This window comes from Carcharodon carcharias, chromosome 10 (assembly GCF_017639515.1).
Source record: "Carcharodon carcharias isolate sCarCar2 chromosome 10, sCarCar2.pri, whole genome shotgun sequence".
Classification (NCBI taxonomy): Eukaryota; Metazoa; Chordata; class Chondrichthyes; order Lamniformes; family Lamnidae; genus Carcharodon; species Carcharodon carcharias.
The window spans coordinates 168,170,309-168,242,397 of record NC_054476.1 but is presented as its reverse complement, the minus strand read 5'-3'; the positions used below and the strand labels follow the sequence as shown (position 1 = coordinate 168,242,397).

The following is a 72,089-nucleotide window of genomic DNA, read 5'->3' as shown; positions in this document are numbered from 1 at the left end:
TTGAGGGCAGCTTGTAATTCCAGAAGTGGCCATCACTCCCAATGGCGCTGTTGAGACTACAGAGCGGCCATTCAATCTGATTGTCCGACAGTTCTCTGAGGAGGGACTTCCTCCTGAGTGAGAGGTGAAAGTCCCACCTCTAGCCAATTAATGCTCCTTGACTCACCTCGCAGGCATTTAACAGCCGTTGAGGACTGCTGGGATTGTAGCCAGTCCCAAGAAGGTGTGCTTTAAGGTAAGTCCAGGCATTACTGGGGCATGGCTGGCAGACCTCAGTGAGAGAGATAAGGGGGTGGGGAGGGCCAGGGTGGACATGGTTGGGGGGTAGGGGAAACATGGGAGGGTAGAATGACGTTGGGGTGCCTCCACTGGACACACAGGGGTTGTAAGCAAGGCACTCCCCACCCCTTTACTGGCTACCACTCTGATCAGTGAAGCCTGCCAGACTAGACACTTGGTGCTCGCCTCCTGATGCCCTGGGTAGAATCCCAATGATGGTAGAAGGAGGTCCTTAAGTAGCCAGTAATTGGCCTCTTAAGGACCTCCATTGGCCCACAGGTGGACAGGCCGCATCTCAATGCCTCCCCCACCCCAGGTAAAATTGCGTTGGGGCGGGGCAACAGCGTGGTAAATGGATAGGCAACAGGAATGACCTCCATGGCTTGGTACCTAATTTTATGGCCCCCTCTACCTTCCAATCCCACCACCAAAGGGGCTGTGAAATCCAGCATCACATTTCAAAAGGGGAAGAAAATCTTGTGTTGCTTAAATATTTGGATGATCCACTTGAACCAATCAAAAACTAAGTTCATATGCTGGGCAGGTAGCGATAGCTACCAATCAGCAAGCAGCTTTCACCACAAAACAAAATTATTCAATGTTATTTTCAAAGGTTACATCAATAAACCAACAAGTACCTGAAAACTAAACAGCCAAAATGCTTAAAATACAGCTTTAGAGCCACTGTCTATATAAATCTAAATATTAAAGTTCTAACTTATAACATAAATAATTCTTAAACAAAATACTGAATTTAGGTGCAGATCTACTCCTATTATTTTGGGAATCTGTGTATCAATTCACCTCTGCCCAGATCTGGCCATTTTTTCTAAGGCCTGGGTCAGGAATGTCTTTGGGTTGATTGCTTCAATGTTTGCTTGAGTTTCTCTGCCGGGGTATTTCACAAGTTCTGAGCAATGAAGAGGCTTTTCTTTTTATTCTAAGCAAAACTTTGCTCCTGTCAAATGGTCATTTTTACTTTTACGGTACACAGATAAATACATCAGTCATGAATTTGTCCAAATTGTCTTCTGGCTACCACTAACCATCTGTCTGCTTGACTGATATCAAGTCATGTTTGAGTGAGAAATTTCTCTAATTTAGTGATAGACAGTTTCAGGATAAATGAGACACAGATTCCTCTCTAACTTGCTAAAAACCACCATAGCAGGTGAGCTATATTTTTTGCTATATTGTCTATCACATGGTATTAAACTCCTGTAGTTATTAAACAGCCTATCCTTCAGCCTACTGTGAGCAATACCATGGGGTTTACAATATGATACTGAATATAAAGATACGGAGAGCAGAGGCTGAGTACAAGGCTGTATTTTAATATCAGAGTCAATGGCATTTATAAGCTAGTGAAATTTATAGTGGGATAGAAAGGTTGTACAATGTCTTTCAGACTGACATAATTACACATAATTTGACATAATTAAATAAAACAGTATTTCCATCAAAAGTGCAAAATTCGTTTCAAACATTCATGAAAATTCTAGCCATCACCCAATCGTAGAATAGAAAAGATAATAGTGTATTCATAACTGTTGAATAGCCATAAGAGGGCACCATTACTGCTGGTTGGAATGGCCACAGTAATGGACCTTAAACATTTCTGCCCTATTTTAAGGTTTCTTATACTGTCAGAAATTGACTGATTTGATTCGCTCTCAATGATTTATTACCCTTTTTAAAGGATGTCACAGGATAGTAATGAAATGTGACTGCAACTGGAAAGAAGGTCATGCTCCTTTTTTGTGGTTCAGGATGTCTATAACTGGCTGTTCCAAGAAATCTGTGAACACGGACACTTGCCTAGTAACTTATTGCTGAAACATGGCTCAAAAGAGTTCCCTCTTAAAGGTAATATGATTTGGTTAAAAAGGTTAGAACTGAGCTCCTATTAAAACTAGATCTGTGCAGTACATTAGAAATTGTATCACAATTCAGTCTTAAGTTAAGAAAGGATTCCTATTATGACTCTTCCCAAGGGAAAATCATACTTAACAAGGTGGTAAGCATTTACTTTTTTACAGTGAGGTTATATTGACCTGGTTAGTCCAGGTGTTCAATTCAGATTTCACGTCTCTCAAAACACATCCTTTAAAATTGGACTTTTATCTCCTGTGGGCACCCATAGCATTTTAATTCATTCAGTTTGATTCAGATTCAGATTCTAGTCCCTGAACTTTATGAAGTAGCTTAGTTTCAGGACAAAATTAATCTGGGAAGAGGAAGCAGAGGCAGATTTCTCAAAGTGGCCTAATACCTTAGAACTCATTTGTAATACAACATCCCCTCAAGCTCCTGGATGTTTAATTAGACTTATCCATTAATTAATTAATGTCTTTGACATTGAAACAGGTCTGGAGATGCTGAAAAATTACCTGTGGAATGGGTTGAACATCATCATAATGAATGACTGGCAGGTGGTTGACACTGAGGATTTTCATCTTTCATTGTCCAATTTTCCAAGTGGATAACATTCATCTGAGGGGAAAGTGTGGGTAAATTTTAATTAAGATGGATGCATCATAAGGACAGCTAAAATAATAAAAAAAAATCATAAATAAGATTAAATGTCAATCTTTTCTAAGTTGTCAGTGCAGTGGTTAATAAAACATGTCATCCAAGTTACTTTTTTTCCTTTGTTGTGAATCAAGAAAACAGGAATTTTAGCCTTGCTTTATTTAGCATGCAGTTTATTTAAAGATAATATATAGTAAGAACAGATTGAACACGCAATACATGGGTTTTATGTAGCTTCCTCTTTACTATTGCAGCTGTACGTTTGCTGAATTCATGCTCCTTTTGATGCAGTACCATATGGAATTGAATAGCCAAGAGCAAAATCTCTTAACATATAAATGGAAAATTGTAAAACATATTCCATAATTTTTTTCTTTGTTTGGCTCATTGATAAAAGAAAATTTGAAGCCGGGAAGGTCTTCAGTTTTAATATTCCAGAGATGGCCAGATGCAGTGTTGATGAGGAGCTACATACTTCGGTGAAGTGCTGTCTAAGCGGCAATTATTTGCATTAACATGAAATAATAAATATATATTGTTTTTTTAAACTCAGTTTCCCTATTGCCGTTATCAGATTGCACAGTGGAAGATAGTAAAATTAGCAGTTTATTCTTCATATCAGGCATACTTTGTGTTTAACACATGACTTTGTTACCCGTTAGCTTTATATTTTCTGCAGGAATGAAATAACTCAGTTCCCTCTGCTCCCACTGTGCTTCACCAATGAATCTGCATAATGTGCCTTTCTGTGTGACTTCTTTAGCAAACACCAAGGACATCCCAGTAACACACATCACCAGTCCATTAGAAGTGGAAGAAATAAAAAGGGTACAATCATTTTCTCCTTTAAAAAAAAAACCGGCATGCCGCTAACCTTATAAACTTACAAGTCATGCATATTGAGAATGAAGAACCAATGTGTGGGAAGGGATGGTAATTCCAGACTAAAATAATCTAAGCAACACTTAGTTCAATCAAAAACATACTTGGTAACTTCCATGATGAAGGGACCAAATGTATGGTAGCTAAATTTGCCAATGACACCAAGATAGTAGGAAAGTAAGTAGTCACGAGGAGGTAGGGAGTTTGCAAAGGGATATAGGCAAGATTAAGTGAATGGGCAAAACATTTGGCAGAAGGAGTATAATGTGGGAAAATGTGAACCTGTCCACTTTGGCAGGAAGAATAGAAAAGCAGCAAACTATTTAAATGGAGAGAAATTACAGAACTCAGTGGTACAGAGGGATCTGGGTGTCCCTGGTACATGAATCACAAAATGTGAGTATGCAGGTACAGCAAGTGATTAGGAAGGCAGATGGAATGTTGGTGTTTATTACAAGGAGAGTGGAACATAAAAGTAGGAAAGTTTTACTGCAGCTGTACAGGATCCTGGTGAGACCACATCTAGCGTACAGTATACAGTTTTGGTATCCTTATTTGAAAAATGATGCAATTGTGTTTGAAGCAGTTCAGAGAAGATTCACTCAACTCATTCCTGGGATGAAGGACTTACCTTATGAAGAAAGGCTGAACAGGTTGGCCCAATACACATTGGAGTTTCGAAGAATGAGAAGTGGTCTTATTGAAATATATAAGATCTAGATGTTAGATCCCTGATAGGGTGGGTATCGGGAGGATGTTTCTTCGAGTGGGGGAGACTAGAACTAGGGGACATAGTTTAAGATTGAGAGGCCTCCCTTTTAAGCCGGAGATGAGGAGAATTTTTTTTCTCTTAGAGAGTCATTAGTATGGAATTCTCTTTCCCAGGAAGCACTGGAGGCTGGGTCATCGAATTTATTCATGGCAAAGTTAGATAGATTTTTGATAGACAAGGGAGTGAAGAGTTATGGGGGGCAGACAGGAAAATAGAGTCGAAACAACAACCAGATCAGCCATGATCTTATTGAATGGCAGAGCAGGCTCGAAGGGCTGAATGGCCTACTCCTGCTCCTAAGTTCTTTGTTCTTATGGATTTCTGTCTTGTAGAAGAGCACATGCGTTAATAAAATGAGTCTTTTGAAGGTATAACATGCCTTTAATTTTGTCTGTGAAGTGTTACTAATATAACTCATTCAGGCACTGTTAAAAAAGAAAGTTATCAAGCGTTAATTGAGCTGCGTTGAAGATGATCAGAGAAAATATTATTAATGCTGTGATGCTGCAGAAATACTTCTACAGCCATTTGAAAACAAATTATACAGCAGGCTTAGTCAAAAATAAACACAAAGAATTAAAATTCCAAAACCTTTAGCGTTTTAACATTGCTCTGTAGCAGCATTTTGGCAGTGAATCACACTTATGATAACAACTTTAGAATGGACTAGCCTCTTCTGTATTGATGGCATCCACTAAAGATGTTGATGGAATGCAAGTCTTTGAAGGGTTTTAGAAATTCCATCTTCAGAAAGCTGCCTTTGGACTCCAAAATCTGTGATGAAAAGGATTGTTAGGCTCTTTGGCTGATAGCAGTAATTGCTATTATGATCGCTTTTCGTCAAACTGAGGGCAGACTGACAAACCTGGCCTCTGCTCCCAAAACTTCAACTGTCCTCCAGGCTATCCTTGTTGGCTAGACATTAATACGTGCTCAGCTTGTATTCACCGCACTTGTAAGTTATGCTTCCTCACTAGCTTATGAAGTCTAAATCACTGTCACATCACTAATCACTGCTCATTTGTTTTATGGAGATGCATTATCAACTGATTCAGTAATTAGAGTTTCATAATTGAGCAAATCATCTGTTTTATTAATATGATGCTTCATTGAAAGGAGTAAGATTCAGGAGCAGAACACGCAGCTAATAACATTAGCACATCTGGGTCTGAATATTCCACTGGGGTGTGTGTTATTGCTTTGAGAGGTGAAACAGAGTGTTTTTACTGCTGACTTCCTCAGCCCCCTGTAACCTTGATCCATTTTCCTGGTCGGTCTGCGTTGGGTATACTGGGTGAGTTTCTGACAATATTTCCAATCTACTGAGGGAGCCTGCTACTACAAAGCCAGAAAGTCCTCCGAAAAGGGAGGAACAACAGTTAAAATGGATAGTAGCCCACTGATGATTTATGAACAATTTCACGAATATGGCTGAGAAGGAGTTCCAACCAGCAAACAGGAGGGTAAAGGAGACAGGGAGCTTGCCAGAGCTGATCTCTATCTCTCTCATTCCTTCACTGGCTTTGCTGCTCATCTTGCCACTGCAGACTGAGTACCACCCTCCTGTTCGAATCTTCATGTGAGTTAGCTTCCCAGCGATGGGAACCATTGGGTATCTGGCTGCTTTCCTTAGCCATAGCTCCAAGCCATAGTTTATATTTTCGGGGAAGGTCCCATTAGATTGGAAGATAGTAAATGTAACTCCATTATTCAAAAAGGGAGGGAGACAGAAAATGGGAAACTACAGGCCAGTTAGCTTAATATCTGCCATAGGGAAAATATTAGAAGCTATTATTAAAGAAGCTATAGCAGGGCATTTCAATAAGTTCAAGGTAATCAGGCAAGGTCAACATGGTTTTGCGAAAGGGAAATCATATTTAACCATGGAGTTCTTTGAGGAAGTAATGTGAGCTGTGGATAAAGGGGAACAGTTGGATGTACTATACTTAGATTTCTAGAAGGCATGTTCCACATCAAAGATTATTATAGAAAATAAAAGCTCATGGTATAGGGGGTAACATATTGGCATGGCTAGAAGATTGACTGGCTAACAGGAAGCAGAGAGTAAGCATAAATGGGTCTTTTTCAGGTTGGCAAGATGTAACGAGTGGTGTGCCACGGGGGTCAGATCTCAACTGTTTAAAATTTATACAAATGACTTGGATGAAGGGATTGAAGGGATGGTTGCTAAATTTGCTGATGACACAAAGATAGGTAGGAAAGTAAATTGTGAAGAGGATATAAGGAGGCCACAAAAAGATATAGATAGCTTAAGGCCTGACAAATGGAGTATAGTGTGGGAAAATGTGAAATTATCCATTTTGGCAGGAAGAATTAACGAGAAGCATTTTATTCAAATGGTGAGAGATTGCAGAGCTCTGAGGTGCAGAAGGATCTGGGTGTCTTAGTGCATGAATCGCAAAAGGCTAGAATGCAAGTATAGCAAGTAATTAGGAAAGCTAATAGAATATTATTGATTATTGTGAGGGGAATGGAATACAAGAGTAAGGAGGTTATGCTTCAGTTATACAGAGCATTCATGAAACTACATCTAGAGTACTGTATACAGTATTTATCACCTTATTTAAGAAAGGACATATATGCGTAGGAAGCAGTTCAGAAAAGGTTAACCAGACTAATACCTGGAATGGGCAGGTTGTCTTAAAAGGAAAGGTCAGACAGACTAGGCTTGTATCTGCTGGAGTTTAGAAGAGTAAGAGGTGATCTGATTGTAACATAAAAGACTCTGAGGTGTCCTGACAGGGTGGATGTGGAGAGGATGTTTCCTCTTGTGGGAGAATCTGGAACCGGGGTCAGTGCTTAAAAATAAGGGGTTGCTCATTTAAAATGGTGATGAGGTGAAAATTGTTTTCTCAGAAGGTTGTGAATCTTTGAAACTCTCTAACAAAAACAGAATTACCTGGAAAAACTCAGCAGGTCTGGCAGCATCGGTGGAGAAGAAAAGAGTTGACGTTTCGAGTCCTCATGACCCTTCGACAGAACTTGAAACTCTCTTCCTGAAAAGGTGGTGGAAGCAGAGTCTTTGAATATTTTTAAGGCAGAGGTAGATAGATCCTTGGTAAGCAAGGGGGTGATAGGTTATCAGCAGTAGGTGGGATGCAGATTTGAGATTACTATCAGATCAGCCATGATCTTATTAAATGGTGGAGCAGGTTCGAGGGGCTGAATGGCCTACTCCTGCTCCTTGTTCATATGCTCGCATGTTTGTATATTTAGAGGGGATGGTCAAGAGAAAGACACCTGAAAATGGTAGTGCAGCGGAAATATTTAAGGCTCAATTTAGAGACAGGGATTCACAGAGAAATACAGCACAGAAGGAAGCCATTCAGTCCATCATACCCGTTCTGGCTCTTTGTAAGAGTTATCCAACTAGTTCCACTCCCCTGCTCTTTTCTCTTAGCCCTGAAAAGGTTTGCTTTTCAAAGAAAGCAAGGAAGCTGCATTAATTCTTGACCACTGGATGCCTTAAAGCGCTTTGCAACCAATGAAGTACTTTTGAAGTATCGTCACTTGTAATTTAGGAACTGTGGCAGCCAATTTATGCACAAACAGAAATGTGATAATAAGCAGATAATCTATTTTTGTGACGCTAATTGAGGGATATTGTCCAGGATAAATCCCCCGCTCTTCTTTAAAATAGTGCCATGGGATCTTTTATGTCCACTTGAGAAAACAGATTGGCCCCGGTTTAACATCTCATCTGAAGGACAGCACCTCCCTTAGCGCTGCACTTGAAGTGTGAGCCTAGACTTTTGTGCTCAAGCCCCAGGGCGGAATGTTCCATGCCTGCCAGCGTCAGGTGCGTTCGGTGGCAGGAAAGGACAACATGGCACGATCGGTTTTACAAAAGCGCGATACCAGTTTGCGATCGTCCGCTCATCCCGTCAATGGTGGGCCATGTTACCCGAGATCGGACATCGGGAACCTCATTGTAATACTTCAGCGTATCATTACTAGGCCAGCCCACTGGAATGGTCCCCATCCGCCAGATTGTCCATCCCCCCTCAGCGGGAAAACAAGCCAATGTGCTTCACAACACCACATAAGTGAGGTGCTGTTGGCAGGCTGCACTTTGAGGGGAACTCGGATGTGAGTACACAGTAACGCTGAGCGTTGCTCACAGGGTTGCCTGTTGGACTTCAAGCTTGAGGAGTGTTGGGGGGTTGGGGTTAAGGGCAACACTGTCGTTGAGGCGACTTGTGGGGATGGGGGCAGGGCAAGCACAGCACTGCTGTTGAGGCAACTTGTTTTGGGGGGATAAGGGCCTGTTGTTGAATGTAGCGCACAAGCATTCGAGGTGGGGGTTGGGTGGGCGAGAGAAGTGGCTACACATTAGGGAAACTTGTATGAATTGATCATTCCTCTGCAGCTGAGACAGTTCAGACGCAGCCAAATTGATGGTTGGAGTCGGGCCTCTAGCTTCTCTGCCCACTCAAGCAACGCAGAGGCACCAAAGTGCCAACAAGTACTTTAAAGCTTTTCATCCCCCCCCACCATCCACCTTCCCCCCTCCATACCGGCACAGACTATGGGATCTCACAGGCCTCCGCCCACAAATGCATCCATGAGTATTTTATTGGAATGGAGGACAGTTGGACGACTGCACATGTTATACAATCTCCTCGCTATATCTGGCCATGGAGCAGTCACTGCTGGAGGCGCTCATAGCCCCTTGCAGTGTCAGCATCCTGGGTGGGACCAGTCTGCCCCATGGTTGAAGCTAACAGAGCAGCCTTGCAGTGTGGGTTAGGAGAATGTCTGTGCCTGAGCTGAGAGCACAGCCTGTAGTCCAGTGGGCAAAGCTGCCACCAATCGGTCAGGTGGAGAGGGGGCGGAGGTGGATGGGGTTTCGGGCAGCCTTGCAGCGCACTAATCTCTGGCTATCCAAATGATGGCCAGCACTCTCTGGGAAGCATTAAGGAGCCTTCACACTTAACCAGGACAGGTTCTTAGTACACCCATGCTAACCAGGTGTATTTTTCTTCCATCCTGCAGGAGGAGTACATCAGGATCATGGAGGTTGGCGAACTAGCTGCATGCTTGATGGCCTACAGAGAGCGATGACAATGGAAGAGAGAGCAACTGAGGCTCCTGGCTGTGCAGAGGCAGGAACAGCAACCTCAGGAAGAAGTGGCGGCTGAGGCTCCCACACACACAGCTCAAGTGTCACAGCGAGTCATCGCTGTTTGGCACCCAGGGCCTATAGACGCCACCTGTCATTCCTGTAGGTGACCGAGAACCAGTGTTACTGCGCATGTCTAGGGAACTGATCGGGGGTCGTATCTGCCAGCTGCTGAAGGATTTAGTGCCAATTGGACATGGAGGGCATCCACTGCCAGTGGCCAGGAAAGTGACAGTGGTGCTCAATTTCTATGCCAGTGGTTCCTTTCAGGGCTCCACTGGCGACCTTTGTGGGATATTACAAGCCTCCAGCCACAAATGCAACCATGAGGTCATGGATGCCATCTTTGCGAGGGCACACAACTTTGTACATTTCGCCTGGGACCAGGACAGCCAGGATGCAAGAGCAATTGGATTCACTCAGATTTCAGGTTTCCCACAGCTCAGGGTGTGATCGACAGCACTTATGTGGCACTTAGATCTTCGTCCTAACACATGGTGAACTCTATGAACTTCAAGGGACTCTGTTTGCGACTCTGTTTGCGGTGGTCGGGTGTGCGACCACCCGAAATGCATCCTGCAGGTGTGCACACGGTTTCCAGGGAGTGTGCATGGTGCCTACATCCTCAGTCGGTCACAGATCCGTGGAGTCTTCCAGAGTCCACAGAGACCGCAGGGCTGGCTCCTCAGGGACAAGGGCTACACGCAGGGACCGTGGCTGATGCCACCCATGGGGCGGCCTCAGACTGCAGCAGAGTGACGCTGTAATGAGGCTCATGCAGCAAATCACAACTTGGTGGAGCAGATAATTGGGATGCTGAAGATGAGGTTCCGGTGCCTGGACCAGTCTAGTGGAGCCCTGCAATACAGTCCACAGAGGGTGTCACATATCGCCGTTGTCCGCTGCGCCTTTTGCAACCTGGCGCTGCAATGGGGACAGGAGCTGGCTGAGGAGGAGATAGAGCTGGACGTCTCCTCTGATGAGGAGGACACCAACTGGGATGAGGGTGAGGAGGCCCTCGGAAGCAACGATGAGGCTCTCACTCTGGTCAGTCAAGGCAGGCACGCTCTGGAGGCCCTCATAGCTGCTAGATTTGTGGAGGATGATGACAACATGCAGTGAGGTGACCCAATAGATCCTCACAGCATATTTGTGAACGTTTGACTTCAGTCTGGCTTATGGCAGCACAAATACCCTCTGTGATAACGCCCCTGTCATGGAGATGTAGTGGAGGTCCTAATAGTTACTCCATTGCAGGAGGATGATGATAACATGTAGTGAGGACAACCCACAGATCTTCACATAGCCTCTGAGAATGTCTGACACCTGTCTGGCTGAGGGCAGCTCATTTCTGCTCTGTGATCAGGGTCATATCATAGAGATGCAGCTGTGAAACTTTAGAAGCATCTGATCCTTTGTCTGCCTTCAGCACCTGAACTTTTCAGGAGCTGGAACACAGCCTCACTGGTCACAGATGCTGAAGAGATGGGGGCCAGCCCCACCTTAAAGGTGCTGAGAGCACACAGAGAGAATGAGGGAACTCTGTGACACTGCCCACTACATTCTGGCAGCAATGATCAGCACCACCGAGGTGCAGGCATCAGTAATGTTTCCAGGGATTGGGAGGCTGTACTTTGGTCTGAAAACCGCACAGAGCACAGGGAAGAATCACAGAATCACAATGCAGAAGAGGCCCCTCGGCCCATCGAGTCTGCACCGACTTGTGAGAAACACATGACCTACCTATCTAATCCAATTTACCAGCACTTGGCCCATAGTCTTGAATGTTATGACGTGCCAAGTGCTCATCCAGGTACTTTTTAAAGGATGTGAGGCAACCCGCCTCCACCACCCTCCCAGGCAGCGCATTCCAGACCCTCACCACCCTCTGGGTAAAAAAGTTTTTCCTCACAACTCCCCTAAACCTCCTGCCCCTCACCTTGAACTTACGTCCCCTCGTGACTGACCCTTCAACTAAGGGGAACAGCTGCTCCGTACCTACCCTGCCCATGCCCCTCATAATATTGTACACCTCAATCAGGTCGCCCCTCAGTCTTCTCTGCTCCAACAAAAACAACCCAAGTCTATCCAACCTCTCTTCATAACTTAAATGTTTCATCCCAGGCAAAATCCTGGTGAATCTCCTCTGCAACCCCTCCAGTGCAATCACATTCTTTCTATAATGTAGTGACCAGAACTGCACACACTACTCCAGCTGTGGCCTCACCAAGGTTCTATACAACTTCAACATGACCTCCCTACTTTTGTAATCTATGCCTCAATTGATAAAGGCAAGTGTCCCGTATGTCTTTTTCACCACCCCACTAACATGCCCCTCCGTCTTCAGAGATCTATGGACACACACGCCAAGGTCTCCTTGTTCCTCAGAACTTCCTAGTGCCATGCTGTTCATTGAATACTTTCTTGTCAAGTTACTCCTTCCAAAATGTATCACCTCACACTTTTCAGGGTTAAATTCCATCTGCCACTTATCTGCCCATTTGACCATCCCGTCTATATCTTCCTGTAGCCCAAGACACTCAACCTCACTGTTAACCACCTGGCCAATCTTTGTGTCATTCGCAAACTTACTAATCCTACCCTCCACTATGTCGTTTATATAAATGTCAAATAATAGGGGACCGAGCACAGATCCCTGTGGTACGCCTCTGGACACTGACTTCCAGTCACTAAAGCATCCTTCTGTCATCACCCTCTGTCTCCTACAAGTAAGCCAATTTTGAATCCACCTTATCAAATTACCCTGTATCCCATGTGCATTTGCCTTCTTTATAAGTCTCCCATGTGGGGCCTTGTCAAAGACTTTGCTGAAATCCATATAAACTACATCAACTGCACTACCCTCATCTACACACCTTGTCACCACCTCAAAAAACTCAATCACATTTGTTAGGCATAATCTCCCTCTGACAAAGCCATGCTGACTATCCCTGATCAAACCTTGCCTCTCCAAGTGGAGATAGATTCTCTCCTTCAGAAATTTCTCCAATAGTTTCCCTACCACTGACGTGAAACTCAATGGGCTGTAGTTCCCTGGCTTAGGCCCTGGACTGAGACACCTGCCTCTACCTTGTTCAGAAAGGTTTCACATCTGAGTGACATGAACACTGCTCATCCGAACAAGGAGCCACAGGCAGAGACATTCTTGGGAGTTTATTGACAATAGTAAACAGTGTGTACAAGTGATTAACACCACGCCCAGGCTGTGCAACTACACTTTCTTAATTTCCTAACCCTTATCCTACGTCTTGGTGCTCCCCAGACATCCACAGCGGAGGTGGGGGCAGCTGCTGACTGCTACATCATGCCTGTGATGACCTTGGTGGGAGTCCACTGGAGTGCCGAGACCTGGAGGACCCCGGCCTGCTTTCTGGGTCCTGCTGTGTGCACCCTCCTCGCCCTGTGAAGCTGGAACTGCTGAGGTTACAGGAAGAGAGGATTCGGATGGACCAGGCACTCCTGGAGTCACCTGTATGGATGGTCCCAGAGTGTGCACCTGCTGATCCTCTTCCCTATGGGTGCCTGTGGGTCCCTGGCTGATTCTTTGAGGAGAAGGGGTAGCAGGAGTGAGATCAGGCTGCCTTGCACCCCTCTCCCATACACACTGTTGGAGGCCAACTATGGCATCAACAATGGAGTTGAGCCACGTGGCAGTGCAGAAGTGATGCCCTGGACTGAGATCTCCATGGCAGCTGACATCCTGCCAGTGTTGACCTCAGTGCATTGGCATTCCGGCGCCATCACCTCAGCCTGAAGGTGGACGAGCTCTTCCATCGTGCCTTGCAATCTGAGGAGTGCAGTGGACATCCCTTTCTGATGTTCTTGAGCTTGTCTTTGCAGCTCCAGCAACTGTGACATGACCGAGTCCAGAGGCTCGTCATCTGACTCGGAATCAGCAACATTCTGGCCTCCAGCAGTCCTCTGGGTGCCAGGGACCTGGGAAGTCCCAGCCTCCACCTGCTGTGGATCAGACACTGCAATGTGCTCACCAGATTGTGATCCCAAGGCTATTCTAAAGCTAGGTCCCACTGAGGTGTGTGTCTCAGCTCTGGTGGAGGGTGTGGGTGAGGCTGTGATGGGACTTCAGGGAGGGTGCCTCCAGGTTCCTCTTCAGTGGTTTCTTTGGGTCTGGACTGGAGGCCCTGAGTCATGGAATTTCTTGGCCATTTCCCAGATGTGCCTGTGAAAGCAAGGGGAGATAATTATTGCATGGCAGTGGCCTGTGAAACAGGACACATCACTCACAGCATGGTTGTCTGATGGATGTTGCACTGCTGGACCCTCACTTGGTAGAGCAGCGCTGACCTCACCGTCAGCACAGGACCGGTCCAGATCCTCGCCGACCAGCTGGATGGCTCTGTTTCCAAATTCCGTGAGGACCTTGATTTCAGACATTTCTCCACCGGTCTGTGACCTCTCCCTCCTGCTGTGCACCAGGTTGTCCTACATAAATAGAGATGGAGTGAATGTAAGCAGGATGCCTGCCAGGCCAGATGATAGATGTGCCCGGCTTGTGCGGGTGGTGAATGGTCCCATGGATGGGATGAGGACAATGACGGTGTGTGTGAGAGAGTGAATGGTGATGTCCCTGGCACTGCCAGTGAGTGAAGGCCCTGTGGGTGTGTGATGGGTTTGTGAGTGTGGGAGTTGGGAGTGATGAGAAGAGTGACTTACCCTGGCGGAACGGAAGAGATCATTCATCCTCTTGTGGTGCTGGGTGGCTGTCCTCTTCTGAGTTGGCACTGACCACCGCTGCCATGCACCGTGTCTGGTTGATAATGCCGCTGTCCATTCTGCGGCCAGAGCCAACGGGCCTCCACGGTATCCAATAGGCGCTCGAGGGACACATCGCTGAACCTGGGGACAGGAGTTTTCTTCAGTTTCAGGGCCGTGTCTCCTGTGCAGCAGTGGTGGTCAGGAAGCACTGAGATGTGTACTTGTGGCTGAACTTTAAATGTGGTGCCCAGCGTGATGCTGCAGTGGGGTGATGGCTGATGGGGGAATGAGAGCCGGCATGCTGCCATGGAAACGGTGTGTTTCCTGGGAATGCATAAATAATATGGCAGGGTTGGGATGATACGGTGTGAAAACCCACCATCGTGGCCGGCAGCTAAAACATCATTTTACCCGCCCGCTACTGCACTTGTGCAAATCTGGGACAATTCCACCCCTAGTGCAGGACTTGGCCTGAGAGCTTTGTGACTCAGAGGTGAGAGTTCTACCAACTGAGTCAGAGCTGACACTTTTTATATATGTATCCAGTTCTTTTCTGAAAGTTACTATCGCGTCTGCTTCCACTGCCCCTTCAGGCAGTGCATTCCACATCATAACAACTCACTGGGTCAAAGGAAGATCCCCTTATCTTCCCATTAAACAGCCTGTGGAGGAAAATCTAGCTCTTTATGTTCCTACAACTGTAAAACACACCTAGCATTCAACCCTATTAACGAGTTGCCAGGTAAACTAACCCAGGTAAATGGGTTGGGGGACAGGGCAGCAGATATAAAACCCACAGTGACCTACCTCTCACTGCGATACCAGTCTACAAGAAAATCACAACTGTGTTCTTCACATCCTTGTGGAGTTGAGCTTGGATCAGCACTGGGGCAACCAAGGAGTTGGTGCCTAGTGATAATCCTTTCACAGTTGTGTTTAGTAGGTAGTCTGCCATGGTGTGCATTAGTTAAAGTGAGCTTGTGGCAATTTTGTGTTGGGGGTTGGCTGCTGGGGGTCAGAAGTGAGGGAAAAGGGTTACATCTGCAGTGAAAGCTTTTGTAAAGAAGTTCCTAAGAGGTCATCCCAAAAGCAGTGTAGATGGTGGCATAGTGGGAATGTCACTGGGCTAGTGAGCCAGCAGCCCAGGCTAATGTTCTTGGGGCACAGATTCAAATCCCCTACCATGGCAGCTGGTGGGGTTTAAATTCAATTAACAAACCCACAGCTAAAAGCTAGTCTCAGTAAGAGTGACCATGACGACTATCATTTTTTGTTGTTAAAACTTATCTGGTTCACTAATATCCTTTAGAGAAGGAAATTTGCCATCCTTAGCTGGTTCTGTCTGGCCTACATGTGACTGTAGACCCACAGCAATGTGGTTGACTCTTAACTGTACTCTGATATGGCCTGGAAAGTTATTCAGTTTAAGGGTGATTAGGGATAGGCAACAAATGCTGGCCTTGCCAGTGACACCCACACCCTGTGGAAAAAAAACAATACTGAGGTTTTTTTTTTACTTTTGGTCTCAATGAGCATCACCATAGATGATAGCTAGTGCTATAAAAACTGTGAATGGAAACATAGACCTGGATATTAATGGTGTGGTCATGGTGGGGGTGGTCAGATAGGTTTGGAGGAGGGGGAGGGGGTAGTGGACTCAGAGTTTCACATGGGAAGCTCTGCGTGATGTGGAGTTTTAACTCTACAGGGGTGTCTTTTGTACTTGACGGGTGCCCTGCCCGGGTGTCAGCCTAATTGGCGGACTTGGCTTCCAGTTGGGCGGGGGAATAAACCATAAGACCAGATTGGGGAGGAGGGAGTCGGGTCCTAAGCGGGGGGTCTTAACCCTAAACTGGGCGGGGTCCAGTCCTGGTGATTTTTGTATGGTGGGGGATTCTGTTGGGACTTACCTTGAGGAGTAAGGGGTGAAGCACTTGGCCCATAAGCAGCGCTGTAAAGGCGGTATCTTCACCTCCCTTCAGCTGTCAAGCTTTCTGAGGCCAGGGAAACCAGGCCACCCACAGTTAAACCCTTAAATCAGTTTAATTCCAAAGTTGCCATACTCATTAAAATATTTCAATTATAATCCAATTCCTGGGAGCTGGCTGCTGACCATCCATTGTTCCACCTTGGTTAAACCCGGAATAGGGCTGGTTGGGGTCAGCTTTGAGATTTTAAAAATTTTAACCTTTGACCTGACCGCAACCTGTGGTTTTTGGGTTATAAAATCCAATCTGAAGCCTTTAGAAATTTGAGATTTCTTAAAATGTTCTTTTATCTTTTATCATAGGGAGGGTAAAGTTCCTCCCATTTATTATTTTAGTGATTATGTCAGAATGAAAATAAAACTGGAAATACTGTTTTGTGATCATGGGGCCAGATCTTCACCTTGGAGGTGGGAGTCAGGAGATTTCCCCATGTTGTAATCTTTCTTCCTGATCGGCAGTACCAGCTGATACTATTTTCATGGCAGGGAGTCAGGAGTGCACTGGAATCGGGCCTGCTGCCAATACTGAGGCTTCCACATTAAATGTTCACCTCCATTCACTGAGACATTGGCCCAGTTCTGGAAATGAATGTGAGGTCCCCTAATCCATACCCCCTAACACCACCCCCCTCTCCTCAACTCCCCATTCTCTCTTCATCCAGTATCCACTATTAAAAGAACTCACAAGTACTATAATAACATTGGGAAGTCTTTGGGAAGCTCATAAATCTGTCAAAACAAACTAACACGACTTAAATGTACACTTAAAAAATAATTATCCTCTTAACATAAATCTGTCAAAATAGCCAAACTCTCATTTCTCCTTGACAGCTATGGTAACAATCCCTGCTGAGCACAATCTATTAGTAGGTTTGGAATTTAGCCAAACATTCACTATGAGATTCCTTTGAACAACTGTGCCAACAAATCCTCCTGAGTTGAATCAATTAACACCTTTTAAGACAGCTAGAGGCTCAGCCATCTGTCAAAACTTTGAAACAGCCAAATGGATGGGTAAGCTAAACTTCAAGGGAAAAAATCAAAGCTATGGGCACATTTCACACTATCATCTCTGAATCCCACTATTGTAAAATACAGAATGGCACTTTGTCCCTGAACCAGCATGGGAAAACCCAGCCCATGTTGTCTTTCTTGATGAAATCACTGAAAGCAGGAATTTGATCTCCTCTTCTTGGAGTCTTAAAGAGTCAGACCACATTGATCTGCACTTTCTGTCAAATGAAATGTTTGACAAATCTTTATTTGTTTTCAAACTCCCAATGTGATGGTATAACTCTGTATAGTATTGCCATTATGTTCCTTGTGTGTGATATCAATGTGATACAATGACACTGACTGACTTTCACTCTCTCACAAAAATAATGTTACTAAACACCCTTCTAGCCTTAAACTCCAGTACAGCGCTAAGGGAGTACTGCATTTCTTTTTTTTTTGAGGCATTGTCTTACAGTTGAGACATTAAACCTGCACCTAAATGATGTTTCAGTTGAACATTAAAGATCCCATTGCACTACTCAAAGAATATTAAGTTCTCTTGGTGCCCTGGCTCTCTCACCTCCTCCTCCTTCATCGCAAAGCTTTTTGTAAAACTTTGCTGTGCTCAAAAAGGTTAACATACTTCCCTGCTAAACCCCAGATTTTATTCTAAAATAATTCTTATATATGTAGAGTGTACAAGTCCTTTTAAGAGATATGACAAGATGCAATAAAAATACAAACCTGTTTTATCACTTTTTAATGCATGTGGTTCACCTTTAAATATATTTGCAAAGCGACCTAACTGACCACAAAGCAATGCCATCCATAATCGAGAGTCCGAATGAATATTAATTTTTTTTTTCACACTTTAACCTACAATAGCTCCACCTATTGTAGTCACAGCATGAGTGCAAATGGTTTTAACTTGAAATGTTGCCATTATAAAGGAAATGTAATTAATTTAAAATTAGTTATAAAAACACCCATCGAGTTTCTGCTGTTGGTTGCCCAACACAGACTCCATTTAAGGTGTGGCTTTGACATCATGTAAACAAGTTGCAACAGGCAGTTGGCATAAATTCCTCAACCATTGTTCACAACCCTTGACTTGCTTCCAAGCAGCCACATTAGATAGAAATCTGAAGTGAGATTTTCTATAGCGCTTCTTATCAAACTGCATTTCGTTTCCATGCCGAAACAGGTAAAAACATCGTAAATTGTTCATGGGAACATTTATATTTTTCAACCAGATATATTTAATTTCTTTCATTCCAGGCTAAGCAGCAGGGAGGCAGTGAGAGTTCTTCAGGTGTAAGTCTTTCCAAACGTTCCATACGGTTTGACCTACCCATTGACATTCGGTTGCTTGAAGGTAGGTGATACGATGTTTGTTCGTTACATCTGTTGCCTGATTTAGCAGTGAGCATCAAATAACAAATTCATTGAAAATGAAGGATTCAGCATAAACATGAGGGTTCAAATTAGACATGGGTGGGGAAGAAAAATGAGAAGTATTGCGTTTACTAATAGTTATACCACGCATCCAATGTTCAGTCCTATTGAAGTCAATTGAACTGAATTTCAGATAGAGGGCATAACAGATGAATAATAAACTACTTGGTAACTTAGACCTTACATTACTTGAAGCTTGTTCGAATATATTTTTTAAGTTAGAATATAAGCAAAAGTATTAATTCACTTTCCAGTTCCATTGTCGAGCACGTAAGTCATTTAACGCAAAGCAAAATCCGACAAGTCGTTTTATAGGGAAATGGTGCAAGTAAATTATTTAACACACAGCAAAATTACACAATGTATACAGACCTGCAGCCTATCCTCTTAAAATCAGTGCAGTGCTCAAAACACAGTGGGGGCAATTTTCCATTGTAAATCAGGCAGGCAGTGAGAAGGCTGTGTCTATAAAAACAAAAAAACTGCGGATGCTGGAAATCCAAAACAAAAACAGAATTACCTGGAAAAACTCAGCAGGTCTGGTCTGAGGAGTCACCATGAGATCAATGCTATTAAGAATCCACATGAAATGTGCAACCCATAGGCAGCTCACAGATCTTGGGGGTGGGGGTGAAAGGGCAGATGGTTGGCTGGGGTGGTGGTTGGGGCAGGAAAGCCGACCGGGCAGCTGAGTTTGACAAACCTACAGCAAATGGGGGTGAAAGTGTGGGGCATGAAAGGAAGCAATGGTGTTGAGAAGGGCGTAACATTTTTGGAAACATCTATTACAGCAAGGAGGGGAACCCATCAGCGGTAACTCAGTGGCAAATCAGCACTTCAGTTTCCCTCCCTAGTTAAGTCCCTCTATGCTACTCCATTTTAATGCGTCTAAAAATGGGGCAGTGGGATCACGAAAAAATCTCCTGGGTGTAGCTAAATCCAACACCCGCTGGGAAACCTACCTGAGTGGTGACCAGCAAAATTCCGATTGACTCGAGCCATTTGGCATCCAATTCAAGGTCAAAGAAACACAGCCCACTGAAACCCAGAGAGGAGGTCAGAAGGGAGACTGGCAGAATGGGCCCTCAGGCATCCATTATTCCTCTGTTAGGTGCATTTAGGGCACAAGGTAAAGTTAAAGCAGCCTTCATCTGTTTGGAATACAGGCAGTAAAATGAAATAAGGAGCTTTCCTCTCTCTCTTCCATTAATAGAAATTAGTGCAGGACAGAGACAACGAACAATGAAGATTTAGCTGAAGTGCAGTGTAAGACCAAAAAAAATGAACACTACAATTTTCTTGTTCTAAAATTGCACATAAGTCACATCTGCTGTCGCACAAAGCTGGTTAAATAAAACTGGAGGATTTGCCATTTTCTACTGTGTATTGCAGACATGTCACCAACTCAGTATTTAAGCGCCCATTGCCGATGTGATGAAGATTTAACTTTGTTGTATAAAACAGCCTTCATTAAGCAAGATAAGGACAGGGATGGACAAATAAATATGAAGGTAGGAGATTTGTTCCTTGCAATGTAAAATTTATCATCATATTAGTATGAATAAAGCAAATACCATGAGGTCTTGCATCAAGTTCTTAAAAACCGAAAACACAGAACATCACAGGTAATCATCTCCATGTTGTTGCCTCTTGGTAACCTGAGCAATGTGCCAATTGGCAAAGGGTCCAACAGATTAGAGAATTAAATGCGTGGCTCAAAGAGTGGTGTGGGAAAAAAGGGTTTCAATTCATGGGGCACAGGCCCCAATAACTCAGGAAAAATAGTGCTGTTCCTTTGGGATGGGCTGTACTTAAATCAGGCTGCGACCATTGTCCTGGCCAATTGTGTAACTCGGGCTGTGGTGTGGGGAGGATTCAAGTGAAGGGACATTTAGAAATCCAAAGACAAAAGTTGAGGCAACAGAGCAGTGTAGTGATGTGGGTAAAGACAAGCAGAGTAGGACTGGAAAGGATAGAGAGTTTAACAGTAATAGTGCATCAGCGAATTAGGTCTATGCAGGGAATAGTGGTAAAAAAAAATAAATTAAAGACTCTTTATCTGAATGAGCGAAAAATCCACCATAAAACAGATGCAACAGTGACAGAAATAGAAATAAGTGGTTTAGATCTATATCGCTATTACGGATATATGGACCGGAATTTTACCCTTGGCGGTCCTGGAATTGGTCAGGAACCATGATTTCATGCTGGCTGTCCAATTGATGCCCACCCAGTGTGGAACACATCTTCCCAATGGCTGGGAAGGGTAGGGCAGGGGCGGGGGTCTGTTGGGTGCCAGGTCCAACGGCGACCCGGTGGGCGGTTTAAAAGCAACACAGGCAACTCCTTGAATGCTGCCAGGGAAAAACATATCTTCTGCGTTCTGGAGGCCGAAAACTATGGCCTCAACAGTGATGCCAGGTGGGAGGGCAGGTTGGGTAGGTACTCGGACCAGCAGTTTTTGGATGAGTGCCTTGCGGTCCTCCTGGAGGAGGGGGCTGCCAAGAGGGACACCCTCACCCCCGGAGATGGAAGGAGGAGGCCACCTCACCAGACATAAAAAGCTTGGGAGGAGGGGGCAGCCTGGGTCAGCAGCCATGACATTGTGCAGTGCACATGGGTACAGTGCCGCAAAAGATTCAATGACCTGCTGAGTATGGGAATGGTGAGTACCGTGTTGGTAATGGAACAGTGTGCTGAAGTGTTAAGGGCTGGTCACCCTCCCATGGAGCTCAGGGGTGTTAGAGCCTGAATGTCAATTATCAATGATGCCGGAGCTGGCCAAGGGGGTGAACCCTGGCTGCTTGGCTTGAGTGCCTTGCGGCTCGAGGTCCATGACTCGGATGTGCCCTGTGAGGTGTTCCTCAGGTGGGGTTGGCCAGGCTGCAATGGCGCGGCAGGTAGAGAGTGGATTCATCAATGCTCCTCTGTCCTTTCAAGCGAAGACATCCCATAACAATATTGAGTGATCACGGACAGCAGAGACCCCCTAAACCTTCTAATCCTGACCAGCTTTGAGCAGGACACTTGGAGTGGGAGAGGCACCACGTACCTTGGTCAGCTGATCGTGGAGAGGCTGGAGTGTCAGACGATGGTAAGGGTGCAGTGTACGGAGTTGAGAGTTCTGGATGGTGCAAACATTCTTGTGTAGTCAATTCATTGATGGGACCCTCAAAACTGGAGACCCTATTGATCATTGAAAGACGATGGCACCATGATGCAGATCTCCATTGTCTCAGCAGGGTGCCTGGCATGCACAGTGACAGTGTGATGACTTTAACTAATGACATGTCGTTGTTCTCCCTTAGATTCACCAGCAGGCACTTGTTCACAAGACCTTAGAGAGACACCCCTGACACCGGAGGACCGCCGGGCTTCAGCTGCATCTGTGTCACACCCGCTCTCTGAACCAGGCACCAGTGCAGATACCAGCACCTCATTGGGCATGAGATCTTCAGCTAGAATGTTGGTGCACAGCGGTGAGGGCACTTCACTCTCACTTAGGGTGCAGACGGAGGCAGAGAGTGCCCAGTGCACTGGTAGTCAGAGGACTGGTGGAGACCAGGATGATGCTGAGTCTAGGGAAGCTGATGAGACTCTGGAATCATCCATTAGGCAACAGATGCTGGACGTCCAGTGGGATGTTCGGGAGGATCTGGCGGAGATCCATGAGGGTGTGCATGCCATGGTCTCTGTTGTGGGGGAGTCCATGTGGAACATGAGCACCGCGTTGACCCTCATGGCCGAGCGCACTGCCTCATCCATTCAGAGAATGGCGACTCTCATGGAGAAGCAGCTCCAGGGACAGAATCAGTAGTTTCTGGGGTTGCACTCAGACCTGTAAGACCTCACACAGACAATAAGCTCAGGTGGTCAGTGTCAGTATGGGTGATGGATGAGGCACCCAATATTCCAGCTAGGTGCCCGTCCATCAATGGCGAGCAGGAAGGTCCAGAGCGACCTCACATTTGCGCTCGAGCTGCTTGTTGTCGCTGCAGGCTCCTGTTAGGGCGCTCCGGATGAGGGCAGCAGCTCCTCCGCCAGTGACTGTGGCACCTGATGAGGCTGCAATGACTGGGGAGATGCCAGCCATGGCACTGGCTGCTCCCTCCCAGATGGGGCCAGCACAGGCTCCACTGGCCAGAAGACGATGGCCAAGGTCATCAAGACTGACAAGACAGCAGGGTCAGCAGGCTGGCTCCAATGTCGCTGCCAGCGAGGGTGAGGGACACACCAAGATGCAACACTCGTAAGCGTTAGTTTAAGGCACAATGAGCACAAGAGGGACTGTTCACGGGTGAACTTCTCTTCTGTAATGTTTTGTTTATGTTTACTGGTGTGGGCATTAACACCAGAGATGATAGTGTGAGTTTGTTTTGATTGTGAAAATTTATAAATTTTGCTTGTGTTGTAATGATCTGAGCATGTTCTACCTTTTTTAGTGTAGGCTACGCCAGTATATAATGCTAGATGTGAGCGGCTCTAAACTTTATTGCACAGGCACTGAGTAGATTTTGGGTTGAAATGAAAGGATCATTTCAGACATTGGGATGGAGGCAGCTGCCCTGGCAGGAGGTGGAAGCAGGTCTTTGGCAGCCTAGATGAAGCAACGTTGGATCAAGGTGTCCCTGCCTACTTGAAGGATACAGAGGTCTGCCTCCACACCCTCAGTGCTCTCCTCACCCTGCTCCTGTTCTGACTCACAACTGCATTTATCCTCTGTGGTGTGTGGAGCTGTCTCAAGATCCTTTTCCTCCAGTGGGTCCCCCTTGCCAGTGCCAGATTGTGGAGAGCGCAGCATGCAACGATTATCAGAGACACCCTCTCTGGGGGTATTGTAGTTCTCCCCTTGAACGGTCCAGACATTGGAAGTGCATCTTCTGAAGAGCGATTGTCCTCTTTATCACTGCCCTTGTGGAGGCAAGACTCCTATTATAACGCTGCTCTGCCTCTGTTCTTGGATGGTGGAGAGGCTGCATGAGCCACCTTCTGAGGGGATAGCCCTTGTCACCCAGCAGCCATCCATCCAGCCGGGCTGGAGCACTGAAGAGCCTTGGCATCTGGGTGTGTCCCAGGATATAAGCGTCTTGGAAGTTGCCAGGGTACCTTACACAGACTTGTAGAATCAGCATCCTGTGGTCACACACTATCTGCACATTCATGGAGTGGAAGCCCTTCCTGTTGACAAAGGCTCCCAGCAATCGCTGCAAAGCCTCTGGCTCGCTCAGCCTGTCTGGCTTCGTCCGTATGGAAATGAATAAATGTCATTACCCACCTGAACAGAGCTTCTGTCACCAGCTTGATGCAACTGTGGCCAGCTGATTGAGAGACTCCACAAAGATCCCCCACTGACCCCTGGAAAGAGCCAGAGGCATAGAAGTTGAGGGCCACTGTGACCTTCAGAGCCACTGGCATGGGGTGTCCACCCACACAGTCGGAGCTGATCTCAGGCCCAATCATCTGACAAATGGAGGTCACTGCCTCCCTTGAGCGGCGGAGCCTCCTTCAGCATTGCACCTCAGACATATTGAGGTAGCTGTATCACTGCCTGTAAACCCTGGCAGCAGGATGGTGGCGTCTTCTGTGGCCCCTTCTGCCTTGGACTATCTGCAGGCCCTGCGCCCCTTGTGCCTGCGCCTCTCCTCCCACAGGTCCTTCCCCTGGAAGCTGCATTGGGACACCTGCCTCCTCTCCCTTCTGCCCCTCTCTTCCTCCTCAGAGGAGGGGTCACCAGCAGAGACCACAGTCCCCATTACCAGGGTTACAGAAGCCTGTCTGATGCCTGGAAGGGTCCACACGGTCTGAATGCTCTGGGGGCCTTGGAGACACCAATGAGTCCTGAAATGAAGCCTGGAAATGCTCAGAATGAAGCCCAGAACTGAACTGAAACCGTAAAGTTCAAATAAGCAACCAGCAAACTATCTCCAAAACTCTTCACTACTTATAGTGGCAATGCTGCTGACCTTTTTTATCCCGCCCTTGGATGAGGTTTTGCAAAATGTGGGCTGCCCACCTGTCCATTTTGCCCGTGTGATGAGAGCAAAGTTGAACAGGCAGCATAAAATTGGGGCCAATTGGTTTTTTAATGACTTTTGAATTGATGGCAGGCACAGCTCTGACACCTACACACGCCCCCTGACCTGAAGATTGTGCGTGTGTGGGATGACATCTTGCCCGACATCTTCTCACGCTATTTTATACCTGATCAGGTCAGGCATGAGCCTGCCTGTGAGGCATAAAATTCGGCCCATGGTTACATAAGACCATAAGACATAGGAGCAGAAGTAGGTCTTTCAGCCCGTGGAGTCTGCTCTGCCAATCAATGAGATCATGGCTGATCTGATAATCCTCAACTCCACTTTCCTAGCTTTTCCCCATCACCCTTGATTCCCTTACTGATTAAAAATCTGTCTATCTCAGCCTTCAATATATTTAACATTCCAACATTTATAGCCCTCTGTGGTAAAGAATTCCAAAGATTGACTACCTTCTGAGAGAAGAAATTCCTCCTCATCTCTGTTTTAAATGGGCGCCCCCTTACTCTGAGATTATGCCCTCTGGTCCTAGACTCTCCCACAAGGGGAAACAACCTCTCAGCATCTACCCTGTCAAGCCCCCTAAGAATCTTATATGTTTCAATAAGGTCACCACTCATTCTTCTAAATTCCAGTGGGTACAGGCCCAACCTACTCAACCTCTCCTCATAAGAAAATCTTTCCATACCCAGGATCAACCTAGTGAATCTTCTCTGGACAGCCTCCAATGCCAATATATCTTTCCTTAGATAAGGAGACCAAAACTGTTCACAGTATTTTAGGTGTGGTCTAACTAATGCCCTGTATAGCTTTAGCAAGACTTCCCTATTTTTATACTCCATTCCCTTTGAAATAAAAGCCAACATTCCATTTGCCTTCCTGATTACCTGCTGAACTTGTATGTTAGGTTTTTGGGATTCATGCATGAGGACCCCCAAATCCCTCTGAGATGCAGCTTTCTGCAGTCTTTCTCCATTTAAGTAATATTCAGCTCCTCTATTCTTCCTGCCAAGTGCATAACCTCACATTTTCCCACATTATATTCCATCTGCCAAGTTTTTACCCACTCACTTCACCTGTATATATCTCTCTGTAGACTCCTTGTGTCACCCTCACCACTTGCCTTCCCACCTATTTTTGTGTCATCTGCAAAATTGGTGATAGTACATTCACTTCCCTCATCCAAGTTATTAATATATATTGTAAATAATTAAGGCCCCAGCACTGATCCCTGTGGCACTCCAGTAATTACAGGTTGTCATCCTGAAAAGGCCCCCTTTTCCCAACTCTCCATTTCTATAAGTTAGCCAATCCTATATCCATGCTAATATACTACTCCCAACACCATGAGCTCGCATCTTATTAAGTAACCTTATGTGCAGTACCTTATCAAATGCCTTTTGGAAGTCCAAATATATTACATCTACTGGTTCCCCTTTATCTATCCTGCTTGTTACCTCCTCAAAGAATTCTAATAAATTTGTCAGGCATGATTTCCTCTTCATGAAGTCATGCTGACTCTGCTTGATTAGATTATGGTGTCCAAGCTTGGGAAATAAATATTCCACAGTACATAATGGACTGGATTTTCCGCACCCACAAGCCGCCGGGATCTTCCGGTCCTGCTGCAAGCCAATGGGCTTCTGGCTGGGGCACCGCCTCACCCACAGCGGGTCCCACCCACGACAGGGCTGGAAAATCCCGGCCAATATTTCAAAAAGACTGACTGAATGGCATAGGAAGGGGACTAGTGCTGATAGTGAGAAATTAATGAGGAAAGAAAATTATAGGGCCAGATTTTACCACTACACCCTGCCCCCTCACCCCCTCACCAAACCCAGTTGCTGGGCATGTTTTCAGTGGAGAGGGGAGGTGGGGGGGATGTAAAATATGGCAGGTAGCTAGACCACTGCCCCCAACTCAGTCCCCATAAAACTGTCGGCAGGGGAGCACCAAAATCAGCCGACCACCATTTTTATAAACAGGCAATTGAGCTTATTAACAAGCCAATTGACCCAAATATCACACTGCCCAAGCCACAATATGCAGATGTGGGCAGGTGGGCGAGAGTGGGCAAGTTGTTTTTTTAATCCCAACCGGTTAAAAAGCAGGAAGGAAGGGGGTTATATACCTTTGGGGGATGCCCTGTATACATCGGGGGCATCCCCCCAAGATGATACTACCCCCTCTGTGCCTCCCAGTCTGGCCTCCAAAACCTATTCCCCCACCCCCCCTCACCCCCTCCCTAGGGTGCTCAATCCCTTCCTGCCCCAAAAGCTTGGCACTTACCTTAGCTTGAGATCCATTGCTCTTCTTCCCAGACCTGCTTGCAATCCCAGCAGGGCCCACTACTGGGTTCAGATCGGCCTGCATCTCTTGAGTGTGGGGCTTCCTCCCACTGGGGTAGAAGTCCCACTCTCCTCTTGTCTTGGCTGCTGGCAGTGTGTTATTGCTTCGGTGTAGCATCTTTTAAAGTCGGTGGGTTTGAAATTGACTTTTGTAATGGGAGGGGCCAGCTCCCCCCTGTAAAACGAAATAGAATTAGTGTGGGTGGAGATTAGGAATAGGAAGAGTCAGAAAACGCTGATGGGATTTATAGGCTCCCTAACAGCAGCTATACCATTGGACAGAGCATTAAGTAGGAAATTATTGGAACATGTAACACAGGCAATGTAATAATTATGGTGGACTTTAATCTTCATATAGACTGGATCAATCAAATTGGCAAGCGTGGTTTGTAGCATACTTTTGAGAGAGTTTCCTGGAGTAATATGTTGTGGAAATAAGCTAGGATTAAAGCTATTTTAGTTTGAGTATGGTGTGCTGAAGGAGGGTTAATTAGCAATCTCATTGTAAAAGATCCACCCCTGGAAACTAGTGACCATAATGCAATTGAATTCCATGTTAAGTTTGAAAGTGACATACTCCAATCACAAACCAGAACCTTAAATTTAAACAAAGCCAGTATGAAAAGCTGGCTAAGGTTGACTTGATTAATTGGCAGACCCACCTCAGTTTAAAGGGCCCTATCACACACACTTTTTGCTCTGGAGAAGTCAGTGCAGGATAAAGTTGGGTCCATCCCCGTGAGCAGATCCTAGGTGGCACAGGGCAGGGGAATGCCAAGGCAGACTGGTTAGAAGGCCAAACTTGGTCCTCTGGGACTCTGTCCCAGTTGTAATAAAAGTAGTTATGTCCTCTAGCTCTTACCCCTCAAACCTCTCACCCCCCACCCATTCCCCATGGACCATCCATGGCCTCCATGCCAACTCATGCCCCCACCCACCCCATGACTACTCTTACCCTCCATACTAACTCATTGCCAACTCATGCCTCCCTCACACCTCCATGGAGGGCCATACCATGCCAACTCAATGCCACGCATCCAGTATCCACTATGGGCAGACCTCAGGAGCCATGTAGCGATGACAGAAGATAAACTTCTAAACACCTAAGAAAGCTCTCAATCTATATACTTGATAGTGAAAAACTCCCATTCATGAAGCCTGTTGAAAGCTTTTAAACCTCAGGAGGTCAATCTCTTATCAAACTTCTATTCACACCCCACGTCAATAACAGCTGAATCTTTAATGACATAATAATAGCCCTTAGGAAAATGTCAACAAAAACTGCATGGACAGATGCTACGTTAGTTGGCCTGTCAATTAAATTAATCCAGCAGAGGTTTTTTTCACAATCATTGACACCTGTAGCTTGTTTTTTCATGTTTAAAGCACTGGAGATTTTAAAAACTTCAGATCATGACAACTAAACAGATCTTATTTGCTCTTCAAGATCGTTTACATCTATTCCATGAATTTGTGACTTCCACACTGTGGGTTAAGGCCTTTGTAACAGCTAAAATGAAAGCTGTTTGAACTCAGTACTGAGTTTGAATGACCCTGCTGAGTTTGGGTTTCCCTCATTGTGAATCACGCCTCTCCCTCCTTCCCCTACTGGCAAAAATTGGATTTGTTGGAAATGAGGGTAGGACTTCGACATCCAGGTCCCATCAGCCTTTTGTGACTTGCTTTATATGGAGAGTTCAGTCCATCATTCGTACAGAAGATGTGAATCCCTAGAATATATCATATCATGGTTTCTGATCCAGCTGTTAAACTCAGTAAAAACTTGGATCAAGGGACAGTTTTGTATTCCTCCCTTTATGCACTGTATAACCAAACCAATATCTGTGGAGTCTTCCTGGCTCTGTGAAAATTGGGCCCATAGTCGCTGGTTTTTTTTAATTGGAGCTGAGAGTTCTCTGCCACACTTGAACCATTGGAGCGAATTGCCAGGACTTTCGGGCTATTTAAAACACTAAAAGACCACTGCAGCTTTCACATTACTGCCTGCTATTTTTCTTATAGAATTTGTGGGCTTAACTCAATTAGGCTAACGTAAACATGTAAAGGCTTTTTCATTAACTTTACACAACAAGCAGCATAGATTTACTATCATATGAACTTTGGAACAGCCTAGATTTACTCCACACAATCTCTCAGAAAGCAATCATCAAAGGATTTAGAACTAACACCAGCCACATTTAAAACTTAAAACTAGAGCTCTGGTTTTTCCATTTATTACACTGAGAAAAATAGGTTTGCAAATAACACAGCACGTCGGAGGCATATGTATGCTCCTAGCATACAAAAAGCAAGTATCAGGCAAGGGAATTTTTGACTTGTTTTATTTGGAGGGTTCAGTTCACCATTCGTACAGAAGATGTGAATCCCTAGAATATATCATATCATGGTTTCTGATCCAGCTGTTAAACTCAGTAAAGACCTGGATCAAGGGACAGTTTTGTATTCCTCCCTTTATGCACTCTATAACTAAACCAATATCTCGATTTCATGTGTGACTGTTCAGTATGTGTTGAGGACAGATGGGCACACCATTAATATTACATTCCCTCCAGCATTAATGTTAACTATTTGAGCAAACTGCTTATGGAATTTTACTTGCACATGAAGGAAAATTGACACTCAGGAAACAGCCACTTTAAGCACTAACGTGTGGATGTTTTAATCCTGGCCAGATATCTTTAATGGTCAAAGACTGGATGAGGCTACTTGATGATACCATAGTCTTCACTGCCTGTCTGTTTTACAGTTGATTGAAATTAGGATGGTAGCATAGCATAAGTTATATCCTTCCACTCATGGCACAATTTCTTTGAGTCTCTGTGATGCTTTCTTTACAACAAAGCTCTCACTACCAACTATAATAGGGACTTGCCCTCCCTCATGCCGGTGGATAATGAAAAGCAGAATATAACCACAAAACCGAGTGTCAATTGGCAGTGAGTTCCGTATGTGTATTCTTGGCTGTGGACAATAGAGTTCTGTGTGGCTATTCAAAATAGTGTGGCAGAATGGAACAACAGTGTGGCCACTGCTAATGGGCTAATCCCAAAATAGTAAGCAGGTCAGCTACGCACATGGAAATTGCCCTGATCAGCTTTCCAAAAATACTCTTCAAAATGTTGCGGTCACAATACAAGCTAATGACTCTTTCACTTGGCTGTGTGTGGACTCTGCATCCATTTGGATGATTGCCCATCTTCTTGCTGTGGTCTGGAGTTACATTATATTCTGCCTGACATTCTGGTGAGTACTGGGAATTGGACTGTGGATAGCTGAAGTCGTTCCATCATTTGTATCAAATGTAGCTGAAACTAATACATGAGAAACACATCCTAACGCTGCAGCTCAGATGTTCCCCAATGACCAACAAGAGAGATGAAGCTTAATCGGTGCTTTTTGAGGAAATTGTTGTACAGTGGACTAATGATTAGAGAAGTAAAAACTCCACAATGACATAATAATGCCCTCTAAAATAATTTAAGCGTTAGAAATATTGAATTATGACTTGTTCAATGGTTCAGTACATTAATGCAGAATACAGATTGGGGCTGAGTGATACAGACATGGATCTTGGTGCATGACAGCCAAAAGAAAATCTGCCCACTGTCAATAGTTTTGACCATTTAGTTTTAGAACTCGTCACATTGAATTCTCACCCAAGTGAAGCAAATATTGCAGATATGTATGTGTTTTGTTTTGAAAGCTTGTTTGAAAGTTGAGTGCCTGGTGTGAAGTCTCCACTGTTGCTATCAGTATTTTCAGAAGCCAAATGATTCTAAGTTATTTCTAAAGCCAGATTCTGTACTCTGAAAACTACTGTACTTGCTCAATCCCTGTCTGTGCCGGAGGTGGAAGTCTTGGTCTCACCACCCATGGCATCAGTCAGGTTTACCTTTCGTGCTCATTGTTCAGCAATGCCAGCTGGAAAATAAATTTCAAGGACAGAATTAAACCCTGGGCCCAGCCATCTATATCAAACACTTGCCAAATGCACTGACCAGCCTTACAAAAGAAGGCAAACAACTTTCTCCTTCACCCCAGCATGAAACACTGCTTACAAGTGAGAAAGCAACAAGGGAGTGAGGAATTATAATGTAATAAAAAAATCAGTAGAATGTAATAAAACAAATTGCTTATTTTGATCATAGTAGCAATGTAATGATGCATTGTAACACTTCAATATGGGACTTATTTCTCAGGAAATGGAATGTGCCCTGCTGTTTGTCTACAAATTTCATGAAATCCATATTCAGAAACTATACAGTTTGACGAACATCAAAGAAGATTTCAAAATGGACCTGAAATTATTCATAGCTCTAGCTTGCTTGATGTCTAGAATCTTATTTAAAGAGCCCATGTGAGTAACTGTGTCTCATTAGTATTGCTTACTTCCTCATCACTTTTCACCCTTGAGATATTCACCTCCGCACTATCAATTGTTCTAGGTGTTCATTATCTAGTTGATTTCAGTAAGATGATGGGACAGTCTCCACATTGCACCTAACATGTCTGAGAATGATACATTTGACAAAAATGCTTAGTTCAATTGTTTCAACAAAGTATTTCCAGTGCTCTACTCACAGCCAAAAATCCAACCAAGTTCCACTGGAAAATTTACAGCCCTTTGTTGAAGAGATCATAATCTGCATTCATGGCCATTGGTTGCACAGGCGATTGGTTTGAATGTATGGTGTAACTGTGTTAGCTGTTCCCTTGCTGATACCAACATGAATGGCATCAAAACAATGTAATGTAATTTATATAAAAGGAGCCGGGAGATGTCAATTATGTGTCCGATATGATGGAAAACTTTGGGCCAGCCTTTGTTCTATATCAAAAGGTTTGATATGAATTTCTTGCATTGGGGCTCCTTTTCTCAATTGTTTTTCTTTTCCACTTCATAGATCGCTGATGTAATTTCAACATGAAACATTTGTAACCTTTTTAGCAGGAATTTCTTTTCCAGTTGTTCTTGGGGAGTGGGCAATGGTGGTAAGGTGTCCACTTATCTCCCAGTTCTAGCTATTCTGAGAAAGTGGTGATGACCTCTGTTCTTTGACAGCTGCAGTCTTTATGCTTTTGGTGCTTTTATGCTCCTGTTTGGTTGGGAATTCCAAGATTTTGATCCAGTAAAGGTGAAGGAGCAGTGGCACATGCCCAAGTCGGGATGGTGCATGACTTGGAGGGGAACCTGGAGGTAATGGTGTTCCCACGATCCATGCTGTTTTCTTTCTCAGTGATCGATGTGTTTTGGAAGCATCCTGTTCAGTTTGTGACTGATAAAAAGAGGCTCTGTTTAAATCAGCAATGGGTCAGATTAAAGTTTTCAAATGATCATTCGTGACAATAATGTATCAGCCCTGAAAATCTCGAGGTAGGTGCATCCTGGCATTTAATTGTCAGTGCGTGTCTGTCCCTGCTTCTGCTTCCAAACGGACTTTCTAGGATCAGGCGGAGATAATCTGTTTAACGTGGAAAAGGCAGATGCTGGCTCTGTGAAGGGATATCTAATGTGCTCATCATGTTTGAGGGCTTTCCTGTCCTCAGAAGACCACCTGAGAACTATATCTCAACCTGTATCTGGCATACCAGTGGGCGGGTGGGCAGGAGGGACACCAATGAGGGGTGGGGTGGGGATGCTAGCAGCAGGATAGGAACCTGGTTGTTTTAGCAGTGAGCTTTGCAGTGGTTCTTTAACTCACCCACCGGCACTGGCAACCCGATTCCATGTCACTGAGCTATCACAGAGTACGGGTGTGAAAATGGCCTGCACTTCTCCTTAAAGGGATGCTGGCAGAAGTCAGAACAGCTGTCCTTTCCTGTGAAGGCTTGTCCAAGTGAAGAAATGGAGGCATTAGTGGGAAGACTACCCCTTTGGTCTCTAACTATTCTCAGGAGGTCATGTTGGACACAGTGAGAGTTCTGTTTCCTCAGGATGGGAGGAAGAAGTCAGCTTTTCAAGCTAAACAGGTGAGCCTGGAATTAGTGGAGACTGTGAGCAGCAGGAGAGTACTGCCTATAGGACCTGGATTCAGTGTTGAAAAAGGTTTAATGATCTCATTAAGTCAGAAAAGGTGAGTGGCATACCACTCTCACGTGCCAACCATCACTTGCTGACCTTCATCGCCTCCCCCCCACAACCTCACCCACCTCACCCACCATTCTCCTGCACAGCACTCCTCTTGCAGTTCCACTCATTTCATTCTGTCCAGGCATCTCCTCAAATCTTCATCTGAACAGCTAACACTCGCACTCATCCTCAACCTATTGCCATCTCACGCCCATTCCTCAGTGTCCTTCCCCCATAAATGTTGTCATTCTTCCTTCCCAAAAATTGCCCTTCTCACATCCATAACTCTCTGCTGTGTCTCATTGTGGAAGAGAGTCACATACTCCAAGGAGAGGCAGAGAACCAAGGGTGGACCTGCAGCCAAATCCACCCTAACTGCTGCTGTGGAGGATGCCAGTTGGAGATTGGCAGGGTAGCACAGACATCAGGCATTGGATATAGAGAGTTTGGGGTCACCCACAGGCCTGGTGACATGGTTAGATATCACACAGTGACTTGAAAATTAACACTCACTCATGTTGAATTGATGTTATCACTAACTGAAATGTCATGGTGTGCACGATGGTGGATCTGAACCCTTTCCCCATGTCAGCAATAAATCATGCTGTTTATCTTTCACAGAACCTTCAAGGATGGTGGCAGAGCTACAGTGGGGGGAGGCCGAGGAGTCCTCAGAGGGGAGGCTGTGATCATAGTCCCATGATGTCCAAGGCATGTGCGCTAGTGTTCCCCTGCATGGATAAAGCTATCACCTGCGTGAAGCATCAGACATGGCAGGAAACCGAGTTGGTGCCGGCTCACTGCAATAACTGCACACTTGGTCTGTCACTTCTACAAACAATAGAGGGAAGCTTCGATTTGGTGGCCGAATGTCTCAGTGCTCTCCGGCTCTTGGATGGCAGGGAAACGCACATGAGGAATGATAAGGAAGATGGAGGAAGGGCACATGGCAGTGGGAATTCTTCTCAAGGTGCTCCTACCTCTCATCCGTTGCCACCACCTTTTGCCCCAGAAAGGCCTGCACGCTGCCTCTTGCACTGATAACCGAGATTGCCCCTACACAGGTACAGATGGGGCAATCTATTGTGGGGCAAAATCCAGAGGGCATCAGCCATGAGTATCTCAGCTGTCTGAGGAGAGGAACGAGCAGCCTGCTCCCAACCACACTAAAAGCACCATGTAGGAGTAAAAGGAAGCAGGATACACTCAGAATACCTGAAGTATGCCTGTATGAGGCCATTGTTGGCTTCTCTGACAGCCAGGTGAACAGTTACAATTACCATGGCCACATGTGGCTCCTCCTCCTCCTCTTCCTTCTCATCCTCCTCCTGCTCAGAGAAAGATACCTATCGGTCTGTAACTTCCTCTTCCTGCTATTTCACTCCTCTCTGTAGTGTGATGTTGTGCAAGCAAAGCAGAGCACAGCCATTCTGAACATCCTTGTTCAACATACTGAAGGCTGCTCCCAGATCTGTCAAGGCACCTCAATTACATCTTCAGCAACCCAATGGTTTGATCAATGATTGTCCCTGTGATCCACGTGCTCCTCTTGTACCTCACCTCTTTTATCAGAGATAGGGATTCTTACAGGAGTTAGCAGCCAGATCCTCAGGGGGAAGCCCTTATCTCCAAGGAGACAGCCAATGAGAATGCATGCCCACCTGGTTCTCTTGGAAGGAGGTCTGGTTCCAGGAGGCCACAGATATCAGCAAATGATATCATATAAATATCATATATAACAGATCAGCCATAATCTTACTGAATGGCAGAACAGGCTCGAAGGGCTGAATGACCTACTCCTGCTCCCGAGTCCCTCATTCTTACGACCTGCTTTGAAGGTCTGAGCCTCCTGAGACACTGTTGCTCCGACATGCTCAGCCAGCTGGTCTTCTGCCTGCAAACCCTGTGCTGGGGGTATTGCCTCCTTTAGGCTGGAGCTCTGTGTCTATCCCTGTGTCACGTGGACCAGCATGTGGCTGCAGAGCAGGCAGCTGCTGTTGGTGCAGTTGCTGCTTCTTGTGCTGCTGGTGCTTTTTGTGTTGGTGTGACTACTCCTGTTGCTTCTAGAGGTTACAGCAGCATAGGTTGCTCCCAAGCAGGAAAGACAAGGTAATCAAAGTCAAAAGGTAGGTGAAATGACTGCCAAAAAGTTGGAAATCACCTGTGAAGGAGTGAAATGGGCTCTCGAATAAATGCTGTGAGAACAAATATTTCACATGGGCAGGACAGCAGCTATGTAGTTTCACTATTCGAAGCCTTTTGATCCTATCAGTTTCATTGTTCAATGACTCTCCTCTGTGCTTGTTCACCCTGATCAGTTCCACCTAGCTCAGGAAACCCATGCACAGGCTATTAGAGTCAGAATGCTGGGTTAAGTTCCCAATTCATCTCCGATTTCCATATTGAAATTATTTACCTGATAATGCCATGGAAATTTCCCACTCATCTGTAAATTCACCCCAGTTAAACGTGGGAGTAGGCAGGATTGTGTCAGGTTTCCCACTTTTTGGGGCTTTAACACCCGCCTGCCCCCAAATTTGCCTTCCGCTCACAGTTAAAACTCTACCCCTGGTATCAGCTTTGTATGTGGTTCACCTGATGAGCTCCTACTGAACTTATAGTTGGAGGGTGACAGAAAGGTCATAGGTGTTCAGGCTGGTAGTAGGAAAGTCCAGGGCTGATTTGTTGGGTGTCAGTGATTCTTCAATTTAACATCTTTCGCCTGCAGAAATGATGCTATTAAACCAGAGACTATCAGCAGAAAGGATGTACTGGAGAAAGCAGATTTCTATGCCCTGGACTGGAGAGTTTCTGAAGTTAATATTGGAACTGACCTTCGGATTCTGCTGTCATACCTGCTTTGAGAAAAAAGAATGGAAGTTCCAACCAGAAAACACTGTGTTACTAGTGTGAAGATAAAAACCAGCTGCATGTCTTTATTATCTCTAGATCTGCCTATTCCAATGCTCACCTCCACCTTCCACCCTACATAACCTTGAACTCATCCAAAATTCTGCTGCCCACATCCTAACATGTACCAAGTCTCATTCACCAATCACTCCTGCTCTTGCTGATCTACCCAGGCTCCCGGCCTGACAATGCTTGACAGTTTGTAGCCTTGTGTTGAAATGCCATGATGGTCTTACCCCCTCACTATGTGTGAAACTTTCTCAAGTCCTGCAAGGCTCCGAGATCTCAGTGGCTCCTTGGGCACCTCCAATTGTAATTGTTCCACCATTGGCAGCTTTGCCTTCGGCTACAACAGCTGAGAGCTTTAAAGTTCCCTCATTAAACCTTTCCTATCTCTTTGACCAAGCTTTTGGCCATCAGTCCTAATCCCTCCTCATGTGGCTCAGGTCAACTCTTCGCTGATAACACTTCTGTGAAGGGTGCTGGGATGCTTTACTTTGTTAACGGAACTATACAAATGGAAACTGTTGTTATTGTTGTATTATTTTTGTACTTTAATAGTTACCAGTAAGTTTGTAATGTGATGAGAAAACTATTGTCAAATTTACAATGGATTTTTGTGTATAACTGCTGTGAAATGCATATAGACCACAACACAATTCTATTTAGAACACTGGAAAAGATTACATACGCTTATCATGCATTGAATGCCTTAGCAGCATGAAATTAAAATCAACCCACTATGGTGAATTGCTAAAAGCATTAAATTCTTGGCCAACATTTCCTATTATCATATCAATAAAGCTCAATAGTCATCCGGAGAGATACGAAATAAAGGGGACAGTTTAATTGCAAATTTAAGGCCCTGAGTTAAGCTTTTGTATATAATATGTACTCCCTACCCCCACTGAAAAGAAGCCCCAGAAGTATGGGTATGCAAAACCATTTGCAAGTGACTTAAGTACATTAAGTGCTTCTACCATAGTTAAACTGTTTGAAGTAAAACGCATGTTTTATGTTTTTTCATGTTTTAGCTCCTACACATGACTGAATAATATTATTGATAATATTATTTCCTAAAACCATCGGCAGTGGGAGAATGGAATAATAAGCGATATAATTAAATATTTACAGTGGCTACTTTGTGTAGCTACTGCAGCAATCATTTAATCATGTTTTCATGAACCATCATCTGCCAGTTTCATTTCATTCAATCTCTAGAAAAAGCATTGGGAGATTTCATACGGCAGATTCTTCAGCAAAACCCTTATCCCGAGGTAATGCTCACTAATCCATTAGGTGATGACCTGGTGAGTGAATTATTTGGTACCTTTAGAGAGGTAGGTTACGTCAATTAGTTCTCGCTGTTTGAAAGATTATAGAGGAAGAGAACACTCTGTGTATAGATGTTAACTACAAAACAACTTGTAGATTGCAACCATTTAATGTTTTGTTGGAGTATCTGGTTAGTATGTCCATACAAACATACAAATGTGTTATATTACATTTCCATATTCACTTGGTTCATTTGTTCAATAAACTTGCTTACTAGTACAAATGTAAAGTGACATCCATCTAATGATCTTACAAAGATTGATGAAAAACTCTATAGAGTCACAGGATAACTTCAGAAACCAAAATAATAAAAAAAGCAAGTGTTCTGTTTATAGTCGTGTTCTCATTATCAGAAACTTACATAGCTGGCTCATCTAGGATACATTCAAAGCTGGGGAGATAAGACTCAGCTGTGAAAGTAATCTAAATTATTGAAGGCAAATTATTTAGAATAAGAGGATCAGAAAAGAGGCAGAAATGTAATAGAGCACAGGGCAAGACTATCCACAATTGCCGCTGAGTATGGTATCATCCAAGCCTGCACCTTTAAAAACTGTGCCATGTGTCTGAGGATATGCATTAAAAAGTACAACTGATAACTGGGATCAATTCATGAAAGAGAATATAACCAAGTTTAACCGCAAGCATTTTTCAGGCAGGGATGGTCAGCACATATTGGAAAGCACCCTATTTTGAGTTTCATACTATGGGTTTCTCTCCCAGTATTTACCCCCTACCCTCCTATGGCTTATCCTGGGGTATGTATGATTAAAAGGGGAATAATTACCCTCAGCGTGCAATTCAACAGTGGAGGAACCAAACTGAGTTCCATCATGCACTTCCTGACCCAAAATCCTCAGACAAACATTTGCTAAATGGGGTTACTGGATAATAGATCAGGATTAATTTGCTGCTTTCCCCTCCTTTGTTCAAGCATACTGAAATGAATTAGAGTAATGAATTGGAACAAGATTTGAAAGTTTTATTTGAGTTCTTGAATATCCAAATTTCATCTCCTTGCAGCTAAATCAGAATTAAGAGGCATACTAGTTTCTTCTAGAAAATTTGGTACTACTATTTAGAGGCTGAAAAATTATGTAACAGGAATGTTCTTAATCAGCTAGAGTGCCTTAATACATTACTGCTCTTAGTCATTGGCTCCCTGGCTGCTTAATCTTGACTATAAGGCTAGGATCACCAGGTAATCTTAGCACATGAATACGTGTTTACTGAGAGTGTGAACTGAAATCCTGTAGCACATTCTGTGAACACCAGTCATGGAGGAAACATATCTGGCAAATGTTGAAGGTATTAAAAAGACAATTCTCCATGGAGGAACTGGCGAGCTGCCAAAATTTCTCACAGGATCCAAAGTAAGTTCAACTACATTTAAGTATTATTTCCTGAAAATATTATGGATTTATAACATTGCCAATCTTGAATCAAAGGCAGTGTACATAGAGACAAAATAAAGGCAGAATATTGTAAATTATATTGTAAAGATTTACCATATTAGTATTTTAATTTCCATATAATATAATTTTGCTATGATCTAGGCAACGTATTCCATTATGTTCTAACAATTCAAATTCATTTTGATTCATTATCACCATCTAGTTAGCTTTCATTAATGGTACAAAAGGAACCAATCCAAAATTGATGTCCTTTTTTAAAAAATATCTTTGGAACTGGAAAATGGTCGATTATTGTACATCAAAGTACTGCACAAATATTTTTTTCTAACCTTGATGTAAAAAGTAATCCTATTAATTTTAAATAAACTATTACTATATGAAATGCCTAGAAACAAAAGCTTAATTATGATGGGATTTAATGGCTTCTAGTAATGTTCAGGTAATTATGGTCATGTAGAATTTCTTTGTGGGCAGGTTTTGTCCTTTGGGGGAGGGGGGGGTGCTCAGCAGAGGTGGGCGGGGGCGGTTAGGAAGCTAATTAAGGCGCGCCCCGCGTGGATTGTGAGCACAGAGCTGCCTCAGAGACATTGAAGCGTTTTTTAAAAAAAATTAATAAATGGAGTAAAAATGTAATAAAACATGCCCCCTCACGTGACTCTGTCATATGAGATGGGAAATGGTTCATCCCGCTCGTGGATGAGGTTTCCTAAAAAATGTAAAGGCCGCTTGGCCTTTTTGCCTGCCCCGCCCACCGTTAAGTTGGACGGGCAGCGTAAATTTCAAGTTAATGAGGTTGTTAATGGCCTTTTAATTATCGGTGGACGTGCAGCTGACTCCTGCACGCGCCCACCGAACGAAACCTTGCGACAATGCATGATGATGTTGGGAGTATCAGGCAGGCACCTGCACACCCAGCGTATTATTCTGGCCTGTATGTTTGTTTTTCTTTGATGGCATGTGGCTGCCATTGGCAAGGTCAGCATTTGTTGCCCATCCCCTTATTGCCCTTGAAGTGGGCTGGCTGGGCTGTTTCAGTAGGCAGCTAAGAGTCAACCACATTGCTGTGGGGTCTGGAGTCATATGTAGGCCAGACCAGGTAAGGATTGTAGATTCCCTTCCCTAAGGGACATTTGTGAACCAGCTGGGTTGTTAATGACAGTTTCATGATACTGAGACTAACTTTTAATTCCAGGTTTTATTCACTGAATTTAAATTCCACTAACTGCCATAGTGGGATTTGAACCCATGTCGGCAGAGCATTAGCCTGGATTTCTGGATCACTTGCCTAGTGACAGTATCACTGAGCTACCATCTCCCAGAGTTGTTGACTCGATTGAGATAAATTACATAACAACTGTGCCAAAATAACACAGGAAGTAACTATACATGAATTTATCAACCAGTGCACTTGCAGGGAACATTGTACCCCCATATAGATAAAATATTATCGTTTAGAAAATCTATCAAAATTTCCTTGAAATTGAAGTAAAAAGTAACTGTCTTTATTTTTTGTTACATATAGGTCACATTTCATTTTCGGACTATAAAATGTGACGGAGACCGAACAGTTATTGATGACAGTAAACAAGTCAGCAGGCCAATGGAAATAATTCTCGGCAATATGTTTAAACTGGAAGTGTGGGAAATTTTAATATCTTCCATGAGGATCGGGGAGGTTGCTGAATTCTGGTGTGATGTCATTGTAAGTGCGGCCGGCTGAGTAGATTTTGGGTGGGAAAATGGTGAATTGATGACAGTGTCTGAAGGAAATGAAGTCCCTCAGTGTTTTGCATTAATCTTTAGATGACTAATGCTGCCTGTCACAATGCTGCAAAATCCATTTTTCCGTTTAGTCATTAATTCTGATCCTTAGGCAGCAGATTAAGCTAAGCTGCCAACATATGGACACACTATACCTGTGAAAGGATGATTTACAGTCACTTAATATAGCGTGGCATTCAAAAAGGTGAATGAGGACATTTTTAAAATGCTTAAAAACCTGTACACAGATTCTTCCCCCCACCCTGTATGAGATTAACAATATTTCAATGATTTAAGATTAGGAAAGTAAATCATTGCGAGTACTTCTGTACTTAAAATAAATCTGGGATCCCATCCAATTATCCTTTACATCAGGCTGTGTAACCTTAAGGCAGCTAGGTAACAGTTTCCACCAAATAATTGTTTCAGTTACACAATGTGCAGTCTGAGCTGATGCTAATTTATTTTATTTTGTAAACCAAAAGTAACAAACTAGAATTTTAATACTGTGTCACCAAGCTAGTGACTCGGGCAGACTATTCTTGCAGAAGCAACAGTGCTTGAATGGCCTGCCAATACTAAAATGCCAAGGCCCACACATGGGCCAGGATTTTCCCGTTGGCGAGCAGGGGGGTGGGACCCACTCGCTGATGCATAAAATGACACGTGGTGATGTCGTGCGGAACCCCCAATGTCACGGCGCCCCATTTAAATTTTCAGGTAGGAGGGGGCGCAGCAAAATCAGTTGTGGGCCCACCGACCTGTCAATGGCCAATTGAGGCCAGTGACAGAGTCATTAAACTAATTAATGGACCTGCCCGTCCAACCTTAACATTGGTGGTCAGGCCAGGAGCCCTGGCGGGCATTAGAAAAAACATCAAACCTCATCCACAGGTGGGATGAGGTTTCATGTAGGTTTAAAAACATTTAATTAAAGTTTTTTTTTACAAAGTTATGTACATGTCCCAATTCATGTGACAGTGTCACATGAGGGGACATGTCAGGAAATTTTTTTCTCCTATTTATAATATTTTTTACTGTGGAGCCGATCTCCCTGAGGCAGCGCTTAGCCTCAGGGAGAAGTGTGCGCTCCTTCGAGTGCATGCGTGAAAGAGCGCACCCTCGAGTTTAGGGAATCCTCCCCCCCCCCACCCACCCGCGCAGGGAGTGCATAGCGCTTCCATGCAGACGTCACGCTGGGCGAGCCTTAATTGGCCCGCCCACGTAAAATGGCAGCACGCCCCTAATCAGAGGTGCTGATCGGAGGTGCACCTTCACGCACTCTCACTTCAATCTCCCCCCCGAGGGGGGGGGATGGGGGGAAACCCTGGTCGTGACGAATGGATGAGAACTCAGCACTCATACATCATACCTCAGAAAAGGGTCAACATTATGAAGAAAGGAGGAAAGGAGATAACCAGCTGAGAAACATGCATTGTAAAGAATATTATGAATATAGCCCGAAGAAGAGCACACAAGGAAAGTTTTCTCCCTGTCCTGTTGAAGGGTCATGAGGACTCGAAACATCAACTCTTTTCTTCTCCGCCGATGCTGCCAGACCTGCTGAGTTTTTCCAGGTAATTCTGTTTTTGTTTTGGATTTCCAGCATCCCCAGTTTTTTGTTTTTATCTTTTGTTTTTATCTTTAAGTTCAGCTGACCCTTGCTTTCAGTCACTGAGACCATTTATGTAGGCTTTTTCCAGGCCTTCATTAATGCCCTCTTCTGCTGGCCACTAACAAATGTGTAATAACATCAACACCTACGTCTACTTTTACTATTAGTTCACTCAGAGAAGTTGTGCGGCCTTTGTCCAATATCACTTAGTACAGAACTGAGTGGAAAAGGGATTGAATCTGTGTTACACCACTTCCCCCACCCCAATGACTTCATGATTTGCAATGCATTGCACTACTGTCATGCTAACTGCACACGTGGCTCTACGTGGTTGAGGCCCAATGATTGTACCACCCATAAACTATATGTATGTTATATTTCACAGTGACTTTCTAAATGAGGAGCAGTGAAACATGGGGCTGAATGTTTTGCATAGGGGGTGAGAAAAAGAAGCTGAGACTGTGTCCGGGTCCTGAACCAGGCCTGGGGGGAAGCAGTCACTGACCTGGGATTTTCATGGAGACACCTCCTTAGTTGGCATGCTGATAGGTTGCCTGTTCAATGAAGGGTGACAGGCAGGCTCTCGAAGATGGAAGGCCAATCAGTCCTTCCAGCTTGAGATGAACAGCAGTCTGTAGTACACGGTAAGTAACTGAGAGGGCACATCAATTTGGATGTGCATCTTTACCAACCACTTTAAATCTCAAAGTTGCATACAGCAGCCAGTCCGCTACTGTGTCTGGGGCAGTGGGTGGCCCGGGGTGGGGGTGGGGGTGAGGGGATGGGGGTTGGAGAAATCCCTCTACAGGGTGGCCTTTGGCTCCCTTCAGTGCCCGGCAATGGTGTTGGGAAACTGCCATGCTGGCCAGCGCCATTATTTTGGGGCTGGTTCCCCCTCTGTTCCCATCCTCGGCAGGGCCTGAAAAGTGAGCCCATGGTGTCACTAACAATACCCATGCCATTTACAAGCCATGTTTGGAGGTGGAATCACAGCAGAAATTTCCCCACCCCTTGAATCGTGGAGTGGGGCAGCTGAAAAAGCAACAATGGCTTAAGCCGCTTGCCGGTCATTAGTGCCAGATAGGTTTACAGCAGAAGAGGAAAATAACATTTTAAAATTGAGCAAGATTAAGTGGTAAATCATTCTGGAGGTAAGAGAGAAATAGAGTACTTAAATGGTCAGATAGCTTGTGACCTCTTCCAGAACCATTTCCAACAGTTTATTGCATGTGGGCTGTTGTGCCCGATAAACCAGATCTAGGACATTAATATGCAAAGCCCCATGCAGATAAGGGTAACCATTTTTGAAAAATCATTTCTTTTGCAGAACAGTAATACACCGCAGTCAAGTAATCTTAAACTCCAGGTCTGAGGATTGCCCAACATGCAAGTATGACTGGCACTCGCTGGCCGTATTTGTATTAAATTTCTCATCAGTAATTGCCTATTGTGTGATGTTCCATATTGTGACATAAACAGCTTTATTCATTATAAATGCACCTCGTGTGGGTGATCAGAATGTTATTGATGGCAGTCACAGAGCAGCCCTGGAACCCAGGCTGCTCTTCAAACAGACAGTGACTCACTGGTAACAAAAACAGAATTAGCTGGAAAAACTCAGCATGTCTGGCAGCATCGGCGGAGAAGAAAAGAGTTGACGTTTCGAGTCCTCATGACCCTTCAACAGAACTAGGTGAATCCAAGGAAGGGGTGAAATATAAGCTGGTTTAAGGTATGTGTGTGTGTGTGTGTGTGTGTGTGTATGTGTGTGGGGGGGGGGTGGTGGGGCGGTGTTGGGTGGGGGGAGAGAAGTGGAGGGGGTGGTGTTGTTGTTTGGACAAACAAGCAGTGATAGAAGCAGATCATCAAAAGATGTCACAGACAACAGAACAAAAGAACACATAGGTGTTGAAGTTGGTGATATATATCTAAACGAATGTGCTAATTAAGAATGGATGCTTGAGGAATTAAGGTATAGCTCTAGTGGGGGTGGGGGGAGCATAAAAGATTTAAAAATATTTAAAAATAATGGAAATAGGTGGGAAAAGAAAAATCTACATAATTTATTGGAAAAAACAAAAGGAAGGGGGAAGAAACAGAAAGGGGGTGGGGATGGAGGAGGGAGTTCAGGACCTAAAGTTGTTGAATTCAATATTCAGTCTGGAAGGCTGTAAAGTTCCTAGTCGGAAGATGAGGTGCTGTTCCTTCAGTTTGCGTTGGGCTTCACTGGAACAATGCAGCAAGCCAAGGACAGACATGTGGGCAAGAGAGCAGAGTGGAGTGTTAAAATGGCAAGCGACATGGAGGTTTGGGTCATTCTTGCAGACAGACCGCAGGTGTTCTGCAGAGCGGTCGCCCAGTTTACGTTTGGTCTCTCCAATGTAGAGGAGACCACATTGGGAGCAACGAATACAGTAGACTAAGTTAGGGGAAATACAAGTGAAATGCTGCTTCACTTGAAAGGAGTGTTTGGGTCCTTGGACGATGAGGAGAGAGGAAGTGAAGAGGCAGGTGTTACATCTTTTGCGTGGGCATGCGGTGGTGCCATAGGTGGGGGTTGAGCTGTAGGGGGTGATGGAGGAGTGGACCAGGGTGTCCCGGAGGGAACGATCCCTACGGAATGCCGACAGTGGGGGTGAAGGGAAGATGTGTTTGGTGGTGGCATCATGCTGGAGTTGGTGGAAATGGCGGAGGACGATCCTTTGAATGCGGAGGCTAGTGGGGTGATAAGTGAGGACAAGGGGGACCCTATCATGTTTCTGGGAAGGAGGAGAAGGCGTGAGGGTGGATGCGCGGGAGATGGGCTGGACATGGTCGAGGGCCCTGTCAACGACCGTGGGTGGAAAACCTCGGTTAAGGAAGAAGGAGGACATGTCAGAGGAACTGTTTTTGAAGGTAGCATCATCGGAACAGATGCGACGGAGGCGAAGGAACTGAGAGAATGGGATGGAGTCCTTACAGGAAGCAGGGTGTGAGGAGCTGTAGTCGAGGTAGCTGTGGGAGTCGGTAGGCTTGTAATGGATATTGGTGGACAGTCTATCACCAAGATTGAGACAGAGAGGTCAAGGAAGGCAAGGGAAGTGTCAGAGATGGACCATGTGAAAATGATGGAGGGGTGGAGATTGGAAGCAAAATTAATAAATTTTTTCAGGTCCCGACGAGAGCATGAAGTAGCACCGAAGTAATCATCGATGTACCGGAGAAAGAGTTGTGGAAGGGGGCTGGAGTAGGACTGGAACAAAGAATGTTCCACATACCCCATAAAGAGACAGGCATAGCTGGGGCCCATGCGGGTACCCATAGCCACACCTTTTATTTGGAAGAAGTGAGAGGAGTTGAAGGAGAAATTGTTCAGTGTGAGAAAAATGCCCTCACCTCAATGAATTTTGGGCGCGGCCCGATGCTGAACTCTTCTTCTGCCATCTTCGTCTCCGGGCTCACTTCTTTGGGCAGGCGTCCTCTCCCCATTCAACGGATCCTTTCACCCACCTCCAATATTCTCCCTCCACCTGGACCCCTCCCTCTGGATTCTTACCTTCTCTTGATCTTTTCATTGAGAACTGTCAGCTCAACATTAGTTGTCTCAATTTCTCTGCTCCTTTCACCCATTCTAATCTCTCTCTCGCTGAACTTACTGTACTCCGTTCTCTCAGGTCCAACCTTGACATTGTCATCAAACCCTCTGACAAGGGTGGTGCTGTTGTTGTCTGGTGCACTGACCTCTACCTCACGGAGGCTGAGCGTCAACTCGCAGACACTTCCTCCTACCTCCCCCTGGACCATGACCTCACCACTGAACATCAAGCCATTGTTTCCAGGACTGTCACTGACCTCATCTCCTCTGGATATCTTCCTCCCACAGCTTCCAACCTGATAGTCGCCCAACCTCGCCCAGCTTCTACCTCCTACCCAAAATCCACAAACAGAACTGTCCCGGTAGACCGATCGTGTCAGCTTGCTCCTGCCCCACAGAACTCATTTCTCATTATCTTGACTCCCTTCTCTCTCCCCTTGTCCAGTCCCTTCCCACCTACATCCGTGATTCCTTTGACACCTTACGTCACATCAACAATTTCCAGTTCCCTGGCCCCAACCGCTTCCTCTTCACCATGGACGTCCAATCCCTCTACACCTCCATCCCCCACCAGGATGGTCTGAGGGCCCTTAGCTTCTTCCTCGAACAGAGGCCCGAACAATCCCCATCCACCACTACTCTCCTCCGTCTGGCTGAACTTGTTCTCACACTGAACAATTTGTCCTTCAACTCCTCTCACTTCCTCCAAATAAAAGGTGTGGCTATGGGTACCTGCATGGGCCCCAGCTATGCCTGTCTCTTTATGGGGTATGTGGAACATTCCTTGTTGCAGTCCTACTCCGGCCCCCTTCCACAACTCTTTCTCTGGTACATCGATGATTACTTCGGTGCTGCTTCATGCTCTCATCGGGACCTGGAAAAATTTATTAATTTTGCTTCCAATCTCCACCCCTCCATCATTTTCACATGGTCCATCTCTGACACTTCACTTCCCTTCCTTGACCTTTCCGTCTCAATCTCTGGTGATAGACTGTCCACCAATATCCATTACAAACCCACCGACTCCCACAGCTACCTTGACTACAGCTCCTCACACCCCGCTTCCTGTAAGGACTCCATCCCATTCTCTCAGTTCCTTCGCCTCCGTCGCATCTGTTCCGATGATACTACCTTCAAAACAGTTCCTCTGACATGTCCTCCTTCTTCCTTAACCGAGGTTTTCCACCCACGGTCGTTGACAGGGCCCTCAACCGTGTCCGGCCCATCTCCCGCGCATCCGCCCTCACGCCTTCTCCTCCTTCCCAGAAACATGATAGGGTCCCCCTTGTCCTCACTTATCACCCCACCAGCCTCCGCATTCAAAGGATCATCCTCCGCCATTTCCGCCAACTCCAGCATGATGCCACCACCAAACACATCTTCCCTTCACCCCCCCCCACTATCGGCATTCCATAGGGATCGCTCCCTCCGGGACACCCTGGTCCACTCCTCCATCACCCCCTACTCCTCAACCCCCACCTATGGCACCACCCCATGCCCACGCAAAAGATGTAACACCTGCCCCTTCACTTCCTCTTTCCTCACCGTCCAAGGGCCCAAACACTCATTTCAAGTGAAGCAGCATTTCACTTGCATTTCCCCCAACTTAGTCTACTGTATTCGTTGCTCCCAATATGGTCTCCTCTACATTGGAGAGACCAAACGTAAACTGGGCAACCGCTTTGCAGAACACCTGCGGTCTGTCTGCAAGAATGACCCAAACCTCCATGTCGCTTGCCATTTTAACACTCCACCCTGCTCTCTTGCCCACATGTCTGTCCTTGGCTTGCTGCATTGTTCCAGTGAAGCCCAACGCAAACTGGAGGAACAACACCTCATCTTCCGACTAGGCACTTTACAGCCTTCCAGACTGAATATTGAATTCAACAACTTTAGGTCCTGAACTCCCTCCTCCATCCCCACCCCCTTTCTGTTTCTTCCCCCTTCCTTTTGTTTTTTTCCAATAAATTATGTAGATTTTTCTTTTCCCACCTATTTCCATTATTTTTAAATCTTTTATGCTCCCCCCACCCCCACTAGAGCTATACTTTAATTCCCCAACCATCCATTCTTAATTAGCACATTCGTTTAGATAATATCACCAACTTCAACACCTATGTGTTCTTTTGTTCTGTTGTCTGTGACATCTTTTGATGATCTGCTTCTATCACTGCTTGTTTGTCCCTACAACCACACCACCCCCCTCCACTTCTCTCCCCCCACCCAAAACTGCGCCCCCCCCCCCCCCCCCCCAACACACACACACACACACACACACACACACACACACCTTAAACCAGCTTATATTTCACCCCTTCCTTGGATTCACCTAGTTCTGTCGAAGGGTCATGAGGACTCGAAACATCAACTCTTTTTTTCACCGCCGATGCTGCCAGACCTGCTGATTTTTTCCAGGTAATTCCGTTTTTGTTTTGGATTTCCAGCATCCGCAGTTTTTTGTTTTTATCTCAGTGACTCACTGGTCGTTAATATAGAACTTGCCTGTAATATGGAAAATTAGGGGTGGAAATGCAATTTCCAAAGTCCTTTGTTGTATGATTTTGAGACATGTTTTGTATAGTAATGTTTCCTGGGCAAACAAGTCTTTCATCCAGTGATGACTTTTTGGCTTCTATTGTATCTTAACTCCTGTGAAAATGCATCAGTTGGCTATTGTTAAAAATATTAATCGCTTCTTCCCCACTCCCATCCCCTACCCTCCACAACAGCATACCGGTCTGTATCCAACTGTAGCAAAGAGCCTGCGTTTGATCGTAGAAGGAAAGGATCCAACAGACTGGCATGTTCATACCTGTGGCCTCGCCAATATGTTTGCCTATCACAGCTTGGGATATGATGATCTGGATGAATTGCAGAAAGAACCTCAGCCACTCATCTTTGTTATTGAGCTGTTGAAGGTTAAGCCTATTCTATTTATTTACACCTCTTAAATGACAATTGAACACAAGTATGAAGTTAATCGTTTCAATGGATTTTTTGATCTTTCTTCCTCTTTTTCACTACAGGCCTTCCTTATTCCTGTTGTCAGTGCTCAATGATTTGATTCATTTAATCCATCCAGATAAAAAGAATGTGTGAATGACAATGCTTCCTGTGTAATGCCAACTCCTTCTCAGGCATCAATCAGAAAGACATTGTCAAGACCAATCCTTACAGTGATATCTGAGAAAGCCTGGACTGTGAGAGAGTGAGAGTCACTCTCATCTCCTCCTTGGTCTGGATTTCAACCTGTTCCCTTAGAAATTAAAAGAAAGTTAATGTGCCATCTAGTCCTTCAATATCAGAGAATCACAGAATCTTTGCAGTTTAGAAGTAGGCCATTCAGCCCATTGTGTCTGCACTGGCTCTCGCTGATCTCTGTCTTGATGTAAAATAATAGGTAAAATTTGGGAAACAATTAGCAGGACAAAGAAGCTGTCACAAATAATGATTATAACAATCTTCATTTAATCAGGATTAATCATTTAATGACCACTGAATCACCAAAGTTTTGAACAGACCCCATGTAATGCCATCACACTGCCATGGATCAAACATTACCTACATGTATCAACAGGTAGCAAACAAAGATTTCAAAAACTTAAAGTTACAACAGCACTTATCTTTGATACTGAGCTTCCCACAATAGCAGCAACCATTGTAAAATGCTGATGACCCCCAAGGCAAAAAATCAATTGATGCTCTGACATCCTGAATACTGGAAGTGGTCTCTTAAGGCAATGATAAGATAGTTTGTCTCTTTGTATGTGTGACACCACTTACTTAAAAATTATATTAGCCAAATTAGGCATTGAATATTTAGGTGATACATTCAGGTACTGGGGATAAATCACAAGCAAAATACTTTGTATATTCAGTTCATTCAACCAGCAGCTATAGAAAAACCTTTAATAAGTAACTCCTGATTTTAAAAAGAGAGCTGTGCACTTCAATATAACGTGTAAATGTTTCCTCTCAATCCTGATGCATTATCATCCATTTGTTATTACTCCCATCGCTGCAGGATCTTTTAAATAGTCCCAAATGTTTTTAGTAATTCAAGTAGATCTTAGGAACATAAGAACCAGAGTAGGCCATTCAGCCCTTTGAGCCTGCTCCGCTATTCTGTTAGACCATGGCTGATCATCTACCTCAACACCATTTTCCCTCACTATCCCCATATCTCTGGATGTCATTGTTCTCCAGAAATCTATTGATTTCTCTTTTGAACATACTCAATGATTGAACTTCCACAGCCCTCTGGGGTAGAGAATTTCAAAGATTCACCACTCTCTGAGTGAAGAAATTCCTCCTCAACTCAGTCTTAAAATGCCTATCCCTTATCCCGAGATTATGTCCCCTGTTTCTAGATCCACCAGCATTATCTACATCCACCCTGTCACACCCTGTCAAAAATTTGTAAGTTTTAATGAGGTCACACCTCATTCTTCAAAACTCTAGGGAATACAGACCCAGCCTCCTTAATCTCTCCTCATAAAACAATCGTGCCATCCCGGGGATTAATCTAATGAATCTCTGTTGCACTCCTTCTATGGAAAGAATATCCTTCCTTCAATAAGGGGACCAAAACTGTGCATGATGCTCCAGTTGAGGTCTCACCAAGGCTGTACATAACTGCTGCAATACATCCTTACTCCTGTATTCAAATACCCTCGCGATGAAGGCCAACATGCCATTTTCCTTTCCAGTTGCTTGCTGCACTTGCATGCTAGCTTTTGGTCACTCATGAACAAGGACACCCAGGTCCCTTTGGATACCTGCACTTTGAAAGCTCTTACCATTTAAGAAATGCTCTGCCTTCTTGTTTTTTCTACCATAGTGGATACCTTCACAATTATTCACTTTATATTCCATCTACCATGTTCTAGCCCATTCACGTAGACTGTCCAAGACCTCTTGAAGCCCCCATGCATCCTCCTCACAATTTACATTTCCACCCAGTTTGGTATCATCAGCAAATTTGGAAGTATTACAATTAGTCCCCACATCCAAATAATTCATATAGATTGTGAACAGCTGTGGACCTAGCATTGAACCTTGTGGAACCCCACTAGTAACAGTTTATTCCATTGATCCATTTATTCCTACTCTCTGCTTTCTGTCTGTTAATCAGTTCTCAATCTACACTAGTACATTTCCACCAATCCCATGTGCTCTAATTTTATTTACTAACCTCTTGTGTCAAAAGCCTTCTGAAAATCCAAAACACCACATCCACTGGTTCTCTATTGTTATGCCACAAGAAACATCCTCAAAAAACTCCAATAAGTTTTGTCAAATATGATTTCCCTTTCATAAATCCATGTTGACTCTGTCCAATTTTAACCATTCCTTTCTAAATGTCCAGTTATCAAATCATTAACAATAGATTCTAACATTTTCCCTACTATTGATGTAAAACTGACAAGCCTGTCGTTCTCCATTCTCCCTCTCCCTCCCTTCTCAAATAGTGGGGTTACATTTGCAACTTTCCAGTTGACAGGAAACTTTCCAGAATCTAAAGAATTTTGGAAGATAACCGTCAATGCCAATTAAAAATTGTTGGGCCTGTATTAACACCCTCTCAGATCAGTGTGGCAGGGATATTGGTTCGGAAGAGCCTTAAAGGGTCCTGGTAGCAAGGTTCCAAGTTTTGTGGCCATTTTTTGGGGCAGATAAGCTTTTTTTTTTGTTGGTTGGAGTCTTCTGTTGAAGAACAATGGCAATAGTGTCAAAGGATGGTGATGAGGCCTTGAACTCCAGGCCTGGAGCTATACTCCAATTTGTTCCCCTGCTTTCTGGCTCAAGGCCCTGTCTGTTAATAGTCTGGGACACAAAAGTCAAGAGCAGTATAAACTGGGCAGGTACAATGCAGTCTGGATTCACTGTAACTATCAAGTTATGGGCAGAAGCAGGGCTAGAGTAATTACCCCTATAATTTTCAGTTACTGAAAAACAAATTGGCAGATGAAAATAATTTTAAAAATTATTTTTGATGATTCAGTTAGCTAATCAACAAATGATGCTGGTCAAAGTTGACATAGAAATACTGAATTGGAAATGTACATGGACAATAGAAGTTTATAATGAGCAAAAGTGTGCTTAAATGGAGATATGAAATGCATGCAATCTAATTTCTTTAAGAGGATAACTAGATCTTATAACAATACCCAAACACTTTTTCCACTATGTGAATTAATAACAAATATTTTCAGTTTGCTGGCTTTGCAAATAACCAAGGGCACATCATTTTTATTGTGAAAAATAAGTGCATTTTCTAAAAATTTAGATGGAGTCACCAAGTGCTTACAAACGAGAAACATGGGCCATGAATGATGATGAGAAACTTAAAGCTGTGCCACTTCTTCATGGAATGGGAAACAAACTGTTTAAACTCGGCAGGTACCCAGACGCATTGGCAAAATATCGTGAGGCTGTTATCTGCTTAAAGAATCTACAAGTAAAGGTATCTATTATTCACAAACTGAAAACATTAAAAGAGAGACTCTCATGCTCAGGACTACACAATAGCAACTAAGTCACAATGAGTTCCAATTAACATATTGCTTTGTCCTTTCCTATTGATTCCTAAATATTATTGGTTAAATCCTGAATGCTGATGGCATTATCTGCTCTTGGTTTGCAGTTACTGAAATAGAAAAGGCTAAGAAGTTGAACTATCAATATAGATAATCATTAACCTAAGGGAACTTATGCATGAACTCTGTAGGTTTGTGACAACATTGCTCAAACAGCCTCAGTGCAGTACTCCTCTGATTTATATTGTGAACTCTCTCCCTGTGGCACAACCTCTCCCGATGTCTGCTGGAGGCTAATTTGGGCTTTGATACCTGCTGCCATGACATAGTTGCATGGTGTGGCATAAGACACTTTGGCAGGTGGAGCTGCTATTGAGGCTACATCAGTTCAGTGTGTCCGCTTTCTATTATGGAACTGTTTGGCTTCATGATGCAATTATGTAGGCGGCCAAAACTGGCTATACAGGCCAGAACAGAAGGTACCAAATTCAACTGTGGACTGCAAGCCCCATAAATTTTTTAAAATATTTCTCCGGCTGTGGCATTGCTGACAAGGCTGGCATTTATTGCCTTCCCTAGTTGCCCTTGGGAATGTGGTGACAGATCTTTTCTTGAACCACTCTGCTCCTTGTGGTGAATATGCCCCTGCAATGCTATTAGGTAGAGTTCCAGGATTTTGACCCATTGGCAATAAAGGAATGACAATATATGTCCAAGTCAGGACAGTGTGCCACTTGGTGGTGATGCTATTTCCAAGCAGCTGCTGGTCCTGCCCTTCCAGATGTTGGTGGTTGTGGATTTTGGAGGTGTTGACCAAGCCAGGTTTGATGGCAATTTTTAGTCAAATCCAATTGCCAACAGCACAAACACTTTAGAAGCTTCAAAAATGCATGTGGGGACTTAACCACTTAACCTGAACAATTCTTAAATAAAGGGAAAGTACCATCCAGAAGTTCTGGGTTTTTAGCCAAGTGAATGTCGTGTATACCATAATATAGTGTATATGGTAATGTACTGTATACGGGAATGTTGTGGGTACCCTAACACATTGGGTGTAGTAATGTGTGGGTGTATTAACATTGTGAGCATAATAATTGTAAGGGTTGTGGTAATGTAGTGTGTGTAGTTACGCAATGGCTGTGGTGATGTAGTGGGTGAGGTAATATAGAAGGCATGGTACTGATCTCTGAACCCAGAGATTGCGAATTTAAATTCCACCATGGCAAGTTGTGAAATTTAATGCAATAAATTAGGTGAATTATGGGACAACGCTAGAAAAAATGACTATAAGGGTTACCATCGGCAACCTGCCACCAGCCCCCTCGCCTGCTACACCCCTGCTCTGGCCTACATGACTAGAGTCTATGCCAGATGGTTGATTCTTAAAGTCTTCTGAAGCCACCTAGCAAACCACACAATTGCACAAACAATTACAAAGGCCCACGATTACCTTATCAGGGAAACTGGGTACAAAATGTGGGCCAGGACTTGGCTTTCCGGTCCCAGCGTGATGGGTCCCCACTGTGCCGGATGCAGTGGACCTAGCCCAAGGTCCATTGACTTCAGCAGGACTGGAAGATCCCGTCACTGGGTGAGGCCAGAAGACCCTGCCCGTGGTCTTGCTGAGGCTATAAAGTAAATTGTACAAGTAGCAGACAATTCAGTGTTAACCATGGGAATGGCCATCTGTTGTCATTTTTATACATAAAAATTCTATTTAATGGTTTTATGATTGAGGTTTTGATGGAAAATTGCATTTAAAATAATAAAATATCAAGAGTGGTTGTGGTCCGGATTTTTGACACAGTGGAGAGCTTCCTTGTCATGGTGAAAGCGGCAGAAGTTCCCAAAACCATAAGTCCCACCCCCAAGCGTGGAGCTTCCCATTTTTGCGTGGACCAGGAACATGTCATAACGTGCATGATTTACAGAGGCAATTGGCCATTTAACCCACCAGCTGCCTCCACTGAAGTGGGATTTTAGTAGCCTGGGAGTATGAAACCCAAAGTGTGCAGAACAGACCAGGGAAAAGCATGTCTGAACTTTTTCCAATTGGATCTGGTCTAAGGATGCCTTTGGTGGAAGTAAGTTGCCCTTTGGTGGAGGTAAGGTGCCCTTTGGAAATATTGAAGTAGGCATGAATGTGTGAAAAAAGTGCATGTACTCATTAATTGTCAAGCCCACTGAAACTGTCACAGACCTGTCAAAATCAACTAGCAAAACTGTCAAAAGCAACTGTCATGAGGACTTGTCAAGAGGACCTGTCATAAGGACCTGTCATGAGGACCTGTCAAGAGTACCAAAAGCACCCTTGAAAGGGAGCCATCAAGTTGGAAAAGCATTTAAAAGTCTGCCCTTTGAATCTTTGATAAAAAGGTCTGGAGTGTTAAAAAAATAATTTCTTGCTATGTCAACTGACAGAGTGAAAACCAGTACTGGATTAGCGCTGCATGACTGATTTTGACTATCATCCATTGTCACTGTACAGCACCTGCCATTTCAGTTTGATTGACAGCTACATGTGATTATAGACTCTTTGAAATGGGAATATGAATTCCAATACTTGTGGTGCACTTGAATGAAATATTTGTTGTTACAAGGCTTTATGTAATTGAAGGTTTGTAAATATAGTAAACGGGATTTTATGAATGCCAGTTTTTTTTTTCATTATAGTGAAGTCTGCAATAGGCACCTACAACTTTATTTAATAGAACTTTATTTTATCCTGTTTCTGTATGAGTGCTGAGGTCTGCCCATGGTGAGTACTGGGTCAGTTGGGTTGGTGGGTGCAAGGGCAAAGGGTGGTGAGTGAAGGAGCATTGTTTGGCATGAGTTTGCTCTAAGTTGGCATGGGGCTATAAAGGATGAGTACAAGGGTAGAGGTTGGCATGGAGGATATGAGGGACCCTGCGATGTGTACAGCGGCATAGGTTGGCATGGATGGTATGAGGGGTACAGGGCATGAGGTAGCATGGATTGGCATGGGCAGGGCTTGGGCCGTGTGTGGTTGGTAAAGGGGGCGTAAGGGGTAAGGGCTGGAGGGTGTTTTATATTTTATTCATTAAAAAAATTTTGGACATAGCATCCACACCCGGCAGCTTCCTCACTACTTCTGGGGTTGCCTGCCTGACCTCTAATCGAGCCTGACCCTGGGCCAAAAATAAGAAGTGCAGGCAGCATTTTTAAAAGCCAGGTTCAGGGAGCCAGGAACCCTCCCAACTCTGTGCACCCGACTCGCAGATGAAAATCCAAGCCTGTGTTTAGCCATTAATAAGCTCCATTAAAGAACTTAATTTTAAATAAATGTTTTTTTCTGATATTAAGATCACTGTTCTGGTAACACTTAGGAAACACATGAAATGTCCTCTTTTACATATTTCTCCCTGGCTACAATATACATTTAAATAGACACCTACAGTGCCATTCAGTTGCCGTGTTTTGGTATATCTACCTCATATAAGTTATATTATAATATTCATACATTAGCAATCTGCATAAAGACTGTTACGTGTTTCGAATATCTTTAACCACGGGCCCAATGCTGAATTGTAAGCTGCATACATTGCACACATGAACTGCTGTGTTACATATTTTAAGGGTCAATAAGTAACCTGTCATTTGAAGAGGGGAGAATTCTACCTTCAGTTTAAATGGTTATTGAGGTTGCAAGTGTTAAGCACTTGTTTCCTTGCTAACTTTACCCCTGGTAACCCTTGCTGCCTGATTTTTTTAATTAGTTCTAGATCAGACCACTGGAGGGAGTGCCGAATGAAAATGAGGCATTTATGGGTCAAGAAAAGAAGTGAACTAAATTCGTTACAGCATGATGGTGCTCATGGAAAGGCCCACAGCCTAAGTATTCTGCTATAACTCCTCACTCCATCACCACCTACCTGCCTCTTTATGTTTTGATGACTTAGAGCTCATATTATAAGCTGCAACACAATGTTTGTACCATTATTTTACAGTGCATTATACATCTGCACCAAACCTCTCAATGTGTTCATGAATTGAAAATGTTAAAGAATAAATAAGGAGCTGTGTATTTTGCACTCCCAATCATTCGAGGCCCCCATGATATAAAGCATCATTACACTAAACAAAATATTGGGAGAATAACTTCTATCTTTAATGTTAGCAAAAGCCCTGGGAGGTTCAATGGCTCAAATTGGAGAAGATGATTGTCACGTTAGTCCTGAACTACTGCCAATGTCTTTTGAAGATGGAAGAATACTATGAAGTGCTGGAGCAAACAACTGATATCCTCAATAATCATCCAGGTATGTACAAATCATCAAGGTAAGGCACAGAAACTCATTATTCAACTTTGCAGTAAATATATAACAATAAAGATATTGAACACTTAAAACTTTGTAATGGTACAATTCATAAAACTGCACCAAATCTTTCTTCATTGCATAACATTAGCCATTAATTTGATGGTCATTCAAGGAAGTTCAAGGGGTGTTCAGTTCTTAGAGTGGAATTGGAATTGAAACCTCATTGTAAGACCCAAATTTTGCAACACCTGAAGCCTGAACTTCATTCCAAAGATACACACAATTCTCTTAATTCTACATTATCACACACATGGGCTGAATATAGGACCATAAGAACACAGGAACAAGAGTAGGGCATTTAACTCCTCGAGCCTGTTCCACCATTGAATTATATCATTGCTGATGTGAATTTTAATTTCATCTACTATCTTGGTTACATTATCCTTATCACCCTTGCCTAACAAAACTTGATCAATCTCAGTTTTGAAATGTTCAGTTGACCTAGTCTCAACAGCTTAGTGTTCCAGATTTCCACAACCCTTTGTGCGAAGAGTGAGTTTCCGACATCACCCCTGATTTTCAGACCACACATTTATTTATACCAGGAATTTATCACAGAACATACATTAAGACATCAATTTATATTATTAAAAGATTCGCATCGGTAAGATTATAGGATAAGCTTCGACCAAACAGATTTCAGGGCTAGCTCAGACCCACTGCAATTTTACGCAATCAAATCTCAGAACTTTGACCAGCGAGATCCTGGTGACCACTGTCCCTCAACCAATCAGATCCCAAATGTTTATAGTATTTCTGGTTTGACTTAACACAGGTTCTGTCACTAAACCATTTTTATGGCATGCAACTGCCATCACAGTTCCTTCCTGGCCTTGAATTTTTCAACTAGGAAGGCAACAGCAGTGGGATCAGGGGAACATCATTACCTCCAAGTTCCCCACCAAGTCATACACCATCTTTAAAGAAGGTGAAAGGCATGTAGAGGAAGCAAGCTGAAGAAAGAAAGACTCACAGGATGAGAAAGGGAAAAACAGTGAGAACAAGAGTCAGAGACACAGAGACGTTGACCAACATCAACAATTTAGACACAGAGAAAGAGACAGAGAGAGATAAATGCAAAAAGACAGAACTCGCGAGCATAGAACAGAAAGAGCACAGACACTATTGTCTTAGTTTTTATCTCTGAGCGCTGCTGCTGGAGATCAGCTGGTACCTCTTATTTTTTATAATCCTCTGTTTGATTTGCCTAAAACAGGGGAGAAATGTAGCTGTATCTCCACAAATTAATACCAAGTCTATAATGTAATTTTGCTCCATCTTTCATAATTTCTTGACTTTGTATCTTTCTTTAACAGGTACTGTGAAAGCTTACTTTCTGAGGGGCAGAGCTCATGCAGAGGTATGGAACAAATCTGAGGCCATAGCAGACTTTGAAAAAGTTTTAGAATATGATAGTGGAATGACCAAGGCAGTGAAAAAACAACTCCAGATCCTTGATTGCAGAATGAGGGAAAAGGAAGAGGAAGATAAGCTACAATTTAAAAGGATGTTTCACAAATGAATGTCATGCCTAGAATCATCAAAAAATTATAATTTATCATCGTAACCAATGAAACACAACTGATAGTAGTTAACCTCTTTTTTGGGGAGACTTTCCTTAAAGTGGATTGTTTTAACCTTGTATAAAAAAATCTTGTTACATGATAAGGCAATTTTAAACATGGAGATGTAATGACAACTTATGCATAAAGTAAATTTTAAAAACTATTGATGGGCAAAGTATAGCAGTCAGAGTGTGTGTGCCAGGTTAGGCTCATGTCAGGTGTTCAACATAATGGTCCCTATAAGAGACTTATTTCTTTCTTGTGATTGTGGCAAATGAGGTAGACAAAGCATGTGCTTATGTCTGTTTCTATAGCTGGTTTTTCCTGGAATATGTCACTAAAAGTTATAGCTTGAGGGGCACCACACCAAGTCAAGCCTGGCTGAGACTTTCCCACCCTTATCGCCTGCCATTGGCATACTGGAAGGATTTGCAGGCTGATAATCAACCTGTTTGGTCACATCATGAATGTACCTTCCATGACCATTAAGTCCAGGAGTGGGACTCAAACCCAGAGCTTCTGGCTCAGAGGCAGAGATGCTATCCACTGCACTGCGGCACCTCCTCTCCATAAGAGAAATCATCTGATGTATTGGCCACGCTTGAAAAATTTCTCAAAATCACATCTTTATGAAAGTAAATGGAATATGTAATGGGTTGAAGATCCTCACAAAAGAGTAACTGATAATTATAATAAAAGCAATGATAAGTATCAACAAGTCTCAAGCTCATTTAATGGATCTTTTACCTTAACTTCCTGTTATGAGGTTGGGAGGATTGCAACGAGACATAAGGAAAAATGGATGAAAAAACGCACCAGACTGTAACCTGATGGATTGAATGTACTCAGAAGCAGATTCAATTCAAGATTGAGAGCAACTGCTTTGTTTTGCATTAACTCTCAGAATAAATATCCCCTTCTCATTACCAGTTGTTTAATTATATGTGATCGTAAACCAATTATCCGTAAAATACAGAGTACAAGGTACACCCGATTATAACTCAAATACTAAATAATTCCAAGCCTGCTGATTAAATTACAATGGTATAAAATACCATCTGCACAGTCACTTGACACACTAAGAGGGATTAAAAAAAACATCCGCCCAGAAGGGAAAAACAGTAAAAACTGGGAAATAAGAGGCCTGGTCCAAACTGTATTTTCTTTCCTTCTGGGCAAGTAACACTTGTGGGTTTATAGGTTACTTAATGGATTTTGTTTCACTTTTTAAAAAATTTCTTACTTTACAAAAAAGCTAAGAAATAGTTTAACTATGTAAATTGGCTGTATATTTGCCAACCTTATAGCAGTGAACGCACATAAAAAAGAAAAGTACTTAACCGACTGTAAAGAGCTTTTGAATGTCCTGTGTTCATAGAAGTTACAATTTAAATGCTATATGATTTTTCTTAAATGCGGGGTTAGCAGAAATAGGTCCAAGAATCACATTTCATGACACACACGTGTAAAGCAAACACACTCCTTCACGAAAAATTGAAAGCTTAAGGACTGTAAAATGCGCCCACTGAAATTTGAGTTAAGTTGAAGGTCTGGGCCTGATCAGGCCTTGCAGGCCCAGACAAACCTGGCACTCAATTTATGAACAATCCTTTGCAGAACTTGGGGACTCAGCTGCTGAGGTTTTAGACAATTCCAATTAGAATGTTCGTGAACATTTCCATGGGAGATCAACTAATATTTAATCATTGTTCCCAGTTTAACTGACTAAATTGGGTTGAGGTAGCCCTATAATTGAACCATTAGCTGCCAATTACTGCATGTGAATGAATCCTGCTTTTATTTTAGATTTTTGTGCTTATGAAAAACAGGCATGTTCCTCTCTGTGCTGTAAAAGTGTCCACTTTATTTATTTAACTTTGATTATTACAATAGAGCTATTTCAGCACAGGAAATAAACAAGGAGATATTCTCTAGGACCGTCAGAATTGTGCATTTACCCCGTTAATTTATATCTATGTGGCAATGTACTGTAAGAAGCCCTTCATTTATACTCGCAGTAATATCTACATAATAAATGTATCTGTTGGTGAGCTGCATCAAAAAATAATCTCATTTCATGATTAGGATCAATGGTGTGTAGCAAAACAATTAAAACAAATGTGACAGGTGGTTCTTTGAAAATGGCTTGAGTTATAGTGAAGCAAAGAATGAGATAGAAAGATGCAGCTCCGACAATGAAAGTTAATGTAAAATCTGGGGATTGGAGCATTTTTCTTTTTGTTTAATGGCTGATATATCTTCCAGCACTTTTCATTTTAAAATTACATGTTTATCCAGAGAAGTACACTTACAAAGCATTGTAAATGTACAGGCTGTGGTACAAACTACAGGCTGTGTTCACATTCCCACTCCCCCATCTGCCTCCCCACCCCACTTTACCATTGTCCTTGTCACAAGATCACATAGTCAAAAGGTAGATATAGATGATGAAAACTGTTCTGGTCATTCTTGGCTCATCAATCTAGAATAAACTTAAGGTCCCTTCATCACACCATAGAAGAAATCATCTATAGAGCAACATAATGCAGAACATAATCAGAACTAGTTAAGATATAACAATTATAAGTCACATTTTCAAACTGAAGGACTTGGGTTGCCATGTTACAAGGGCAATACTGACATCTCCAGAAAGCAATCAAACAAGTGACTGATGATATAGTGTTAACCAGAACTATTCTTGCAGGATTACCATACTTCCATCTTTTTTTATTCATTGGATATGGGCGTCACTGTTCAGGCATATTCCTATTTCCCAGGCATTTAAGAGTCAACCACATTGCTGTGGGGTCTGGAGTCACATGTAGGCCAGACCAGGTAAGGATGGCAGCTTTCCTTCTTTAAAGGACATTAGCAAACCAGATGGATTTTTAACAACAATTGACAATGGGTTCATAGTCATCATTCAGACTTTTAATTCCTGATTTTCATTGAATTCAAATTCTACCATCAGTCATAGAAAGATTTGAAGCCTGGTCCCCATAGCATTACTCTGGGTCTCTGGATTACTCGTCCAGCATCAATACCACTACGCCATCACCTCCCCCTTTTCTAATACTTTTCTAGTAACAATTAACCCACCAGAGTCTGATTCATAATCATTTTCTTTATTGCTTTTTTTGTTAAATAGCTCCATCATTGGTGATCACACTGGTAGCACATTGGGGTCCAAGGTTTATAAATGGAGCCACTTGATTGTATTGTTTACATGCTGCATAAATAGGGAAATATCAAATTGCAGCAGTTCACTATAATCACAAGGGGTAATAAAACAATAAGAAATCTGAATTTTCCTTTGTGTTGTGCTACCAATTTTTAACCTGGTAAATATAGCTGAGCTCAGGTATTTGCACACTCCCCTGTGTTGAATGTTAATAATTAATTATTACCTTCAATTTCTGCACCTACCTGGTGTTCCTGGGGTCTAACCATACTGCTGGAGGAAGTCAAGGAGGCACCTGGGATGTACTTGCAGACCTTTGAATAGTGAGTTACAGCAGAGATGCGAGAAAGAGAGAATTATCCCTCAGTGTGCAAGTACAGAATAAAAGGAAAAGCAGGGTACATCATTTCAAATTAGCAAATGGAGAGATTTAAAAGTGACATATGCAGAAGACAGTTATTTTGAACAAATGCCGAATTGCTTGCTAACATTTCCAGATTAAGTGCATAATGTTATTGCAGATCACAGTGTTGATTTGTATCATTAAACAATTAGTGCAAGCGTACAATCTAGCACACACTTTGACCCCAATTGTGAACCAAAGCTAAATTTATAGCCTGAAGTAATCTAAGATGTTCTATAATGTAAACTATATTTACTAATGTCTTATTCCAAAAATTATGCACAGCTGGAGGAAGTCAAGGAGGCACCTGGGATGTGCTTGTCTTGTGCTCGTGACCATGTTATTGTAAGATTTTATGTCAAGGGAAAGAAGCTTAAACATGCTTCTGTCACTAAGTGCTTGTGTCAGCAAATCTTCAAGGACAATTTAAGCTAAAGAAACTCATTACTTTAAACCGGCCTCCAAATGAGCTCCCTGTTTTCTGTATGCCACATCTACACCTTTTATACGTTAGGGTGATGACGGTGTAGTGGTAATGTCATTAGATCAGTCAGCCCAGGCGAATGCTCTAGGGACATGGGTTCAAGTCCCACCCACAACAACAGCTGATGGAATTTAAATTCAATTAATAAGTCTGGAATTGAAAGTCTCAGTATCTCCATATGACGCTATCATTGATTGCTATAAAAACATCTGCTTTACAAATGTCCTTGGTCTGGCCTATGTGTGGCTCTAGACCCACAGCACGATGGTTGGGCTGACTCTAAACTGCCCTTTGAATTTGGCAAGTCATTCAGTTTGTAGGGCAATCAGGTGAGTGACAAACATGTGCCTTGTCTCTGTGCTACCCACATCCCATGAAAGAATAAATATAAGTGGTTATTAAATGATAGGATGTCCCTGGGAACTGGCTTATCTTGAATTTAGCACATACTGATGGGATTATTGCCTTAACTTCTGAAGGCTGAATTTAGCTAGCTCATGCAACCCTATATCCTGTTGATTCTGTGACCCAAAGGTGATACCATTCATGATAAATAGAAATCTCACTTACCAATTGGAGTGCAAAATGGAAACCAGATGCTTTTGGTGAGGATGGAGTTAAGACACAATTTAATGGAATAGGGTGCAATTTACAGACCTGCCCTACATTTGGCTTAGCTTGATGGGAACATTGGGTATGAATACTGAATGTTGGAAAAACATTCTAATTCTCATCATTGATATCTCTCACCTCAATCAGCTAATATTTATGTTAAAACTGTTCTTTTCAATGCATTTTGGATGTTTAGGAAAGGTGTCTATTCCTGGTTTTGTCACATCGCCCCCACTTCCCCACTCTCTCCAGCATCCCCAGACATCCTTTCTTCTTCTTGCTGAGCTAGCATTATTGCTGGATTGAGCTTTAGATTATGCACTGAGCATGGTCTACCCCTTATCCTCAGACTGTGACTCTGGTTCTGGACTCCCCCACCATCGAGAACATCCTTCCTGCATCTGCTGTGTCTAGTCCTGTTAGACTTTAATAGGTTTCTATGAGATCCCCCCTCATTCTTCTGGACTCCAGCGAATATAATCCTAATCGACTCAATCTCTCCTCATATGTCAGTCCCGCCATCCCAGGAATCAGTCTGGTGAACCTTCACTGCACTCCCTCTATAGCAAGTACATCCTTCCTCAGATAAGGAGACCAAAACTGCACACAATATTCCAGGTGTGGTCTCACCAAGGCCCTGTACAATTGCAGCAAGACATCCCTGTTCCTGTACTCGAATCTTCTGGCTATGAAGGCCAACATACCATTTGCCTTATTTACCCCATGCTGCACCTGCATGCTTACCTTCAGCGACTGGTGTACAAGGACACCCAGGTCTCATTGCACATTCTCCTCTCTAAATTTATAGCCATTCAGATAATAATCTGCCTTCCTGTTTTTGCTACCAAAGTGGATAACCTCACATTTATCCACATTATATTGCATCTGCCATGCATTTGCCCACTCACTCAGCTTGTCCAAATCACACTGAAGCATCTCTGCATCCTCCTCACAGCTCACCCTCCCACCCAGCTTTGTGTCATCTGCAAATTTGGAGATATTACATTTAATTCCCTTATCTAAATCATTAATATATATTGTAAATAGCTGGGGTCCCTACACGGATCCCTGTGGTACCCCACTAGTCACTGCCTGCCATTCGGAAAAAGACCCATTTATCCCTACTCTTTGTTTTCTGTCTGCCAACCAGTTTTCTATTCATCTCAATACACTAACCCCAGTCCCATGTGCTTTAATTTTACATGCCAATCTCTTATGTGGGATTTTGTCGAAAGCCTTCTGAAAGTCCAAATAAACTACATCCACTGGCTCCCCCTCATCAACTCTACTAGTTACATCCTCGAAAAATTCCAGTAGATTTGTCAAGCATGATTTCCCTTTCATAAATCCATGCTGACTCTGTCTGATTCTGCCACTGTTTTCCACGTGCTCAGCTATTAAATCTTTTATAATGGACTCTAGAATTTTCCCCACTACCGACGTCAAATTCCTTGTTTTCTCTCTACCTCTCTTTTTAAATAGTGGGGTTACATTAGTTACCCTCCAATCTATAGGAACTGTTCCAGAGTCTATAGAATCTCAGAAGATAACCACCAATGCATCCACTATTTCTAGGGCCACTTCCTTAAGTACGCTGGGATGTAGATTATCAGGCCACAGGAATTTACCGGCCTTCAATCCCATCAATTTCCCCAATACCATTTCCCTATTAATACTGATTTCTTTCAGTTCCTCCCTCTCACTAAACCTTATGTTCCCCAACATTTTTGGTATGTTATTAGTGTCCTCCTTTGTGAAGACAGAACCAAAGTATGTATTTAGTTGTTGAGCCATTTCTTTGTTCCCCATTATAAATTTCCCTGTTTCTGACTGTAAGGGACTTACATTTGTCTTCACCAATCTTTTTCTCTTCACATACCTATAGAAACTTTTACAGTCAGTTTTTATGTTCCCTGCAAGCTTACTCTCGTACTCTATTTTCCCCTTCGTAATCAATCCCTTGGTCCTCCTTTGCTTAATTCTAAACTGCTCCCAATCCTCAGGTCTGTTGTTTTTTCTGGCCAATTTATATGACTCTTCCTTACATCTAATACTATCTCTAATTTCCCTTGTAAGCCATGGTTTGGCCACCTTTCCTGTTTTACTTTTGCGCCAGACAGAAATAAACAATTGTTGCAGTTCACCCATGCACTCTTTGAATGTTTGCCATTGCCTATCCATCATCATCCCTTTAAGTAACGTTTCCCAATCCATCATAGCCAACTCGCGTCTCGTACCAACGTAGTTTCCATTATTAAGATTTAGTACCCAAGTCTCAGAATCAACTATGTCACTCTCCATCTTGATGAAGAATTCTAACATATTATGGCCGCTCATCCCCAAGGGGCCTCGCACAACTAGATTGCCAATTATTCCTTTCTCATTACACAATACCCAGTCCAGGATGGCCTATTCTCTAGTTAGTTCCTCAATGTATTGGTCCAGAAAACCATCCCGTATACATTCCAGGAATTCCTCCTCTACGGTATTGTTACTAATTTGATTTGCCCAATCTATATGCATATTAAAGTCACCCATAATTACAGATGTTCCTTTATTACATGCATCTTTAATTTCCTGTTTAATGCCATTCCCAACATCACCACTACAGTTTGGGGGTCTATATTCAACACCCATTAACATTTTTTGCCCTTTAGTGTTTCTCAGCCACACAAGTGTCAGGCAATGACCATCTCCAATAAGAGGGAATCTAACCATCATCCTTTGACAATCAATGGCATTGCCATCGCTAAATCCCCCAGTATCAACATCCTGGGGGATACCATCGACCAGAAACAGAACTGGACTAGCCATATAAATACTGTGGCTACAAAAGCAGGTCAGAGGCTAGGAATCCTGTGGTGAGTAACTCACTGCCTGACCCCCAAAAGCCTGTTCACCATCTACAAGGCACAAGTCAGGAGTGTGATGGAATACTCCCCACTTGCCTGGATGAGTGCAGCTCCAACAACACTCAAGAAGCTTGACACCATCCAGGACAAAACAGCCCACTTGATTGGCTCCACATCCACAAACGTTCACTCCCTCCACCACCGATGCACAGTAGCAGCATTGTGTACCATCTAAAAGATCCACTGCAGGAACTCATCAAGGCTCCTTAGGTAGCACCTTCCAAACCCACAACCGCTACCATCTAGAAGGACAAGGGCAGCAGACAGTTGGGAACATCACCACCTGGAAGTTCCCCTCCAAGCCACTCACCATCTTGACCCACAGTGCATACTGTGGCCAGGATTTTATGTCCCTTCTTGCCCAACAGGATATTATGGTCCCACCAAACTGAATGGAGGTTTAAATGGCTCACCGCATCTGCTGGTGGGAGACAGGCCGCAGTGCGATGGTAAAATCCTGACCTGTGTTGTTAGGCCATTGATAGGATTAGTGGCAGATGATAGCGATGCATGTTCTAGACTCAGATAGATTAGGTTTTGGAAGATGTATTGGAGACCTGGTGCTTGTGGCTTTGCTGCTGAACTTAGCTTTCTAAATGTTCAATTGCACCATTTTTCCCTTTGATTTATCTCTTTTTTTGGCCCATTTTTTGGACGCCCATCTTTACATCTGCTGAGATCCTGTTCTACCCATTAGAAAACAACTCTGGACAAAGTTCAAATAAACTGCAGCTGATTTACTTCCCTGCAAGAAACCCACAAATGCTCTTTTTTATTCTGGATATGTCGTGTTGGTAACAGTACATAGTGCGTACCTTCTTCATCCTGCCTTAACACCCATTCTTGGAGCAAATGAGATGAATGTCTATTTCCTGGCACATCTTGTAGTCATTGGGGCTGGTTGGGCTGAATGTGAGTTTGAGTTGGAAAAGTCTTGCTGTCTAGTCCTTTCCTTGACTCTCATGTGACACAGTAGTCCACAAACTCAATGGACAGTAAAGCCTGCATAGCTCTGAACCTGCTTATATAAGTTGGTGAAGTCAATGCAAAAGCACAAGATAATGGATTTAGGAGGGAATTCCCCATACTTTTTAAAGGCTTAGATAAGCTGAAAACTGTGCATCACATTACACTCAAGACACATGCTAAACCCATTTGTCTCTTCACGTCAAGGAAGGTTCACCGACTCCTGAAAAGTGTCAGGAGTGAGATGGAGGTAACGCTGTAACAAGGGATCATTTCACCAGCCACTAAGCCAACCCGATGGTGATCTGTTGTGGCATCAGTCCCAAAGCCTAATAGCTCCTTTGAATCTGCATTGATCTAACATACCTCGATAAAGAAGTCGAAAGAGAAATATATCCAATGGCACCAGTAGATCAGAACTTGGCCAAACTTACAAAAAGCACAAAATTCATCAAACCTGACTCCAATAGCAGCTTCTGGCAGTTACCATTGGATCAGGAGTGAAAACTCCTACCCACTATCATTACGCCCTTTGGGCGGTACTGCTTTAACAGCTGCTGTTTGGCATTGTGTCAGTCCCTGAAATGTTCCAAAGGACAATGTCCAATACACTGCAGGGCATGGAAGGGGCCACATGCCACATCATGACATCCTTATCCATGGGTCGATGAAAAAGGAACATAACTTCAAGAGGCTGCCTTGATGTTCAATGATAAATGTGAGTTTTCTAGACCCACGATAAAGTTACTGGGGCTCATTACACAAGCAACTGAGATTGCCACAGACCCACAGAAAACGAAGGCAATAAAGGAATTGCCACAACCTAGAAATATGGGAATATGGGCACGACCAACCAACTAGGTAAGTTCCTGCCTCCTTAGCCCAGATAAATGAAGACCTCAGACATTTTTACAACAGAGACCAAGCTTGGTGCTGGACTGAGCATCAGCAGCAGTCGCTTGAACAAAACAAAATGATGCAACATCTTCAGAGGTCCGAGCCCACTATGCCCCTGAACTTCCCACGATTACGGCAGCCGATGCATCTGTGATGGGACTGGGAGCAGAGCTATTCCAGGCCCAAAGTGATGGCAAATGAGGACCTGTTTACTATGTATCCAGATCATTAACTGAGACTGAACAGTGCGATGGGTTATCGAAAAGGCAGCCCTCACAGCAACTTGAGCGTGTGGGAAATTCTCAGCTTATGTACTGAGCCTGCACTTTAAGATTGATGATCAATTATAAGCCATTAGTACCCCTGCTGAACACAAAAGAAATCTGGAAGGTGCCACCCAGGCGGACAGCCTCTGAATCACCCGCCAGGTCCTTTACCTCACTGTTTCCTCACTCCAGCTGCCATATCTAAACCGCAGCTGCATACACAGTTCTCCAGTGAAGTCACGGCCCCAAAATCCAGGAAGAGCTCAGTGACACGGCATGGGAATGCCTTTTGGAGGCCTCCATGATGACACCAACCCTGGCTCTTGTCACAGGAGGTCCAGCAAGCTCACCATTCCGGCTTGGGAGGCAGTGGTGGTCAGTGTCAAAGCTGCACAGAGAGATTGGCCATCCAGTGCAGAGACAGTGGATGAATGATTTCATCCTCGCCGCCAGGGTAAGGCAACCACCTCCCCACTCCTAAACTCACACACTCACAGAGCCCATCACACATTCACTGGCATCTCACTCACTGCCAGCTCAAGGGACATCACCAATCACTCTCTCTCACACACCCTCACATCTCCATCTGGCCTCATCTCCTCTGGAAACTGCGTCCTCAACCCTCACCATCTTGAGGCCACTTGCACAGATCAACATGAGCCCCCCACACACACCCTGGGATACCCCTCTTCCCCAGTACAGCCCTCACTCTGCAGCCTCTTCCCTTGCCTGAGGCCACTTCTCTCCCCTTCCCGAAGCAAGTCCTAGCCCTGCAGCCATTGAAAAGCCCCCCCCCCCCGCCTTGTGGCTGGTCTGGTCGACTGAGACTTGCCCATGAGCTTCCCTAAAAGTGATGTGGTGCTGCCTGTGAAGCCTGTCACTGATGACTGCAAGTGCTGCCTGAGGCAAGGTAGGCAAACAAACCTTGAAGTCCCGAGTGAAATGCAGGTTGCCAGGTGCATGTCACTTATATACAGTTGTGAAACATGTCGGTGCACAATCATGTCGATGTGCCCAGATGCTCCAGCGTGGGGGGGGGGGGGAGGGGGATGATTCTGGTGAGTAGGGTTTATAATGAGATTTCAATATATTGAAATTAGTTTCTCGATGTGCGCCGGGTGGAACGGACAATCACAAACTAGTTTTACAACGACGTGACCGATTTTTTGAAGTCTCCGATATTTTCAGCTGCTGCCTCCTGTCCTCTGCAAATAGGAGCAAAAACTCCCAGTCACAAAGTGGAGGAACAGTGAAGCAGCTGGAATGGATAATGTTGGTTGCACAACAGAGCCAGGCACAAATTATCAGCAGCATATTTATTACAGTTGCCCATATACACTACAGATGCAAAACAAAAGTAAGTATAACTATTGTAGATGTGAAGTCACGCTAATGGTCACAATCGCACACAGTTCATAAATAATGCAATAACATTGTTCAGGAACTTCAATGATTTGTACCCATAGTCTATGCTGCCGCATCTGTGTTGGGCAAACTTAATGAAGAAAATGTCAGTAACCCAACGTGTAGTAGTATATGACGGAACAACAGCTTCATGTTTAGTGGGACTCTCATATTCTTTTATACATGTCCTGCTTCCACTCAAAATGGAAAATACTGATTGGCAAATTGAACATAATATATTTGTTTCTGTTCAGATTTATTGTAAATATAGAAAATATCTTTTCAAGCTAAGCAGCAAACGTGCTTGTTTGGCAATGCCATTGTCACTGTACACTGAATCTCGAATCTCACATGTTTTCAGTCAAATGCCATTCAGTCAGCGTAGTAGCTATGGCAACTGCAGCAAGGCTGCACCATCTATGTTACAGCTAATATTGGTAGTAATAGAAATATCTGGATATTTCTCCCTAATACATTTATTACTAATATTTAAACATTTGGCAGAGACTTTTATCCAGGGTGACTTCCATCATACCTCACACATGAGTTTGACATATTCCAACATAAGAAATGAAATGCTGGGAAAGTCAGGGATGAGGGTTATGAACCAAGGACCCTTCCAGTGACATTATTTGCTTGCATGGGAACAAAGCACTTCATCCAGGGACTATCCTGAGGGAAAAAGCAACCTATGATCACCCTACTTTGGTTTGGTAAAGCTGTGGGCAAAAGCAAGGACATTCAACAAAAGCAAAATACTGCATTTCTGGAAATTCAAAATTGAAAGAGAAAGAGCTGGAAGCTCTCATCAGGTCTGGCAGCATCTACAGGGAGAGAAACAGGCTTAACATTTCAGGTTAGTGATTTTTCATCAGCTGGTCACTAACCTGAAACATTAATTCTGTTCCTCTTTCCACAAATGCTGCCAGACCTGATGAATGCGTCCAGCATTTTCTGGTTTTGTTTCAAGAATATCATGACTATTTTTGGAGCATTTAAACTTAACTACTAAATAGCTTAAAGTAATAAATAGAGATGATCAATTCTCGGCAATAAAATCTTCGATGACTGTGCTTTCTTTGAATTAAACATTTCTTTGAGAGCCTGATAGTTTGGAGTGTGTCAGGGTTTATCATTTGAATGTATCAAATATGCTAGTTGCTATACAGTTCAGTTTCAATTCACCTCTTTGAAACTATATGATCCAAATGAATGGGGATGTGATAGGCTTTGTGTTTGTGTGAACTGAATTTGAATATAATTGAAGCAAAATGTTTCTTTCACAAGATCACTGTTTTAGTGGTGCTTTTCCTCTATACCTTAGGCAGTAGTGAACTAAATCAGCAGTCGCATTATCTCCAGGACTAGGTTCTCCAGGACTAGGTTCCCTCTGCTGGATAGATCCTTCAACATTATCTCCAGGACTAGGTTCCCTCTGCTGGATATCTCCAGGACTAGGTTCCCTCTGCTGGATAGATCCTTCAACATTATCTCCAGGACTAGGTTCCCTCTGCTGGATAGATCCTTCAACATGACAGACTCCCTGTTGAGGATTTCTATAAGTTGGATTGACATTTAACTTTTTGCCTCACTAAACTGGGGACATTGACCACCTTACCGCCAATGTGTTCAGTCATTTCTTACATTGCTTTTGTCGGGACATTGTCTCGTTACTAGCAGGAAGAGAGGTATCTTTAAGATATCTGTTATCATCTTCTTGATATCCTATACAAAGTAGGATACCATTGATCTATGAACAATTATGTACCTGTAAATATTTTGAATGCAGAAGGCAATGGACTGGCCATTTTATTCAATCAAAAAACAAATTTAGCAAAATGTAGTCCTGCTTCTTTCATTGAACACCAACTATTGGCAAGTGGCTGGATGTAAATGACCATTGGAGCATTAAAGGATGAAGAGTAGTTAACTACATGCTCTAAGAAGTAAGAACCTGTCAATTGGTCAATTGAAACAAACACTGGAGCATGCCATTTACCCCAGCAAAAATCATGCTCTCAGAAAATATACATTTCAAAGCTGCACATTGTTATATCTTGATTAACATCTCATGTACATTTACATGGTATGAAAAAAATCTGCTTTCCGTCTGTTGAAATTTTTACTTGTATGCTCTAATGACTGAGAAATGGTTACAAAAGCAAAATACTCCAGGTGCTGGAAATTTTTTAAAAAATCATTTTATGGGATGTGGGTGTCACTGGCTGGGCCAGCATTTATTGCCCATCCCTAGTTGCCCTTGAGAAGGTGGTGGTGAACTGCCTTCTTGAACTGCTGCAGTCCATGTGGTGTAGGTACATCCAAAGTGCTGTTAGGGAGGGAAATAAAAACAAAAAATGCTAAAAATGTTTAGCAGGTTAGGCAGCATTTGAGGAGAGAGAGAGAATCAGATTTAACGTTTTGGGATGATGACCTTTCATCAGAACCCATGGCTAATCCTGGTTTTGAGCTGGAATCTTGATCTTACAAGAGTACTTATTTAGTCCATTTTTCAAAGATAGAAAGGTTTACAGTGATGCATGCCAGGGGCCAATGCATATCTAAAGGACATTCTAATAACTGATGTAGAGTAAAAATTGTCTATTAGTGTTTTGTTTTCATCTGTGCAACCAGGTAATGGTGGACTCCAGAC

The 72,089-nt window shown here is 43.6% G+C and overlaps 1 protein-coding gene across 1 annotated transcript; it reads left to right on the top strand.

The window, feature by feature from the left end:
- The first annotated feature begins 38,779 nt into the window (after positions 1–38,779).
- aipl1 (aryl hydrocarbon receptor interacting protein-like 1) lies at positions 38,780–58,268 on the top strand. The gene is made up of 6 exons (XM_041196729.1): positions 38,780–38,875; positions 40,440–40,619; positions 48,597–48,785; positions 52,157–52,333; positions 56,545–56,686; positions 58,063–58,268. Exons 1-6 carry the CDS (start codon positions 38,780–38,782, stop codon positions 58,266–58,268), a joined length of 990 nt encoding a protein of 329 aa, XP_041052663.1.
- Positions 58,269–72,089: the final 13,821 nt, after the last annotated feature.

Bases quoted from the DNA above. Each gene is read 5' to 3' on its own strand.
- aipl1 (XM_041196729.1), top strand. From the start codon at position 38,780: ATGGAGGAAACATATCTGGCAAATGTTGAAGGTATTAAAAAGACAATT. The intron at 40,620-48,596 runs GTAAGTGCGGCC...CCTCCACAACAG, and splicing joins AATTCTGGTGTGATGTCATT to CATACCGGTCTGTATCCAAC. The intron at 56,687-58,062 runs GTATGTACAAAT...TTTCTTTAACAG, and splicing joins TATCCTCAATAATCATCCAG to GTACTGTGAAAGCTTACTTT.